Consider the following 72,089-nt stretch of genomic DNA (forward strand, 5'->3'; position numbering starts at 1 on the left):
TGTTCTTTTAAGTATATGAGCTCTAGTGAATGTGATGGGGATGAAAAAATAGTGCAGAGGCAGCTTAGAGATCGAAGTAATCCTTTGGAACTGTCGTATACAGCATAGGTACGTATGTATGTATGTATGTATGTATGTATGTATTTATATAAAAAACAAATCAAGAAGCCTCATTAACAAAATTTTCCTTGCAGATTTTTTGAACGATTTCGTCTAACTAAAGAGGCTTTTGAATGTCTCCTACATAATATACTTAGGTTTAATGCAATCTGACGTCAGAGCAATGTCTCCAGTGCTACAAGAGAGGCGGCCAAATTATTATTCGAATAGAGACATTTTTCATTTTTATACACTGAACAGGGCATATTAAGTTTGCCACGAAGTTTGTAACACCCAGAAAGAAACGTCGGAGACCCTATAAAATATGGGCATATGTAGGTGATCAGCATGATGTGCTGAGTCGATTTAGCCATGCCCGTTTGTCCGTATGTCTGTATATACGCGAACTAGTCTCTCAGTTTTCCAGCTATCGATTTCTAAATCCATTTCCAGCTCGGCTTGTTGGAAGCGATGTTTTTGATCAATTATGGTAATCAATCTTTCTTGCACTGACAGGCATCAAGCCTCTTTGAAATCTGACAGAGATTTAAAATTTTGCTGGAGTAACACCAACTTCTCATCACTCCCACATTTTCTCCTAGGTGTCCGTGGAGCTGTATGTCATCATCCGAAACATGTCACAATTCGAAAAAATTTGTGTTATTAAAAAAAATATACCTTTAATTTCCCCCGGTTAATTGCACAAAAAACGTTCGTTAAATATATGAAAACATGTGTTTATTGGTGTAAATATTTTGGATGGTGCTGATCATCGTAAATGGGCAGTAGAGAACTATTAACTGATCAGCGAGAGCTGAGAGGTATCCAAGGAGGGCAGAAAAAGCCGGTGTACAAGGTACCAACAAAAATAAATTGTAGAAAAAAAAACTCAATATACTTTTTATAAAAACCAATTTATTTGATATTCATTAAAGGACATGTACATACATATGTATGTAGTATTATGAAAATAAAAGTGATTAAATAGCCGCCGGTAACATACAACCAAAATCAAAGGTAATTATGTACTTAATGACCCCCACTTCGGAGGGGGTTGGGGTTGCAGATGGTATGCGAAGGGAGTCTGTGAAATACAATTTCAGTGGATTTAGCCGTCGGCCACCCTTCAAAAAAATTATATGAAGGGTTAAAATTTTGTGAAAACAGCATATTCCCAAATTCAACCCTGGTCGGTCAAAAACCGGGGTGTTCATAATTCAATCGTGTCAAACTCCTTTCTGCACAAACAGCAGCGAAAAGGATTTTGACGCGATTGAATTATGAACACCCCGGTTTTGGACCGACCAGGGTTATTTTTTGGAAGGCCGCCAGTGCGGAAAGGAGTTCGACGATCTCCGATATTCATTCATTCCATAAAAACGCGGCACAAAAGAAATTTTGACTATTACATTTCTTCAGTATATGTTTTTCATAAGAAAATGTTGAACACACTGAACTGGTAATTACAGCTAAGAGATCTGAATTCTACAGAATTTTGCCGCTACAACAACAACAACAACAAAGTGACTTGAATATGTGATATGTGCAAAGTGTGTAAATAAATATTGAAAAATATACAAAAATTATTGAAAAAATTCACTTTCCGCTCACGGATTTTGTAATCTACATAACTTTTTTTAAGGGGTGACCGACGGGTAATTCCTTCGAATTCATAAAAAGGACACTTAATTGTGTCACCCCTTATAACCCCAACCCCCTACGAAGTGAGGGTCATTAAGTACATATTTACCATTCTTCCTACGAATTCTATATATAATATTTTTGGAAGCGCCGACATACAGAAACGCCTGTATGATTGTAATTTTTATACTCTCGCAACCTGTTGCTACAGAGTATAATAGTTTTGTTCTCCAATACCTCTGAAGCTATAATAACAAAATTCACTGGGAACAAATGTTTTTAGCATCTATCTATCTCTATCGAAGGTGTGAAAATGGGTGAAATCGGGTGACAACCCCGCCCACTCCCCATATAACGGTACTGTTAAAAACTACTAAAAGCGCGATAAATCAAGCACAAGCCAGAGACATTAAATTTTATCTCTGGGATGGTATAAGACGATTTCATAGGAACCACGTTCAAAATTAGATAGTGGGCGTGACACCGCCCACTTTTAGGTGAAAACAAATATCTGGGGATCTGCTTAACCGATTTCAACCAAACTCGGTACATAATATTCTTCTCATATTTCTATGTTATAGTACGAAAATTTTATTTAAAAACTAAACTTAGAACTATACATACATATAACAATACGGTAATTTATTTATGTAAAGAGTTTCTAATAAAATATTGTACATATTTTTATGGCTATTAAAATGCTTAAAAATATACCGCATATTCACTTACTTATGTATATCAACATGATATAATATATATTGTTAACAGCATTTAACATCATTCTATAACAAAAATTTTAAATATTTATAAACAATTATTACGGCGTTTTTTGTTATTTGCAACCCGTTTTAACACCTCGCCATCCTTACTCAGTTAGTTAGAAATCAGTTATTATCTTTCATTTTCATTTGACCAATGTTGCCATTGTTTAATTTGTATACATTTAATTTTTTATAATGTAAAAACTAAAAACTAAAATCCAACTTAAAAATAATCTATCTATTTTCCGTACGGTTTGCAGAAGCGGGCGGTACAAGCGGTGACTGTTTCCAGCAAAAGTCCACATTTTTTATAACACTTGTCAATGTTGCAATTGTGGAAAAAATTACAATAATTTCCAAAATTCAAAATAAATAAAAAAATTTTACAAACAAAATTGCATTATAATATAAGCTGTAATAAATAAATATATATTATTAAGGCCTAATATTTACATACATACATAGAAAATATCCTAACCCAGTTTTCAGTAATAATTAATTATGTATTTAAATTAGAAGGACCGAAAGCAAAATAAGAGCTTTGAATATAGCTAAAATTAATATACATATGTATTTGCATATGTGTATAGGAAAAAAAATTAAATTTACACACATATGTACATATGGTTCTGTAGCGATTGATAGAAATTTTACCACCTACCAGTGGGAATTGCGTAGAATATAATTAAAAGGAAAATTCTTATTCTATATCCCAATAGGAATAGGGGCTGACACTTTTTAATTTATCAAATAAAATCTGCCCTACACCTAACCTTTAACAAGTTGAATCAAATTCCTTTAGGAAAATTATTTCTAAGACTTTAAAATAATCTAAAATCACTATGGCGATCTTACCGAACTACACCTTTCAACTTATCTTTTTTGAATGAAATATATGTATATGGTAAGGGTTGGGAGCAAGCTTGTGTCTTATAAATTTTTAAATAGAGATAGCCGCAGAAATATATAAAGGCGTTTTCTCTCTCAAACTCTGAATTTTCTCCTACTGCTATCCGACCAGGTCGTGGTAGACCTTGAAATTCTTTCCAAGAGATCCTGAACCACTTTGTCATTGCACAAAATTGTGTGAGATTGTGCAATTGAAACAGTTTTCTTTTGTGGAACGGGTTTACACTTTCCCTTTACTACGATATTGGCGTTTTAATCCTCAAGATTTTTTGAAAAGGTTACAAAATAAGTAATTAGGTAAGTCTGACTGACAAAAACCGCCACAAACATCTTAGACCACTAATATTTTAAATGCAACCCTTAATCAAATTTTAAAGAATTTGTTATGTCAGACCCATTTTAACTGGTATTCTGTTTTTGTTTGCAATACAGTTCCGTTATTACTACTATTGAAAAGATCTAATAATTTATTTAAAAAATTCGCGGTACTTAAAAATCGAGCAAAAGTCTAAACTATACGAAGTAAGCATACCAGAGGGTACGGTATCGCTCATAACTTGGGACGCCAGCTTTACACTCATTTTTATACCCTGAACAGGGTATATTAATTTGTAACACCCAGAAGGAAACGTCGGAGACCATATAAAGTATATATATAAATGATCACCGTGACGAGCTGAGTTGATTTAGCCATGTCCGTCTGTCTGTCCGTCCGTCCGTCTGTATATCGATATCGATCTGAAATTTTGAACACTTCTTTTTCTCCCCAAGAAGCTGCTCATTTGTCGGAACCGATATCGGACCACTATAGCATATAGCTGCCATACAAACTGAACAATCGGAATCAAGTGTTATTAGTTAAGGCAACAATGTAATCTCCGAAGAAATTATTCAGATCGGATGACTATAGCATATAGCTGCCATACAAACTGAACATTCGGAATGAAGTGCTTGTAAGGAAAACTCCTTCATTTCACGAGGTATCTGCACGAAATTTGGCATATATTATTATTTAAAGCATTAATCTAATCTCCGAAGAAATTGTATGGATCGGATGACTATAGCATATAGCTGCCATATTAACTGAACGATCGGAGTAAATCTCATCGAAATTAGGCACGAGTTATTGCTTAAGGCAACAAATTATTCTCCACAGAAATTGGTCAGATCAGATCACTATATCATATAGCTGTCATACAAATTGAACGTTCGGAATTAAGATCTTGTAAGGGGCCTTTGTTTTTGTGAAGGGTATTATAGCTTCGGCGCAACCGGAGTTAACGTTTTTTCTTGTTTGAAAGCTATTCGGAAATTCATATACTTATGTATGTGCTTCAGTCAGCATGAGGCCACAACGCACAGGATTTTGGGAATCCTATTTATAAAAATAAACAATATCGTCCCAACTCACAGAACCCGTTTCAAAACTGACTTTATTTTTTGAATTTTCTAAACTTTTTAAAAGGTGGTGGCTAACCAAAACAAAAGAATTATCCTTGCCATTGACTTGAAAATATGGACACTCTTCTGTCACTCATACACAAAGTTAGATCCCTGGTATGAAACAAAATAGTAAGGTATGAAACAAAATAGTAAGGTATGAGACTTATGTTTGGTATTTGGGTGTTACTCTCAAATATTTATATATTTTTTTGCAACATCTCCTTTATATGGTTAATGGACAATGAAGTAGGACAATGAAATAGGAGAGTGGATGTAACCAAGGCATTCTACCAATACCTTGAATCATACAAGTGCGCTATTACCTTTTCGCGACGTACGATTTTCAAGGCCGTGATCTTCTACTTCTATAATTTTATCGAATTAAGGGACTATTTGAAATGACTCTTAAGTGCCATTTCATCACACGAAATCGACACGAACTTTTGATCCTGCGGGAAACTCCGACTTCTTAAGTCTAAACACTTTAACTTAGTCTAACTATTATTACAACCGGGGTCTCGGGGCCAGTAATCTTAGAAGAGGCTTAAGGCGTCTGGGCTAAAGTTAGCCCAGGTTAGGTTAAAGGCTAAAGAAAATATACACTTAAAGCCAAAATTTTTAAATAATTGTACTATCTACTATGACGACTACAATTTACTAAACTATTTTAACCCTCAAATTTGCATTTTCCTCCATTACTTTTTAATTTTTTCTGACGAATGATGTCCAGCTAAAACAAGTTTAATATCCTTTTTCAAATAAAATATCGGCCATGGAAATATTTTCCAAAACTCCCATTTCTTGTGTTTGTGCATCTTTGGCTACAGACGATAGTAATAATAAGTTTTTCGAACCTGAGGCGTTCTAGATATTATATGCTAATATATTCGATAGTCGAATTAGGCGCCTCAAAGTCTACCAGAAAACTGGGTGTAGGAGGTATACTTATGTCTGGGACCTCAGTCGGCGACCGTTTTTTCAAATATTTTACTTCATGCGTGAATTGGCGGTCACATGCATATAAGTACATACATACAATACATACGTATAACAAAGCTTTATCTGGTTTTTTCCTACGCCCAAACGTTGCATCCAAACAGTATACTTAAAGACAAATCCCTTAATTTAGCGTTAGCGACGTTGCGTCAAAGCGGTTGCAATCAACCTTCATAAGATAGAAATGAAGAGATCACTCTAATTTTCAGAGATCATTTATAATCATGAGCATTATGCTTGGGTACCTTTATAACATCTTTTTATTGTAGCCGCCAGATCCGACAAAATAATAATTTTTGAGCATTTAAATTAAAATACCCAATTTGCAGTTTCCACACCGTCCAGGACGTATGAATAATGGCGCGTTAGCAAAGTTAGTTTCGGGTGCTCGGTTTCCATATAGGCCTATATCACCCATTATAATAAGTTTATTTACATAAAAAGAATAACACTTCATTTCACATATATTAAAACAAAAATAATAAAATTATCACAGAAGTTCAATATATACATATGTATGTATGTACACATAGCCAATAAAGTCTGCGTTCACCCGGCACATTTTTTTAAGTGAAGTAAATGTAAAGAGGTAATTCAGTTCAAATTTTCTGCATGTATTTCTTCTTTATATTCTTAATTTCAAAATGCAAAAACAAAAATGTATATTTCTATTTTCATTTCTGTGATAACGGGATTTTAGTGTAAGAAAAAGTAAAAATAGGCACTATTAAGTCTGCGTTCAGTTAGCTTGAATCGGAAATATCGTTATTCTTTTTGCGTCGATTCTATTATTATTTTTATATAATAAATCGTTTAAAGTGCTCGCGCCTTGTAAAAATAATAATTTAAAAAAATGAAAACGAAAGGAAAAGAAATTAGTTTGTCGGAAAGAACTTATCATTAAGTTGTGGAAAGATGGCGAAAGTTTCAGAAAAATTTGGCAAACTATCGGAAGAACGTATTCTACTGTCCAGCGCGTCGTAAACAATGAAAAATAAAACGGAATTTTAACGTCAAAACCGCGATCTGGCCGTCCGAAAATATTATCAGCCCGGGAAGAACGGAAAATAATAAATATGGTGAAAGTTAACCCTCGTATTACGTCCACAAAGATCATTGAAAACGTAAATATAACCATTAAAAAACAATTTGTGCCAAAACTGCTAGAAAAATTTTACTAAAAGCTGGATATCATGGTAGAGTCGCTCGAAAGAAACCATATATTTCACTTGTAAACAGGCGAAAGCGCATTGAATTTGCTTATTATATATTATATAAATAAGTCGCCGGAATTTCGGATACAATTATATTTTCTGATGAACGTTTTGGTTCCAACCAGATAATGACCCGAAGCATACTGCGGAAATAGTTAGACTTTGGCTCTTGTACATTGCTCCTAGACAACATAAAACGCCCCCTCAATCACCTGACCACAATCCTATTGAGAATCTATGGGATCTGTTAAAAAAAAGAATTCGTCAGCATACAACAACAAGTAAAGAAGCTTTGAGAACATTTTTGGTATTTATTTCTGGAAGATTATTTCTTTCAAATGTTGCCCGTGGTTACCTCAGATGGTCCATCCGTTGAGTGCAATTTCCGATGACTCGTTTAAGCATTTCGACTGGTAACTGTGGACAATCGACCGGCCCAAAACGTAAAATTAACTGCTCCACGAATACTCAATTGATTGATTGATGCGCTGTGTGGGTAGTGGCGCCGATTTCTTTTATATATATATGTAGATATATATACACATGTATGTATTAATGTACATACAGTGGGTCACAGCTTATTTGATACAGCAGCCGATTTTAATTTCGAATCCCAATATTCTCTACACTAAAAGGAATATTGAAAAAATTTTAACGCTATATTATAGAGTAAAAAATTTCATATATATGATGTACTTCATTTATTTAAAAAATATTTTATTTTCAAATATACTTATGTAAGTATATACATAAAATTTAAATTACTGCTAAATTTCAGTTCACAGCTTATTTGATACAGATATTTTTCCATCACGAGGCACCGCATAACTGTATTTTATTTTGCCATGCATATTGGCATCGTATATGATTAATTTCAAATATTTTTTAGTGTTATAATAAACTTTAGATACAGCAAGTGCATTTATATAAAAATGGGTCGTCGTACAACTTAAAGCAATGAAAATAGTTTTATAGCCAAATTTACAAAAAAAATAATAATTTGGCAGCGCAGAAAATCTCTGCGTACAAGTAGTAAAATGGGAATTCCCTACGTAATAGCCAAATGTAAAAGGGTCGGAAAGTTCTAGTTTTACTTGTTTTCTAATTGTTGAAAGAACACATTCTTTAATACAACAAGTTATAAAAAAACACCCACACACCGGAGAGTTTATCTCGGCGCGTCCAGGGCGATCAAAAATAGTAGCATTTTGCAGCAAAACCTTCGATTTACTGCATCCAAAATCAATCAAAATGTTAAGATCAAATAATGATCCATGCCAAATTTTGTGAAGTTACCCCGTTAACTGAAAGAGTTTTCTATACAAGCACTTGATTCCCATCATTCAGTTTGTATGGCAGCTATATACTATAGTGATTTGATCTAAACAATTTCTTCGAAGATTACATTGTTGGCTTAGAAAATATCTCATGCCAAATTTGGTGAAGATACCTCGTCAAATAGAACAGTTTGCCATACAATCACTTGATTCCGATTGTTTAGTTTATATGGCAGCTATATGCTATAGTGGTCCGAAATCCGTTTCGACAAATGAGCAGCTTCTTAGTGAGAAAAGGACAGGTGCAAAATTTTAGATCGATAACTTAAAAACTGAGGGACTAGTTCGCGTGTATACAGACGGACGGACGGACAGACGGACATGGCTAAATCAACTCAGCTCATCATGCTGATCATTTATGTATGTACGTTCATATATGTATATTTTATAGGTTGTCAGACGTTTCCTTTTGGGTGTTACAAACTTCTTGGCAAACTTAACATACCCTGTTCAGGGTATAAAAATACAAGGTTTTATGGTCAAGTCGCACACAAGTACTCATTAATATCGCCAGTCAATAGGTAAATAAGCCCCGGGAGTTTTGGTAAAAGTTATTTTTTCCGATGAGAGCACGTTTCGAGTCTTTGGAATCAAGGGGGTAAGATTTTTTTGGCGAAAAATGGGCCCGGCACTCGAGAAGGAAATCTTGACAATACTTTTAAGAACCGTATTGAAGAAGCAATGATATGAGGGTGTATAGGTAGCAACTTTGTGCCAGATAGAAATTATCATCCCTCATGGCTAAATATGCATACCTTAATAAAATATAAAAAATAAATTTTAAGCAGCGGTGGCATACATAGTTAAGCTTTAGTTACTCTACAACGTTCCGAAGCAACTTCAAACACCAACAGTTTTTAATCCTACATAGCGCATATGAGATTCACAGATGCGCAAGATCCGCCAATTCACAATTACCTCAAAGGATGTGTTGCACGAGTAATGGGCTCACATCCCTTTGACAGAAACCTCTAAGCTTGTATATTTCAAGCCAAATCCCTTAAGGGAAGGTTTAATTGGTGTAATTTCATATTACATTTTAAGAATAATTCGTAGGAAGAATAACTTCATTCGACTTATGTACCCTGTACTCTGACTTTTCTAATTAATTCCGCAAGAAATGAATGCAAGAACGTCAGTGTTTTGGGTTAATACTTTTGACCAAATGCGTAGTTACAACTTGCGCAGACGCACAGACGGACAGACAGTCACCCGGGTTTCAACTCGTCTCTTCATCCTGACCATTTATGTATGTATATATAACCCTAAATCTAAATCGATTTGTTTTAGATAATACAAACTTAGACAATAGGCGTGGCGCCGCCCACATTTACTCCATATGATTGGTGATGGTATGTGAGGTACCTTAATGAAACAGTGGTAGCATATTATTAGTCTGTGACATGTTAGTAGTACGTGGTATTGGCAAAAAATTAATAAAATCGGGTTAATACTACCCTCAAATTCCATATACTACATATAATGCTTTTCGTTATTCTAACAGTTTTATGCCGAATATTTCGGTCAGTGAGTATTAATATTTTTTTTCTCAAACGAGTATACCGTTTGACTTTGCGAGAGTATAATGTGATATGAAATGCCTTCTTGTAGAAATCAATTGTCTTCTGATGGAAAAGAACGTAAAACTTTATAGAGTTGGCAAAGTAAAGGAGTCGAAGTCCATTTGACATTCATGTATATGTTTATAACATTTTGAACTTAATTTTAATAAGTTGCACTTTGGTACGACGCTTGGAAATTGTTTAAGATTATTCGCAATTTCACGTTCTCCGGTGGTTACTGTTTTGTTTTAATCGGAAAGTCATCTTCTCAAATTAAGCCCATTCCTGACTTAATGGATTCGTCAAAAAATAACATTGTCGCTATCAGGGCGAGTCAAATTCTGGTGTGGTTCAGGAAACACAGTTGTGGGTTATGGTATGGCGTCATCATCGGTCCGCAGGAAATGCCGTGATGAAATCGACGCAGACGATCTGTATTTCCAACAAAACGTTACGCCGCCTCATGAATAACGTCTAAACATGAACACGTTGCGTGCAGAGTTTGGCGACTCGTTAAATTCGAGAAATGATTCAGTCAAATGGCCGCCGATTAAAACGAAGCGGTTTTGGACATTTGGCTGACACTTTTTTCAAATCATAAATGGTACAAAATTATCTGCATAACAAAACAAAAAAAACAGAATCCGTTTTAACCAAATTTGGGTGGTTTGGTTTTTGTTGGTAGACCTGTACGTGTTTCGGAGTTTAAAGAAGATAGCTTACTGAAAGAGAGAATGTGAACTATTAATGTTAATTCATTCATTCTTTGGTCAGAGAATGTTAATGAATAGACAAGGCGCAAATTTTAGCTGCGCTAAAATGTAAATTACTATGAGGTAACATCGAAAACGCGCAAGTTCGAAAATAAAATTTCACTACCCTTTCAGGCAACGCAACGAACTACACTACTCTATAAGCAAAATGTACATACATAGATATACACAGATGCGCATGAACAAAAATTAAAATAATAAAAATAAAAAAATTGACTTATGAAAAAAATGTAAATAATGAGGGGAAAAATAATGAGAAAAGAAGTAAAATGTCATTTAATAAAAAAATTTTTTATAAAAATAAAAAGGAGAATAACAAAATTTTGATAGGATTTGAACTTAGGCAAAATGTTTGATGTTGTAATAAGGGTGCTATACTAGTATCACCACAGCTAATACATAACAAGAGGGTTTAATATGTGTACTCAATCAGCTATCGTCGTGTACTTCATTCAAATGAACATTTTGTATGTGAATATTCTCCAAATTGCCTTTCCTTCATTCGCATGTCCAAATATGTTTGTCGATTTAGCCCATTTTATCTAAAAACGACGCTATGCCAATGAAGCCCAATCGGTAATCGCAGTATTTCAAAAGAGCATAAGTAAATTTAAACTAAATAAATTAAAATTAATAAATTTATACGTTCTCTGCTTTAACATTCTCTGCTCTTATAAATCTCATGTAATTTAACTGAGGTACTTTAAAATTATTGCACAATTTTAGGCACACCACAAGAGCAGATCATGTTAATGAATAACATTCATGCACATTCTCTGCTACTGCTCTAATTATTGAATAAAAAACTTGGTCTTTTTATATTATATTTATAGGTATCTATCCCCTTCTGTGGTTAGAACTAGTTTCAACGTCTAATGAAGGATGAGGGGCAGTTATGCATTTTGACTTTTTATGTACACAAACTGTGTGACCAAAGTCGGCATAATTACATCCTGAACATACAATAGGTAGAAAAAGTATCCGCTCACTGGGTACAAGATCTTTTGAAATAAAAAAAAAGTTTGACCAATTGACCAATTAAGAAATTTTTTTTTGTGTTATTAAATCATGTTGGAAATAAAACACGTTTGGCAATCCTAATTTGTCAACACTTTGCTTCATTTGTCGTTTTAAAATATTTAGATACACAAATTTATTCATTATATTTTCGATAAACTCAATTCCACCAACTCCTCTTGCTGCCATACACTCCCTCAATTGAACTCCACCTCCACCATGCTTTACGGTTGAAGTAAGATTTCGCGTTTCAAAGGCCGTACCAGTTTTTCGCCACACCATCTGTCTTCCTTTTTTTCCAAATATACTATATATGGTCTCATCCGACCATAGAACTGATTCCCAGAAAGATATAGGCTTGGTTATATGTTTCTTTGCGAATGCAATGCGCTCCATACGGTTTTCTAAGGAAATGAATGGCTTTTTGTGTGCCACTCGTCCATGATATCCAACCCTTTTGCATATTGTTTTTTATACCCTGAACAGGTAAGGTAAAGTTTGTAACATCCAAAAGTAAGCGGCGGAGACCATATAAAGTATACTTAAATACTTATAAATGATCACCGTGACGAGCTGAGTTGATTTAGCCATGTCCGTCTGTCCGTCCTCAGTTTTTGAGATATCGATCTGAAATTTTGAACAAGTCTTTTTCTTACCACGAAGCTGCTCATTTGTCGGAACGGCCGATATCGGACCACTATAGCATATAGCTGCCATACAAACTGAACAATCGGAATCAAGTGTTTGTATGGAAAACTTTTGCATTTGACGAGGTATCTTCACGAAATTTGGCACGGATTATTATTTAAAGCAACAATGTAATCTCCGAAGAAATTATTTAGATCGGATGACTATAGCATATAGCTGCCATACAAACTGAACGATCGGAATCAAGTGCTTGTATGAAAAACTCTTTCATCTGACGAGACATCTTCACGAAATTTGGCACAAATTATTATTTAAAGCAACAATGTAATCTCCGAAGAAATTATTTAGATCGGATGACTATAGCATATAGCTGCCATACAAACTGAACGATCGGAATCAAGTGCTTGTATGAAAAACTCTTTCATCTGACGAGATATCTTCACGAAATTTGGCATAGGTTATTGCTAGAAGTATTGCAATATCCGAAAAAATTGTACAGATCGGATCACTATAGCATATATCTGCCAGACAAACTGAACGATCGGAATCAAGTGCTTGCATGGAAAAATTGTTCATTAGATAAGATTTTTTCACGAAATCCGGCATATATTTCTCTCAATGGCATATAGCTGCTGGAAAAATTGTTCATTAGATAAGATTTTTTCACGAAATCCGGCATATATTTCTCTCAATGGCATATATGTAGCTGCCATACAAACTGACAATCTAAACTAAGTTCTTATATGAAAAAAACTGTTTACGACAAGTTATCTTCACGAAATATGGCATGGATGATGATTGTCCAAGATATCGCTACAATCTTCGAACGAATTGTTCATATCAGACCACAGCTTTTATAGAAACGGACCGATCAAAATAAATTTTTGTATGGAAGTTTTTAGTATGGATTATTGCTTAAGATATGACTTCAATCTTCGAACAAATTGTTAAGATCGGACCACTATAGCATACAGCTGTCATAGAAACTGACCGATCAAAATCAAGATCTTGTATAGGCAATTTTTTTATATGACAAAATATTTTCACAAAGTTTGGCATGACTTACTTTTTTCATTAAATAGAGAACCCATTTTTTCCGAAATGTAATATAGTTTGTAATAGAAAATTAAACCCTTACATTTTTCCTATATGGTAAATAGTGAATAACATAACTAATCAATCTTCTCCAATATATTTACATTGTAATCAGATTTAACCACTTTACAAAAAATATATCATAAGAAATTTTTCAGATCTGATTACTGTATCATATAGTTGCCATACAAACTGATCGATCTAAATAAATTTTGGTATGGAGGTAAGTAGACAATTATGTTAAAAATATATACATAAGAGAAAGGCGAAATAATATTTTTAATACCCATATAATAAATAAATCCCTAATAATTCAAGATATATTATATTTATTAATAATAATTTTAAAACCCTTATTAACTGATGGGTAGGTACAAAACAAAACCTAGGTAGAAAGTAAACATAGTTCGTAGGGGAGGTAGAAAATATAACATAGGTAAAAAAGATCCTCTACAATGCAACTTTTGTAATTAACGCCTTAATATTTCTTCGAAAATTCCTTGATGATACCAAGAAGGGCAAAAGAGTTTGCAGATGTGAAGTCGGGCTTTAAAGCATTCAATAAAGAGGGCTCAACACATCGGATCACTTCAGTTTACGCGAGCAGCTTAAACTTTCAACAAGGCACACTTTCAAAATAACGGAAAAAATCCTTTTCAAATAATAAGCATTATTTTAAAAATATTATTATTTTTTAAGAATAAGCATTATTTTAATTCTATTATAATTTTTTCACTGTTTATTTTTAGTATATTTTTTATTTGTATAAATATCTCATTAATTTATAAAAATGCCAAGAGTATCTAGACAATTGCAGGAACAAAGACGTCGCAATGCTCTGAATCGAAGCCGATAACAATATAGTCAAAATTTGGAAATACATCATTCATATGAAATCATATTGTATGTGTATGTGTATGTGTATGAATATCAGTGCTATGTAAACGAAATCGAAATCGAACACGAATGTTGTAAAATTATATTAATTTAGATGAATTGCAAATCGAAATTAAATATTGCTTACTTTCGCTTAAAGTGTGATATATGAAAAACTGATTTTATTCCTTCCATTATTTTATTCCTTTTATGGAAGGTTTAAAAATTATAATTATGCATACTCGAATCGAAAGAGTGCGTATTTAAATAGATCCTTTAATTTTTCTATCACTACCATTAATAACCTCAGATATAGCACTCGGGTGAAGATAAACCATCTCCCGATGTTAACTTCCGATGTCTAACGATTACATGGAGCTATATTGTAGTGGATTTTTGTGGTATGAAATTTCTTACGTAAAGAATTATTCCCTTCTCTCATAAAATTGGCTTTTGTCTGACATCCTTACCCTGTAACATATTCAAAGATTTGTGCAATTTTCAAATATGTTTTCATTAAAAAATATTCGTTGCTCGTGAAAGATTAAAGTAACTTTGATTGCAATTCGAAACTTTATGCTTTCAGAATAATGTTAAGTTGAATACATAAATAAATTTATTCGATCGGTACACTTTTACGAATAGTTGGCTGCTGACGACACCAAAATTGTAAGTAATCACATCAATAGTAGAAATTCTAACTAAATTGACATATTGGTGAGGTGGTTAAATGAAATGGATAGCTGGCAATTATGTTCTCACACCAATGTCAAAATATTCCTGGAGGTGAGTATAATAAATAATGATTATCCATTCAGCTGGCAGAAGACAATAAAACGAGAACAAATAAAAATTTGTAAAATGCAAACGTTTTCATAAAATATTGATAACGAAACAATATAAATAAATGTCTGCGTGAAACTGAAACGTGAAACAGAGGAGTTACTTCTCTAAGGGTCTCTCAAAAAAGAAAATAAATAACAAACGGCGACTAAAGAATAATAATTGCATAGATCGGATCCCGCAAGTCGTCAGTTAGAAAGCGAGAGGCAAACCATGAGGAATATAAGAAGACGTCGTGAACTTTCTCCTGATGCACAGCTAGAAGTACAGGAACGTCAACGTCGAGCTGCCAATATCTTTGATATGTACGCATTGTTGATAAAGCGGTGGCACTTGGTTCCCTCATCAAGTGAAAAAACTAGAAAAATGTCAGACTTCAACAAAATTTGCAAATTTTTAAATGCAACATACTCCGACCGCATTGTTTTCACTTTTGACTTCTCCAGGCGCGATTTTTTGGGTTTCGACTCATTTCTCAATTATGTCCTCACGACCACTTTGAAAACGTTTAAACCACTCGTGAATCCGGCTACGGAATAGACAATCATCGCCATAAACTTGTCTCATCATTTAATGAGTTTTGGTAAAAGTTTTACCAAGTTTAAAACAAAACTTAATGTTGGCTCTTTGTTCGATGCTCATTTTCCGATCGACACTACAAATGTATTGTCACATGTAGCGTGATATCTCAGCTGTTATACAAGTCAGCTGTTATATAAATTTTATACGACAAAACTGAAGAATACACAATTGAAGGATAACAATTTCAGACAGATGGCGCCACTAGAAGCCGCGTTGTTTAAAAAGTCCTGGAACTTTTGAATTGTACCTTGTATCATTCAATGAATTAGAATCACCTGGCCTATTGTGTCAAAAAAGTAATGCATCAAGTAGTAGTAAATCATCGCACGATTTGTATCCTTCTCCCCCAAAAAAACAAAAAAAAAATTGAACCATGTAAAGAAAATATTATAACTCCGGCATTATCAAGTATGTTAGATCGAACAAAAACCTCAAACCGTAGCGCAACATTCATTGTAGCTGCAACAACTGCATCTACGAAGAAAGACTTGTCAAAAGTTAGTGTCAGTAAAGATACTGTCCGCCGTACACGGCAAAAACATCGAGAGAGCGCTTGTACTAGATGTTCAAAAGTCATTTAAACCAAATGCATGTCCCACTGTGCATTGGGATTCAAAATTAATGAAAACGTCAAACTCTTGTGAAACTGAAGATCGGTTAGCAATAATAGTTACAGGAGAAGGAATATCAAAAGTTTTGGCTATTCCTGTTATTGATGGATCATCAGGCATTAGTCAGGCTACGGCTATTTATAAGGAAGAAATGGAACTTCAATGTTGAAATCAAATGTGCATATGTACCCCAGTATATACATGTCGTATATGTATATATTTTATTAAATATACAAATCTTAATAAACGTAAAAAAAGTAAAGGCATGTAGGTGAGATTTGACCAAAAGAAAATGGCAAAAACTAGAATAGAAGGGGGAGGTATTCTCATCTATTGATGGAGGAAATGCACCTGTTTGCTTAATTTCTAGTGACTTTAATGAGTGTCAACTGAGCAAATATTCAAAGGGTAAGTGCGAAAATATAAAAAAGGGAATAACAAAGAAAAAAACGAAATTCCAAAACATCAGTTGTAATAAAATCTTGTTCTTGTGCAGGTGTACAATTTTAAATCGTTTTTAATTACATATTATATTTCATGATGAAAGCGCGAGCCCGTAAGTGCGCAAGTGTAATTTTGATGCGAATTATGTCGCAAATAATAGACTTAAGGAAGGAGCTTTCCCGAAGCATAAATTATTTTATGAAAATACAGGTAGTTGCAGTAGCTTTTCGTCGAACAGAGTCCTTCTGCCTAATAAACGCCATTATTCATATAGAAATCAGATAGGGGGAGAAGATTTCTCTAAATGCCGACGCAAAGCAGAATGCCCGTAAACAAAATGAACCCATGAATGCGCTCAGGTAGGTGAATAGGATTTGAAACAAAAAGGATTTGAATTAGAGAATAGGTCAATTATTGCATCCAAAAATGCTACTGAGGATGCAATAAATTTTGCCAAGATGATTGTCAGTACAATCTATACATATACTGAAGAGAAAAAACATTTTGCGTTTAATATTAATTATATGTTAACGAAGGCATATACCTTTCTCTATTTCGCTGGAGCCCAATTAAATATGTTATGGCAGGGGTTGATCCTAGGGTTATAGGTAATTTAAAAACTCTTGTTGGGTTAATGTCCAATTACGAACGGATCTGTGTAATAATAATCGGCGAAATCGCAATTAAAACAAGAAAAAACATTAACTTCGGTTGCGCCGAAGCTATAATACCCTTCACAACAACAATACCCTTACAAGAACTTGATTCCGAACGTTCAATTTGTATGGCAGCTATATGATATAGTGATCTGATCTGACCAATTTCTGTGGAGAATAATTTGTTGCCTTAAGCAATAACTCGTGCCTAATTTCGTGAAGATACCTCGTCAAATAAAAAAATGTTCCATGCAAGCACTTTACTCCGATCGTTCAGTTAATATGGCAGCTATATGCTATAGTCATCCGATCCATACAATTTCTTCGGAGATTAGATTAATGCTTGAAATAATAATACATGCCAAATTTCGTAAAGATACCACGTCAAATGAAAGAGTTTTCCATACAAGCACTTCATTCCGATTGTTCAGTTTGTATGGCAGCTATATGCTATAGTGGTCCGATATCGGCCGTTCCGACAAATGAGCAGCTTCTTGGGGAGAAAAAGAAGCGTTCAAAATTTCAGATCGATATCTCAAAAACTGAGGGACTAGTTCGTGTATATACAGACGGACAGACGGACGGACAGACGGACGGACGGACAGACAGACGGACATGGCTAAATCAACTCAGCTCGTCACGGTGATCATTTATATATATACTTTATATGGTCTCCGACGTTTCCTTCTGGGTGTTACAAACTTCGTGGCAAAATAATATACCCTGTTCAGGGTATAAAGATCTCGTTTATAACAAAAGTAAGGATGTCATCGATGGTTTCGTTGACAAGGGAGACGGCAATAGGGAATTAAATATTGCCGACAAATGCTGCTTTTTCATGGCGAAAGCTATAGCATCTAATTGGAAATACGTAATTTCGTATTATGTGGCAAAACATTGAAGTCTTGGAAATGATAGGACTCAATGTAAAAGCGATCATTTGTGATCAAGGTCCGGTGAATGTCCGATTATATAATAATTTAAAAGTTACAAAATCCGAACCATATGTTATAATCAATGGCAAAAAAGTTCATTGCCTATATGACTATTGCCATTTGATTAAGTCAGTTAGGAATAATTTATTGAAGCACGACTTAAAAACTATCGATGGCATAGCTAGCTTCAAGGTTATAAGGAAGCTGTATGCAATCGATAGTGTAAGTCATCATTTTAAAATATGTCCGAAGTTGACATCCTCCCACATATATCCCAATAACTTCGAGAAAATGAGCGTTTCTAGAGTTACACAGGTGCTCAGCAATTCAGTAGCAGCTGGTATCGACATGGCATTCAGGCAGGGATTATCATGAACGACTTGTTTGATGAGCTTGATTGTAAGGTGTAGGTAAGACTATTGATGACATAGCTAGCCGACAAGATTTTGCTCATAAATATGAAATGATGATGAAAGTAAATTTTGCATTTTTGGCATAAAAGGTCGACAAAATCTTGTTGCCATACAAACTGAACAATCGGAAGCAAGTCCTTGTATGAGAAACTTTTTTTTTTTATTTGACGTAATGTCTTCACGAAATTTGGGATGAGTTATTTTCTAAGGTAACACTGTAATTCCCGAAGAAATTGTTTTGATCGGATGACTATAGCATATAGCTGCCATACAAACTGAACGATATATCAAGTGCTATATGTATGTAAGTAAGTATGGAAAACTCTTTCATTTGACGAGGTATTTTGGCGAAATTCGGCAAGAATATAATCTCCGAAAAAATTGTTTAGATCGGATTGCTTTGTCATACACTTATCATATAAACTGAACGATCAGGGTCAAGTGCCTGCATGGAAAAAAAATTTATTTTTTATTGCCGATTCACGAAATTAGATCTGAATCAAGTTATTGTAAGGAACCTTTGTATCTGTGAAGGGTATTATAGCTTCGGTGCAACCGAAATTAACGTTTTTTCATGTTTTAAATTGTTTACGAGGCGCTGGACAGAAGAATACGTTCCTCCAATAGTTTGCCCAATTTTTCTGAAACTTTCACCATCTTTCCACAACTTAATGATAATTTTTCTTTCCGACAGACTAATTTTCATTCCTTTGATTTCCATTTTTTTAAATATTATTAAAACGCGTTACGAGCTCTTTAAACGACTTATTGTATTAAAACACAGTAGAATCTACGCAAAAAGAACCAATTCATGAGAAGTAACGGTATTTCCAATTCAAGCTAACTGAACGCAGAGTTAATGGTGCCTATGTTAACTTGTTCTTACACTAAAATCCCGTTATCACAAAAACTAAAATAGGAATAACATTCTTGTTATTGCATTTTGAACTTAAAAATATAAAGAAGAAATACATGTAAAAAATTTGAACTGAATTACCTAGTATTTGCATTGTGTTTTAACTTTACTTAAAAATGTGTCGGATGAACGCAGACTTTATTGACTATGTGTAGCATATGTAAGTATACAATTTTTTGATTTGACCACCAGTTAGTGTTCACTTCGTTTACACAAAACAGCCAAAAATAGAAATACATATGTATATAAATACGTAAATTGCCACGGTCTGTTAGTATGTACATATTCATAATTACAACAAGAACAAATTCATTCATACATACATATATCTACGCATTCATTCACAAAAATTAGCAGAAACGCAAATTCAAATAACACCAACAACAAATTCATTCATAAGAACGCGCGTATTCTACAAGTTGCCCAAAATTTGCTTCTTCATGGTAATACTAAAAATCAGAAGTTGAAGAATTTTCTGATGTTCACTTCAGAAGAGAAAAATGGCAACTTGAATCATTGTCGATTTAATATAACCACACATGGTTTTAAATTATAAAATGTATGTAAAATTCCCATTCATATGGAATCCTTTATTACTTCTATGAGTTCTAATTACACTCCATAGTGATATTGTATGTTTACTTAACATCATAATTGAATTGATTTTCTGTTTAGTCCATTTTAATTAAATTCAATGCCATGAAAATGCAGTAAAATTTAAAATCGTAGTACTTCAAAATAGCATAAGTCAATTTTCAATGACAAGGCACTGCAAAAAGGCAAACGAGACAAAATAGTCGTAAAATTGTCGATTTTGTCAACTCCGCGACGATTCGCACTATTTGGTGTCAATATGAGTGCGAGCTCATATGTGTGTCGTCATTTGGTTTTTTTTCAATAACACAATGTCCGCGCGAACTCGCCGTTATTTCGTTGGCTTAGACGGCTTTTACATTGGGAGTCTTTTGACCCTCATTTTTTTTTCAAATTCTCTTTTGGTGTCGCTCTGTGCATTCACACGGGTAAAGAAAGTCCAGCAACTCGAGTCTAGTTTTTCTGCATTCCTTTTCACAAAATTTTCGTAAATATTTGTGCGGTTCGACTGCGCAACACTTAGAGCGTGTTGCATTTCATTTGTATGCTGAGATGTTGGTCACACATTTTGCTGACAATGAATTACCATGAATATGGTAGAACAATATGCATAATACCTACCCGCTTAACAGTTTCAAAGAAATACTTAAGACGGGGATTCCCTAATACACCAGTATGTATTGAATATCCGCTACTAATAGTTTCAAGGCCAAATTTATAACAGGAATTTCCTAATCTTTAAGTATTAAAAATTCATAATTTCTTTACTCCATAATCTATATCTTAATTGTCTTCTTATTTACAATTTTTCAAAATATTTCTATTATTCTATGCATACTGTTCAATAAAAGGCAGAGCTAAACTTAAAACACGTCCGTTTATTGCGGCGATCCAAAGGCGAAGAAGGAACTTATAAGAATAGTACAATAGTTAAAGCGAATAATTGAAGTACGGAATGATAAGAAATAGAGAAACACTTTGCACAGGGTGCATCGTGTGATATAAAATAAAAATAGAAAATAAATCTTAAACATCCTGCCCGGTCGAAGCTACTGCTTCGAAATCGTCGGGTTGTAAGAGTACCCGGCACATTTTTTTAAGTGAAGTAAATGTAAAGAGGTAATTCAGTTCAAATTTTCTGCATGTATTTCTTCTTTATATTCTTAATTTCAAAATGCAAAAACAAAAATGTATATTTCTATTTTCATTTCTGTGATAACGGGATTTTAGTGTAAGAAAAAGTAAAAATAGGCACTATTAAGTCTGCGTTCAGTTAGCTTGAATCGGAAATATCGTTATTCTTTTTGCGTCGATTCTATTATTATTTTTATATAATAAATCGTTTAAAGTGCTCGCGCCTTGTAAAAATAATAATTTAAAAAAATGAAAACGAAAGGAAAAGAAATTAGTTTGTCGGAAAGAACTTATCATTAAGTTGTGGAAAGATGGCGAAAGTTTCAGAAAAATTTGGCAAACTATCGGAAGAACGTATTCTACTGTCCAGCGCGTCGTAAACAATGAAAAATAAAACGGAATTTTAACGTCAAAACCGCGATCTGGCCGTCCGAAAATATTATCAGCCCGGGAAGAACGGAAAATAATAAATATGGTGAAAGTTAACCCTCGTATTACGTCCACAAAGATCATTGAAAACGTAAATATAACCATTAAAAAACAATTTGTGCCAAAACTGCTAGAAAAATTTTACTAAAAGCTGGATATCATGGTAGAGTCGCTCGAAAGAAACCATATATTTCACTTGTAAACAGGCGAAAGCGCATTGAATTTGCTTATTATATATTATATAAATAAGTCGCCGGAATTTCGGATACAATTATATTTTCTGATGAACGTTTTGGTTCCAACCAGATAATGACCCGAAGCATACTGCGGAAATAGTTAGACTTTGGCTCTTGTACATTGCTCCTAGACAACATAAAACGCCCCCTCAATCACCTGACCACAATCCTATTGAGAATCTATGGGATCTGTTAAAAAAAAGAATTCGTCAGCATACAACAACAAGTAAAGAAGCTTTGAGAACATTTTTGGTATTTATTTCTGGAAGATTATTTCTTTCAAATGTTGCCCGTGGTTACCTCAGATGGTCCATCCGTTGAGTGCAATTTCCGATGACTCGTTTAAGCATTTCGACTGGTAACTGTGGACAATCGACCGGCCCAAAACGTAAAATTAACTGCTCCACGAATACTCAATTGATTGATTGATGCGCTGTGTGGGTAGTGGCGCCGATTTCTTTTATATATATATGTAGATATATATACACATGTATGTATTAATGTACATACAGTGGGTCACAGCTTATTTGATACAGCAGCCGATTTTAATTTCGAATCCCAATATTCTCTACACTAAAAGGAATATTGAAAAAATTTTAACGCTATATTATAGAGTAAAAAATTTCATATATATGATGTACTTCATTTATTTAAAAAATATTTTATTTTCAAATATACTTATGTAAGTATATACATAAAATTTAAATTACTGCTAAATTTCAGTTCACAGCTTATTTGATACAGATATTTTTCCATCACGAGGCACCGCATAACTGTATTTTATTTTGCCATGCATATTGGCATCGTATATGATTAATTTCAAATATTTTTTAGTGTTATAATAAACTTTAGATACAGCAAGTGCATTTATATAAAAATGGGTCGTCGTACAACTTAAAGCAATGAAAATAGTTTTATAGCCAAATTTACAAAAAAAATAATAATTTGGCAGCGCAGAAAATCTCTGCGTACAAGTAGTAAAATGGGAATTCCCTACGTAATAGCCAAATGTAAAAGGGTCGGAAAGTTCTAGTTTTACTTGTTTTCTAATTGTTGAAAGAACACATTCTTTAATACAACAAGTTATAAAAAAACACCCACACACCGGAGAGTTTATCTCGGCGCGTCCAGGGCGATCAAAAATAGTAGCATTTTGCAGCAAAACCTTCGATTTACTGCATCCAAAATCAATCAAAATGTTAAGATCAAATAATGATCCATGCCAAATTTTGTGAAGTTACCCCGTTAACTGAAAGAGTTTTCTATACAAGCACTTGATTCCCATCATTCAGTTTGTATGGCAGCTATATACTATAGTGATTTGATCTAAACAATTTCTTCGAAGATTACATTGTTGGCTTAGAAAATATCTCATGCCAAATTTGGTGAAGATACCTCGTCAAATAGAACAGTTTGCCATACAATCACTTGATTCCGATTGTTTAGTTTATATGGCAGCTATATGCTATAGTGGTCCGAAATCCGTTTCGACAAATGAGCAGCTTCTTAGTGAGAAAAGGACAGGTGCAAAATTTTAGATCGATAACTTAAAAACTGAGGGACTAGTTCGCGTGTATACAGACGGACGGACGGACAGACGGACATGGCTAAATCAACTCAGCTCATCATGCTGATCATTTATGTATGTACGTTCATATATGTATATTTTATAGGTTGTCAGACGTTTCCTTTTGGGTGTTACAAACTTCTTGGCAAACTTAACATACCCTGTTCAGGGTATAAAAATACAAGGTTTTATGGTCAAGTCGCACACAAGTACTCATTAATATCGCCAGTCAATAGGTAAATAAGCCCCGGGAGTTTTGGTAAAAGTTATTTTTTCCGATGAGAGCACGTTTCGAGTCTTTGGAATCAAGGGGGTAAGATTTTTTTGGCGAAAAATGGGCCCGGCACTCGAGAAGGAAATCTTGACAATACTTTTAAGAACCGTATTGAAGAAGCAATGATATGAGGGTGTATAGGTAGCAACTTTGTGCCAGATAGAAATTATCATCCCTCATGGCTAAATATGCATACCTTAATAAAATATAAAAAATAAATTTTAAGCAGCGGTGGCATACATAGTTAAGCTTTAGTTACTCTACAACGTTCCGAAGCAACTTCAAACACCAACAGTTTTTAATCCTACATAGCGCATATGAGATTCACAGATGCGCAAGATCCGCCAATTCACAATTACCTCAAAGGATGTGTTGCACGAGTAATGGGCTCACATCCCTTTGACAGAAACCTCTAAGCTTGTATATTTCAAGCCAAATCCCTTAAGGGAAGGTTTAATTGGTGTAATTTCATATTACATTTTAAGAATAATTCGTAGGAAGAATAACTTCATTCGACTTATGTACCCTGTACTCTGACTTTTCTAATTAATTCCGCAAGAAATGAATGCAAGAACGTCAGTGTTTTGGGTTAATACTTTTGACCAAATGCGTAGTTACAACTTGCGCAGACGCACAGACGGACAGACAGTCACCCGGGTTTCAACTCGTCTCTTCATCCTGACCATTTATGTATGTATATATAACCCTAAATCTAAATCGATTTGTTTTAGATAATACAAACTTAGACAATAGGCGTGGCGCCGCCCACATTTACTCCATATGATTGGTGATGGTATGTGAGGTACCTTAATGAAACAGTGGTAGCATATTATTAGTCTGTGACATGTTAGTAGTACGTGGTATTGGCAAAAAATTAATAAAATCGGGTTAATACTACCCTCAAATTCCATATACTACATATAATGCTTTTCGTTATTCTAACAGTTTTATGCCGAATATTTCGGTCAGTGAGTATTAATATTTTTTTTCTCAAACGAGTATACCGTTTGACTTTGCGAGAGTATAATGTGATATGAAATGCCTTCTTGTAGAAATCAATTGTCTTCTGATGGAAAAGAACGTAAAACTTTATAGAGTTGGCAAAGTAAAGGAGTCGAAGTCCATTTGACATTCATGTATATGTTTATAACATTTTGAACTTAATTTTAATAAGTTGCACTTTGGTACGACGCTTGGAAATTGTTTAAGATTATTCGCAATTTCACGTTCTCCGGTGGTTACTGTTTTGTTTTAATCGGAAAGTCATCTTCTCAAATTAAGCCCATTCCTGACTTAATGGATTCGTCAAAAAATAACATTGTCGCTATCAGGGCGAGTCAAATTCTGGTGTGGTTCAGGAAACACAGTTGTGGGTTATGGTATGGCGTCATCATCGGTCCGCAGGAAATGCCGTGATGAAATCGACGCAGACGATCTGTATTTCCAACAAAACGTTACGCCGCCTCATGAATAACGTCTAAACATGAACACGTTGCGTGCAGAGTTTGGCGACTCGTTAAATTCGAGAAATGATTCAGTCAAATGGCCGCCGATTAAAACGAAGCGGTTTTGGACATTTGGCTGACACTTTTTTCAAATCATAAATGGTACAAAATTATCTGCATAACAAAACAAAAAAAACAGAATCCGTTTTAACCAAATTTGGGTGGTTTGGTTCTTGTTGGTAGACCTGTACGTGTTTCGGAGTTTAAAGAAGATAGCTTACTGAAAGAGAGAATGTGAACTATTAATGTTAATTCATTCATTCTTTGGTCAGAGAATGTTAATGAATAGACAAGGCGCAAATGTTAGCTGCGCTAAAATGTAAATTACTATGAGGTAACATCGAAAACGCGCAAGTTCGAAAATAAAATTTCACCACCCTTTCAGGCAACGCAACGAACTACACTACTCTATAAGCAAAATGTACATACATAGATATACACAGATGCGCATGAACAAAAATTAAAATAATAAAAAAAAAAAAATTGACTTATGAAAAAAATGTAAATAATGAGGGGAAAAATATTGAGAAAAGAAGTAAAATGTCATTTAATAAAAAAATTTTTTATAAAAATAAAAAGGAGAATAACAAAATTTTGATAGGATTTGAACTTAGGCAAAATGTTTGATGTTGTAATAAGGGTGCTATACTAGTATCACCACAGCTAATACATAACAAGAGGGTTTAATATGTGTACTCAATCAGCTATCGTCGTGTACTTCATTCAAATGAACATTTTGTATGTGAATATTCTCCAAATTGCCTTTCCTTCATTCGCATGTCCAAATATGTTTGTCGATTTAGCCCATTTTATCTAAAAACGACGCTATGCCAATGAAGCCCAATCGGTAATCGCAGTATTTCAAAAGAGCATAAGTAAATTTAAACTAAATAAATTAAAATTAATAAATTTATACGTTCTCTGCTTTAACATTCTCTGCTCTTATAAATCTCATGTAATTTAACTGAGGTACTTTAAAATTATTGCACAATTTTAGGCACACCACAAGAGCAGATCATGTTAATGAATAACATTCATGCACATTCTCTGCTACTGCTCTAATTATTGAATAAAAAACTTGGTCTTTTTATATTATATTTATAGGTATCTATCCCCTTCTGTGGTTAGAACTAGTTTCAACGTCTAATGAAGGATGAGGGGCAGTTATGCATTTTGACTTTTTATGTACACAAACTGTGTGACCAAAGTCGGCATAATTACATCCTGAACATACAATAGGTAGAAAAAGTATCCGCTCACTGGGTACAAGATCTTTTGAAATAAAAAAAAAGTTTGACCAATTGACCAATTAAGAAATTTTTTTTTGTGTTATTAAATCATGTTGGAAATAAAACACGTTTGGCAATCCTAATTTGTCAACACTTTGCTTCATTTGTCGTTTTAAAATATTTAGATACACAAATTTATTCATTATATTTTCGATAAACTCAATTCCACCAACTCCTCTTGCTGCCATACACTCCCTCAATTGAACTCCACCTCCACCATGCTTTACGGTTGAAGTGAGATTTCGCGTTTCAAAGGCCGTACCAGTTTTTCGCCACACCATCTGTCTTCCTTTTTTTCCAAATATACTATATATGGTCTCATCCGACCATAGAACTGATTCCCAGAAAGATATAGGCTTGGTTATATGTTTCTTTGCGAATGCAATGCGCTCCATACGGTTTTCTAAGGAAATGAATGGCTTTTTGTGTGCCACTCGTCCATGATATCCAACCCTTTTGCATATTGTTTTTTATACCCTGAACAGGGTATATTAATTTTGCCACGAAGTTTGTAACATCCAAAAGTAAGCGGCGGAGACCATATAAAGTATACTTAAATACTTATAAATGATCACCGTGACGAGCTGAGTTGATTTAGCCATGTCCGTCTGTCCGTCCTCAGTTTTTGAGATATCGATCTGAAATTTTGAACAAGTCTTTTTCTTACCACGAAGCTGCTCATTTGTCGGAACGGCCGATATCGGACCACTATAGCATATAGCTGCCATACAAACTGAACAATCGGAATCAAGTGTTTGTATGGAAAACTTTTGCATTTGACGAGGTATCTTCACGAAATTTGGCACGGATTATTATTTAAAGCAACAATGTAATCTCCGAAGAAATTATTTAGATCGGATGACTATAGCATATAGCTGCCATACAAACTGAACGATCGGAATCAAGTGCTTGTATGAAAAACTCTTTCATCTGACGAGACATCTTCACGAAATTTGGCACAAATTATTATTTAAAGCAACAATGTAATCTCCGAAGAAATTATTTAGATCGGATGACTATAGCATATAGCTGCCATACAAACTGAACGATCGGAATCAAGTGCTTGTATGAAAAACTCTTTCATCTGACGAGATATCTTCACGAAATTTGGCATAGGTTATTGCTATATCCGAAAAAATTGTACAGATCGGATCACTATAGCATATATCTGCCAGACAAACTGAACGATCGGAATCAAGTGCTTGCATGGAAAAATTGTTCATTAGATAAGATTTTTTCACGAAATCCGGCATATATTTCTCTCAATGGCATATAGCTGCTGGAAAAATTGTTCATTAGATAAGATTTTTTCACGAAATCCGGCATATATTTCCCATGTCATAGAAACTGACCGATCAAAATCAAGATCTTGTATAGGCAATTTTTTTATATGACAAAATATTTTCACAAAGTTTGGCATGACTTACTTTTTTCATTAAATAGAGAACCCATTTTTTCCGAAATGTAATATAGTTTGTAATAGAAAATTAAACCCTTACATTTTTCCTATATGGTAAATAGTGAATAACATAACTAATCAATCTTCTCCAATATATTTACATTGTAATCAGATTTAACCACTTTACAAAAAATATATCATAAGAAATTTTTCAGATCTGATTACTGTATCATATAGTTGCCATACAAACTGATCGATCTAAATAAATTTTGGTATGGAGGTAAGTAGACAATTATGTTAAAAATATATACATAAGAGAAAGGCGAAATAATATTTTTAATACCCATATAATAAATAAATCCCTAATAATTCAAGATATATTATATTTATTAATAATAATTTTAAAACCCTTCTTAACTGATGGGTAGGTACAAAACAAAACCTAGGTAGAAAGTAAACATAGTTCGTAGGGGAGGTAGAAAATATAACATAGGTAAAAAAGATCCTCTACAATGCAACTTTTGTAATGAACGCCTTAATATTTCTTCGAAAATTCCTTGATGATACCAAGAAGGGCAAAAGAGTTTGCAGATGTGAAGTCGGGCTTTAAAGCATTCAATAAAGAGGGCTCAACACATCGGATCACTTCAGTTTACGCGAGCAGCTTAAACTTTCAACAAGGCACACTTTCAAAATAACGGAAAAAATCCTTTTCAAATAATAAGCATTATTTTAAAAATATTATTATTTTTTAAGAATAAGCATTATTTTAATTCTATTATAATTTTTTCACTGTTTATTTTTAGTATATTTTTTATTTGTATAAATATCTCATTAATTTATAAAAATGCCAAGAGTATCTAGACAATTGCAGGAACAAAGACGTCGCAATGCTCTGAATCGAAGCCGATAACAATATAGTCAAAATTTGGAAATACATCATTCATATGAAATCATATTGTATGTGTATGTGTATGTGTATGAATATCAGTGCTATGTAAACGAAATCGAAATCGAACACGAATGTTGTAAAATTATATTAATTTAGATGAATTGCAAATCGAAATTAAATATTGCTTACTTTCGCTTAAAGTGTGATATATGAAAAACTGATTTTATTCCTTCCATTATTTTATTCCTTTTATGGAAGGTTTAAAAATTATAATTATGCATACTCGAATCGAAAGAGTGCGTATTTAAATAGATTTTTAGGTTAAACATATTTAAATCTACTGGAAGAGATCCTTTAATTTTTCTATCACTACCATTAATAACCTCAGATATAGCACTCGGGTGAAGATAAACCATCTCCCGATGTTAACTTCCGATGTCTAACGATTACATGGAGCTATATTGTAGTGGATTTTTGTGGTATGAAATTTCTTACGTAAAGAATTATTCCCTTCTCTCATAAAATTGGCTTTTGTCTGACATCCTTACCCTGTAACATATTCAAAGATTTGTGCAATTTTCAATTATGTTTTCATTAAAAAATATTCGTTGCTCGTGAAAGATTAAAGTAACTTTGATTGCAATTCGAAACTTTATGCTTTAAGAATAATGTTAAGTTGAATACATAAATAAATTTATTCGATCGGTACACTTTTACGAATAGTTGGCTGCTGACGACACCAAAATTGTAAATAATCACATCAATAGTAGAAATTCTAAGTAAATTGACATATTGGTGAGGTGGTTAAATGAAATCGATAGCTGGGAATTATGTTTTCACACCTATGTCAAAATATTCCTGGAGGTGAGTATAATAAATAATGATTATCCATTCAGCTGGCAGAAGACAATAAAACGAGAACAAATAAAAATTTGTAAAATGCAAACGTTTTCATAAAATATTGATAACGAAACAATATAAATAAATGTCTGCGTGAAACTGAAACGTGAAACAGAGGAGTTACTTCTCTAAGGGTCTCTCAAAAAAGAAAATAAATAACAAACGGCGACTAAAGAATAATAATTGCATAGATCGGATCCCGCAAGTCGTCAGTTAGAAAGCGAGAGGCAAACCATGAGGAATATAAGAAGACGTCGTGAACTTTCTCCTGATGCACAGCTAGAAGTACAGGAACGTCAACGTCGAGCTGCCAATATCTTTGATATGTACGCATTGTTGATAAAGCGGTGGCACTTGGTTCCCTCATCAAGTGAAAAAACTAGAAAAATGTCAGACTTCAACAAAATTTGCAAATTTTTAAATGCAACATACTCCGACCGCATTGTTTTCACTTTTGACTTCTCCAGGCGCGATTTTTTGGGTTTCGACTCATTTCTCAATTATGTCCTCACGACCACTTTGAAAACGTTTAAACCACTCGTGAATCCGGCTACGGAATAGACAATCATCGCCATAAACTTGTCTCATCATTTAATGAGTTTTGGTAAAAGTTTTACCAAGTTTAAAACAAAACTTAATGTTGGCTCTTTGTTCGATGCTCATTTTCCGATCGACACTACAAATGTATTGTCACATGTAGCGTGATATCTCAGCTGTTATACAAGTCAGCTGTTATATAAATTTTATACGACAAAACTGAAGAATACACAATTGAAGGATAACAATTTCAGACAGATGGCGCCACTAGAAGCCGCGTTGTTTAAAAAGTCCTGGAACTTTTGAATTGTACCTTGTATCATTCAATGAATTAGAATCACCTGGCCTATTGTGTCAAAAAAGTAATGCATCAAGTAGTAGTAAATCATCGCACGATTTGTATCCTTCTCCCCCAAAAAAACAAAAAAAAAATTGAACCATGTAAAGAAAATATTATAACTCCGGCATTATCAAGTATGTTAGATCGAACAAAAACCTCAAACCGTAGCGCAACATTCATTGTAGCTGCAACAACTGCATCTACGAAGAAAGACTTGTCAAAAGTTAGTGTCAGTAAAGATACTGTCCGCCGTACACGGCAAAAACATCGAGAGAGCGCTTGTACTAGATGTTCAAAAGTCATTTAAACCAAATGCATGTCCCACTGTGCATTGGGATTCAAAATTAATGAAAACGTCAAACTCTTGTGAAACTGAAGATCGGTTAGCAATAATAGTTACAGGAGAAGGAATATCAAAAGTTTTGGCTATTCCTGTTATTGATGGATCATCAGGCATTAGTCAGGCTACGGCTATTTATAAGGAAGAAATGGAACTTCAATGTTGAAATCAAATGTGCATATGTACCCCAGTATATACATGTCGTATATGTATATATTTTATTAAATATACAAATCTTAATAAACGTAAAAAAAGTAAAGGCATGTAGGTGAGATTTGACCAAAAGAAAATGGCAAAAACTAGAATAGAAGGGGGAGGTATTCTCATCTATTGATGGAGGAAATGCACCTGTTTGCTTAATTTCTAGTGACTTTAATGAGTGTCAACTGAGCAAATATTCAAAGGGTAAGTGCGAAAATATAAAAAAGGGAATAACAAAGAAAAAAACGAAATTCCAAAACATCAGTTGTAATAAAATCTTGTTCTTGTGCAGGTGTACAATTTTAAATCGTTTTTAATTACATATTATATTTCATGATGAAAGCGCGAGCCCGTAAGTGCGCAAGTGTAATTTTGATGCGAATTATGTCGCAAATAATAGACTTAAGGAAGGAGCTTTCCCGAAGCATAAATTATTTTATGAAAATACAGGTAGTTGCAGTAGCTTTTCGTCGAACAGAGTCCTTCTGCCTATTAAACGCCATTATTCATATAGAAATCAGATAGGGGGAGAAGATTTCTCTAAATGCCGACGCAAAGCAGAATGCCCGTAAACAAAATGAACCCATGAATGCGCTCAGGTAGGTGAATAGGATTTGAAACAAAAAGGATTTGAATTAGAGAATAGGTCATTTATTGCATCCAAAAATGCTACTGAGGATGCAATAAATTTTGCCAGGATGATTGTCAGTACAATCAATACATATACTGAAGAGAAAAAACATTTTGCGTTTAATATTAATTATATGTTAACGAAGGCATATACCTTTCTCTATTTCGCTGGAGCCCAATTAAATATGTTATGGCAGGGGTTGATCCTAGGGTTATAGGTAATTTAAAAACTCTTGTTGGGTAAATGTCCAATTACGAACGGATCTGTGTAATAATAATCGGCGAAATTGCAATTAAAACAAGAAAAAACGTTAACTTCGGTTGCGCCGAAGCTATAATACCCTTCACAACAACAATACCCTTACAAGAACTTGATTCCGAACGTTCAATTTGTATGGCAGCTATATGATATAGTGATCTGATCTGACCAATTTCTGTGGAGAATAATTTGTTGCCTTAAGCAATAACTCGTGCCTAATTTCGTGAAGATACCTCGTCAAATAAAAAAATGTTCCATGCAAGCACTTTACTCCGATCGTTCAGTTAATATGGCAGCTATATGCTATAGTCATCCGATCCATACAATTTCTTCGGAGATTAGATTAATGCTTGAAATAATAATACATGCCAAATTTCGTAAAGATACCACGTCAAATGAAAGAGTTTTCCATACAAGCACTTCATTCCGATTGTTCAGTTTGTATGGCAGCTATATGCTATAGTGGTCCGATATCGGCCGTTCCGACAAATGAGCAGCTTCTTGGGGAGAAAAAGAAGCGTTCAAAATTTCAGATCGATATCTCAAAAACTGAGGGACTAGTTCGTGTATATACAGACGGACAGACGGACAGACGGACGGACAGACGGACGGACGGACAGACAGACGGACATGGCTAAATCAACTCAGCTCGTCACGGTGATCATTTATATATATACTTTATATGGTCTCCGACGTTTCCTTCTGGGTGTTACAAACTTCGTGGCAAAATAATATACCCTGTTCAGGGTATAAAGATCTCGTTTATAACAAAAGTAAGGATGTCATCGATGGTTTCGTTGACAAGGGAGACGGCAATAGGGAATTAAATATTGCCGACAAATGCTGCTTTTTCATGGCGAAAGCTATAGCATCTAATTGGAAATACGTAATTTCGTATTATGTGGCAAAACATTGAAGTCTTGGAAATGATAGGACTCAATGTAAAAGCGATCATTTGTGATCAAGGTCCGGTGAATGTCCGATTATATAATAATTTAAAAGTTACAATATCCGAACCATATGTTATAATCAATGGCAAAAAAGTTCATTGCCTATATGACTATTGCCATTTGATTAAGTCAGTTAGGAATAATTTATTGAAGCACGACTTAAAAACTATCGATGGCATAGCTAGCTTCAAGGTTATAAGGAAGCTGTATGCAATCGATAGTGTAAGTCATCATTTTAAAATATGTCCGAAGTTGACATCCTCCCACATATATCCCAATAACTTCGAGAAAATGAGCGTTTCTAGAGTTACACAGGTGCTCAGCAATTCAGTAGCAGCTGGTATCGACATGGCATTCAGGCAGGGATTATTGTGGACGGATGCATATATATTGAAATGCGCCAAAGCAACACAAATGTTGGTAAAACGCATGAACGACTTGTTTGATGAGCTTGATTGTAAGGTGTAGGTAAGACTATTGATGACATAGCTAGCCGACAAGATTTTGCTCATAAATATGAAATGATGATGAAAGTAAATTTTGCATTTTTGGCATAAAAGGTCGACAAAATCTTGTTGCCATACAAACTGAACAATCGGAAGCAAGTCCTTGTATGAGAAACTTTTTTTTTTTATTTGACGTAATGTCTTCACGAAATTTGGGATGAGTTATTTTCTAAGGTAACACTGTAATTCCCGAAGAAATTGTTTTGATCGGATGACTATAGCATATAGCTGCCATACAAACTGAACGATATATCAAGTGCTATATGTATGTAAGTAAGTATGGAAAACTCTTTCATTTGACGAGGTATTTTGGCGAAATTCGGCAAGAATATAATCTCCGAAAAAATTGTTTAGATCGGATTGCTTTGTCATACACTTATCATATAAACTGAACGATCAGGGTCAAGTGCCTGCATGGAAAAAAAATTTATTTTTTATTGCCGATTCACGAAATTAGATCTGAATCAAGTTATTGTAAGGAACCTTTGTATCTGTGAAGGGTATTATAGCTTCGGTGCAACCGAAATTAACGTTTTTTCATGTTTTAAATTGTTTACGAGGCGCTGGACAGAAGAATACGTTCCTCCAATAGTTTGCCCAATTTTTCTGAAACTTTCACCATCTTTCCACAACTTAATGATAATTTTTCTTTCCGACAGACTAATTTTCATTCCTTTGATTTCCATTTTTTTAAATATTATTAAAACGCGTTACGAGCTCTTTAAACGACTTATTGTATTAAAACACAGTAGAATCTACGCAAAAAGAACCAATTCATGAGAAGTAACGGTATTTCCAATTCAAGCTAACTGAACGCAGAGTTAATGGTGCCTATGTTAACTTGTTCTTACACTAAAATCCCGTTATCACAAAAACTAAAATAGGAATAACATTCTTGTTATTGCATTTTGAACTTAAAAATATAAAGAAGAAATACATGTAAAAAATTTGAACTGAATTACCTAGTATTTGCATTGTGTTTTAACTTTACTTAAAAATGTGTCGGATGAACGCAGACTTTATTGACTATGTGTAGCATATGTAAGTATACAATTTTTTGATTTGACCACCAGTTAGTGTTCACTTCGTTTACACAAAACAGCCAAAAATAGAAATACATATGTATATAAATACGTAAATTGCCACGGTCTGTTAGTATGTACATATTCATAATTACAACAAGAACAAATTCATTCATACATACATATATCTACGCATTCATTCACAAAAATTAGCAGAAACGCAAATTCAAATAACACCAACAACAAATTCATTCATAAGAACGCGCGTATTCTACAAGTTGCCCAAAAGTTGCTTCTTCATGGTAATACTAAAAATCAGAAGTTGAAGAATTTTCTGATGTTCACTTCAGAAGAGAAAAATGGCAACTTGAATCATTGTCGATTTAATATAACCACACATGGTTTTAAATTATAAAATGTATGTAAAATTCCCATTCATATGGAATCCTTTATTACTTCTATGAGTTCTAATTACACTCCATAGTGATATTGTATGTTTACTTAACATCATAATTGAATTGATTTTCTGTTTAGTCCATTTTAATTAAATTCAATGCCATGAAAATGCAGTAAAATTTAAAATCGTAGTACTTCAAAATACCATAAGTCAATTTTCAATGACAAGGCACTGCAAAAAGGCAAACGAGACAAAATAGTCGTAAAATTGTCGATTTTGTCAACTCCGCGACGATTCGCACTATTTGGTGTCAATATGAGTGCGAGCTCATATGTGTGTCGTTATTTGGTTTTTTTTCAATAACACAATGTCCGCGCGAACTTGCCGTTATTTCGTTGGCTTAGACGGCTTTTACATTGGGAGTCTTTTGACCCTCATTTTTTTTTCAAATTCTCTTTTGGTGTCGCTCTGTGCATTCACACGGGTAAAGAAAGTCCAGCAACTCGAGTCTAGTTTTTCTGCATTCCTTTTCACAAAATTTTCGTAAAGATTTGTGCGGTTCGACTGCGCAACACTTAGAGCGTGTTGCATTTCATTTGTATGCTGAGATGTTGGTCACACATTTTGCTGACAATGAATTACCATGAATATGGTAGAACAATATGCATAATACCTACCCGCTTAACAGTTTCAAAGAAATACTTAAGACGGGGATTCCCTAATACACCAGTATGTATTGAATATCCGCTACTAATAGTTTCAAGGCCAAATTTATAACAGGAATTTCCTAATCTTTAAGTATTAAAAATTCATAATTTCTTTACTCCATAATCTATATCTTAATTGTCTTCTTATTTACAATTTTTCAAAATATTTCTATTATTCTATGCATACTGTTCAATAAAAGGCAGAGCTAAACTTAAAACACGTCCGTTTATTGCGGCGATCCAAAGGAGAAGAAGGAACTTATAAGAATAGTACAATAGTTAAAGCGAATAATTGAAGTACGGAATGATAAGAAATAGAGAAATACTTTGCACAGGGTGCATCGTGTGATATAAAATAAAAATGGAAAATAAATCTTAAACATCCTGCCCGGTCGAAGCTACTGCTTCGAAATCGTCGGGTTGTAAGAGTAAGCACAGTTTCTGCACTGCTCGGGTGCACACTCCATAAGAGGTAACCAATGTTGCGTTGCGTACCAGGCCATCCCTGCCCGGATGAACCTCTGTTATGCGACCCAGTCGCCAATGTGTTGGGGGAAGATTTTCATGTCTGACTAGGACAATGTCTCCAACATGAATATTTTCGGTACGCCTCCGCCACTTACTTCGTGTTTGCAGGGTTGCCAAATACTCTTCACTCCACCGATGCCAGAACTGTTGATGTATTCGTCGTAACCACTGCCAGTGCTTTAGTTGGTTAACAGGTATTTCCGCTACGGTAGGTTCTGGCACTGCGATAAGAGGAGCGCCAATGGGAAAGTCTCCAGGTGTTAGCGCATATTTGTCTTCAGGATCATCCGTCAGCGGTATAAGTGGACGCGAATTCAAACAGGCCTCAATTCGTGCCGCCAGCGTCTGTAATTGCGAATGCCACATCGCCTGGTTACCTATTACCCGTACCAGATGTCGTTTCGCGGACTTCACAGCAGCCTCCCACAATCCACCTTGATAGGGAGCACTAGGTGTTATAAAGTGCCAACTCGTCCCAATGTTGGCAAGATATTGCTGATTCTGTTCATTGTGTCAAGCAGCTAGATCTTCCCTCATTACCCGATTGGCTCCTACAAAAGTTGTAGCGTTATCACTGTATAAGTCGCGACACAGGCCGCGTCGACTAACGAAACGCGTGAAAGCGTCGATAAACGCCATTGATGACAAGTTATCCACTAACTCGATGTGCACAGCTTTGGTAGCCATACATACGAAAACTGATAGATAAGTTTTCACTCTACTGCGAGATCTTTTAGTGCCAATGCGCAGTGAAAAAGGACCGCAATAGTCGACACCTGACACCAGAAATGGCCGAGATACGCAGACCCGATGTCGTGGTAATGAGGCCATCTGTTGGGTAATGGTAACTCCACGGTGTCGTCTGCAAATCACACATTTATGTATTGAACTGCGTACAACTTGCCTTGCATTAAGGATCCAGTAGCGGTAGCATAGAGTATGTAGCATTAGCTGTGTACCGCCGTGAAGGGTGTCGATATGAGTTTGGTGTACCAGCCTAACTAAATCGCTAACCTTTGGAAGTATAGTTGGATGACGATGTTCTTCGAGCAATGATGACCCATTAATGCGACCGCCTACCCGTATGATACCATGATCATCCAAGTAGGGGTTAAATGGTAGTAGTGGGCTAGAGCTTGATAAATTTGTGCCTTCACGTAAGCAATGTAAGTCTTGCGGAAACGCGGACGTTTGATCAATACGAATGAGCAATTCAAGCGCGGTATCCATCTCTGGAGTTGTCACACGATGTTGGCGAAGACGGCGAAGCTTTGGTAACCAGCGAAGTATTATAGCTGTAGCTCTGATTAGTCGTTTGATCGAACTAAACCGCTGTGTTAATGGAATATGTTGTCCATCGAAACGTCGGGTGGTGAGCTGCAACCGAATTGAAAATGCGAAGGTTAAAACTCTGGCCCTCTCTTCAATCCGCACCTTTACAACTTCGTCTGCTTGTAACTCCGGTACCTGGTTACACGGAGTTGCCTTCTGACGTAACCAATCTGGACCCGTCCACCATAAATGGTGGCTCAGCAACTCTGATGGAGTCACACCACGGCTCGCGCAATCTGCTGGATTCTGTTCCGAAGGTACATAATGCCAACAATCTAGAGCGGTCAATTCTTGTATTTGCTGAACCCGGTTGGCAACATATGGTTTTAATAACATTGGCTGTTTGCGTAGCCAGCACAATACAATACTAGAGTCCGTCAGTAAGTGTACAGAGGCATCTACCAAACTAAGAGCTCTGCGAACATTATCAATCGTCTTAGCTAATAGGAGAGCTCCACATAGTTCGAGTCGAGGGATGGTGGCGCCTTTCAGCGGCGCAACCTTAGTACGTGCGGTGAGCAATGATACCTTAACATTGCCATCACTGTCGATTGTGTGTGCGTAAACGACCGCAGCGTAGGCCTCCTGACTGGCATCACAAAAACCATAGAGCGTACTGCGACGAGTTGCATTCATCCCAAGCCAACGAGGAACCCGAACCTTGGCGAGAGTACATAAATCATCCCGAAATTTAGACCAGATATTGCACAGATCTTTCGGTAGTGGGGTATCCCAAGATATACCCGCAGACCAAAGAGTCTGTATAAAAACTTTGCCCGATATAATGACTGGTGCCAGAAATCCAGTGGGGTCATACAGTTGGGCTACGTCACTGAGAACTCGTCGCTTCGTTGGCAATTCATCATAGTGTTTCAGTGATACATTAAACAACAACTCATCACTTACCGGGTCCCAACGCAATCCTAACACCGTAGCTATAGGGACGTCAATATTGCATTCATGTATAGAAGATGATTCGCCAATTTTCGCTAGAACGGCGGCTCTATTTGAGTTCCACTTCCGTAACCTAAAACAACCAGCCGTCAAAATCATGGATACATTTTGGGCTAAGGTAACCGTTTCATTAACGTCAGTACAGCTCGTAAGGAAGTCGTCTACGTAAAATGAAGAGAGAATGGCAGTGCGCGCCGACTCAGCTTGCTTATGGTCGCTCACCACTCTATAATTATCGATAACACATTGATGCAGCGCTCGCACTGCATTGTAAGGGCTACATGCCATGCCATAAGTCACCGTCGTAAGCTGATATATTTTAATATCCTCGTTCGGGGATTCGCGCCATAAGATACGCTGGAGATCTCGATCCTCTGGTGCTACTAAAACCTGGCGAAACATCTTCTCCACATCGGCTGTGAGAGCAATTGCGTACCTTCGGAAACGGTAAAGGATATCGTTCAACGAATTCTGAATGGTTGGACCCACACGTTGTATATCATTAAGAGAAACACCATTTGACGTTGGTGATGAAGCATTAAAAACGACACGAAACTTGTCTAGTACGGCATGATGCGGAATGTGATATATACGACGGGAATCACTGTATGTACCTAAGGCTTCCATGTGCCCTAGGTCGATATACTCCTTCATGAAAGCAATATATTTGTTACGTAATAGTGCATCGGAGGCCAGTCGACGCTCCAAACGATAGAATTGTCTTAAGGCACTGCCATAAGAGTCGCCTAGGGGTGATGCGTTAGCTTGCATTAGTAAGCGCACCATGTAACGCCCTTCTGATGTTCGTGAGTGAGTCATTGAGAATATTCGCTCGCATTCATCATCAATAATCTCGTCAGCATAAGACCCTTCGTCGAGCTTCCGAAAGCTGCTTACAATCTCGTCCAAACGAGACTCTTCCAAAATTTGAGCGCTATATGAGCGCAAACCTGACTTATTTACTGAAGATGTTGATGCAGGCCCAAAAATAACCCAACCCAAACTCGTACGTTGTGCATGTGGTTCGTTAGGACCACCCTTGATAGTATCTCCCTTCAAAATGAGACCCCAAACGTCAGCTCCTAGCAGAAGATCAATATTTCCTGGAGTACCAAAATGCGGGTCTGCCATTTGCAGACCAGCCAAGTGTTTATACTGATTTCCAAAGATTTGTGCTGTTGGAAGCACCGAGGTAATAGATTTAATGACCAAGGCATGGATTGCCACTGAGAATTGCAAGTCCGTTGACTTGAGTGTTATTGCCACGACGCCCTTGGTGCGTGTACAGGATAATGCACCAATACCCTCGACCGCTACATCATAGCTACTTCTATGGAGATTCAAAGCATTAGCAAAGCGTTCTGTAATAAAACTTACTTGTGATCCAGGATCACATAAAATCCTCGCCAGTCGCTCCTCCGAGTTGTCTCCAGAAACATACGCACACGCTGTATCCAGAAGTACGATCTGGTCACCCCGAGCATGGCATCCGATTACAGAGTCGTGGTGTCATAACGTGGTTTGAGCCGGTACTAACGGTTGACAGGGCTGCGATTTAGTACTGGTAGTAGTTACCACTCTCCTCGTGGCGGAAAGCGAAGCAGAGTGCTGTGATTCTCGACAAAAAATGGTATTGTGCCTGCGGCCACATTGGCGACATCCTCCAACTGGACAACTCCGTTGGAGAGCAGTGCATGCACCATTCGCGCCTTGTTGTAGGAGGGAGCTTTGATACGACGATAGGTACAGTTAATGCATCCCACTCTTGAACTGGCAAATTCATAACAGCTAATGAACGCAGAGAATCGCTTACAACATCCACAATATTCAGCAATGATTGCGCTGACTCCTCTGACGCCGACGGAAGGTTTAGGAAACGCGCAACGTGAATTTCTGCCAACTGCTTGGGGTTATCATACCGTTTTTTCAAAGCTGCCCACAGTTCTTCGTAACCTCCAGAATAAACACCACCAACCAACGGCACTGATGAGCAAGGAACAGCTTGACGCAACTTACCAAGTTTGTATGCAGTGGGTAATTCCCGGTTGTGTACTAAAGTCTCGAACGCGTCCTTAAATGCCAACCAATTATGTAACTCACCATCAAATGATGGAATATGTAACGGCTCCAACTTTAACTCGACCGACGAGTCTATATTGCCCTCCCTGGGATTGTGTGACTCGTCACCTTTCGTCGAACGTAAGCGTATAAGACTGGAACATAGGTCGTTGTACACTTCTTCGGTGACGTCCCACCATGCTGAATGTACTTCCAACTCCTCGTCTTTCGCAAAACTGAGGAGTGCCTCGTGATTTACGAGCATGCGGTCGTAATGTGATCTCGCCGAATTCAAAAGTTGCTCAGCCTTGGATGCATCTAATTCACCTGCGTGCGCCTTGCGCACCTGATCCAACGTGCGAGAAATTGCAGATGCATGAAATTGGCGAAGATTTATTTCTGCCATTTCCAATTTATGTACATGTAAAGTGCGGTTATGCTTTACAGTGGTACTGCAGAAACTGAACTTTATCCACAAATATCGCCTTAATCCTTTACGATAGCGTCGAGACAATTTACTTATGAGAATCACCAATTAAAACTCTCAAAGTTAGCAATGTTCTTAGTCCTCACAGGAGGCACCAAAAATTATGTTCAATAAAAGGCAGAGCTAAACTTAAAACACGTCCGTTTATTGCGGCGATCCAAAGGAGAAGAAGGAACTTACAAGAATAGTACAATAGTTAAAGCGAATAATTGAAGTACGGAATGATAAGAAATAGAGAAACACTTTGCACAGGGTGCATCGTGTGATATAAAATAAAAATAGAAAATAAATCTTAAACACATACATATTTGCATATTACATACATACCAAAAATAGATAACAGAATTCAAATTTGTGAACGAATTCATTTGAAACCGAGCGCTCTAGCAACTGTTCAAAGAATTTGAAAGTGAAAAGGAATGCTGAAAAGGGTAGCAGCGAGCTATTACGAACAAGAACACAAACCATGCCACCCGAACACGAGTGGCACGGTCCCTTCGTCTTTCCTCGTCGTGCCCTCACCCACAATAAACCGGATTGGGTTACAAAAGAGTTTGTGTGTAAAAGCGATTTTACCACCATGCACAGAGGCGTGTCAAATGAGGATTCATAATATATTAATATGTTGCTTAATTTGTATTGAAAAATACTAATGCATTTATGAATTATTTTCGTAATATAATAATAATATACGTAAAAATATAAATTCATACTTATAATCGTTTTTAAAATAAATTCGATTAATAAAAACTATCTGAAATAATTATGTGGCAGTGCGCCCCAATCCCTCCTTGCCAGCGATCGTTCAACTCGCAAAAAGCAAAAAGTGTAGACAAAAGTCATTGTTTGTGCGGGGCAAGAAGAAGCAAGTGTCAGCGTACGTGTATTTAAGAATGTATGTGTGATTATCACATTTGTGTAGGGAATATTCAATAAACCTAAACATATGAACACATTTTCCTGAAATATTTTAATTATCCCAAGAAGTCAAATATGCTTTTATTGTGATTGAATTAAGATATGCTTAGATTCCCATTAATACAATAAAAAATTAAATAAAATTTAAGTTTTATGAGTTTTAAGATTCGAACGTATAGGCTCTTATTCGGATTGTGCTCAACCCCTTCACGCTTACGATCTCAGCCACCTCAAAAGTGGAAACGCGGCCGCTTAGTTATTGCTTTATTGATATCCTTTGCTCAATAAGCAATTAGCTGTATGCCACCTTATGACCAAAAATGGTTTAAATCCAACTAAAACTGTTCAAGTACTAGATACTGAATATGTGGACCCCAGTGTCTATAGTTGACTTTTTACCGAAAATATCGGTCAATGTGTAAGATATATAATTGAAACTCATATAATAAAATAAATAAATGAAACTCTCGATAATAGTATGTTTTGTGTCAAAAATGGGTTGAAACGTATCAATACTTCCTTAATATAAAATTTTGTAAACAAATGAAGTAATTTCCCGAGCTTTGATCCTTGCAAGTTGCAAGAATATAAAATGTTCGGTTACACCCGAACTTAGAACTTCCTTACTTGTTTACTTTATTTTACAGCCGAAATGCCAAAAGCAAAATTAATTTAGAGGAAGTGTGTTGCTCGCTGCAGCAAGGATGGACGAACGTTTAGTTTTCAAAATGAGCAAACGGATCTGAAACGGTGAGTAAATCAAAAAATAAAGAAGTTAAAAAAACTTTGTTAAATATCTGATATGGGGTTATATCCCAAAAAGTATTTAAAAGAGCTCTTAATAAAAGTATCGATGTATCGAAATTTCATTCTTAAATTATTGTGAAGTAACGACTTAACATTGAATATTTATGATAGTTATAAAATAGTTAACTAAGTTTAATATCGAAACAGCTTTATTAAATTTTTATACTCTCGCAACCTGTTGCTACAGAGAATAATAGTTTTGTTCACCTAACGGTTGTTTGTATCACCTAAAATTAATCGAGTTAGATATAGGGTTATATATATATAAATGATCAGGATGAAGAGACGAGTTGAAATCCGGGTGACTGTCTGTCCGTCCGTCCGTCTGTCCGTCCGTCCGTGCAAGCTCTAATTTGAGTAAAAATTGAGATATCTTTATGAAACTTGGTAGACATGTTTCATGGTACCGTGAGACGGTTGGTATTGCAGATGGGCGTAATCGGACCACTGCCACGCCCACGAAACGCCATTAATCAAAAACAAATAACTTGCCATAACTAAGCTCCGCAATAAGATACAAGACTGTTATTGGGTGCACAGGATCACATTAGGAAGGGGCATCTGCAGTTAAAACTTTTTTTTTAATAGTGGGCGTGGTCCCGCCTCTAATAGGTTTAATGTGCAAATCTCCTAAACCGCTAATGCTATAATAACAAAATTCACTAGAACCAAATGTTTTTAGCACTTCTATTGACGGTGTAAAAATAGTTGAAATCGGGTGGCAACTCCGCCCACTCCCCATATAACGGTACTGTTAAAAACTACTAAAAGCGCGATAAATCAAGCACTAAACACGCCAGAGACATTAAATTTTATCTCTGAGATGGTATAGATTGGGTTTATAGGAACCGCGTTCAAAATTAGTCAGTGGGCGTGGCACAGCCCACTTTTAGGTGAAAACCCATATCTTGAGATCTGCTCAACCGATTTCAACCAAATTCGGTGAATAACGTTCTTTTCATGTTTCTATGTCATAGTGCGAAAATGGGCGAAATCGGACTACAACCACGCTTACTTCCCATGTAACACCATTTTCAATTCCATCTGATTCTTTCACTTTCCACTATGCAAATCAGGTAACAATGATTATATCGGGGTAAAACTTTGCGTGAATAATGCAATTAAAGTATGCCACCTTGCGGCCAAAAATTTTCTAAATCGAACCAAAACTGTTCAAACCCCTAAGTACTAAATATGTGGACCCCAGTGCCTATAGTTGACCTTCTACCGAAAATATTAGTCAATCCACAAAGAAATCTCAAACGAGTATACCATTTGACTTTGCGAGAGTATAAAATGTTCGGTTACATCCGAACTTAGCCCGTCCTTACTTGTTATTATTATTTTTGTCATTGTTTTATAGGCCAATTTACAAAAGATAGTAAATCTGCAGCGCAGAAAAAGTCTGCGTACAAATAGTAAAACCGCACCAACTTTCAGAATTTCGCTACCAGGAAATACGTATATGTACATATAAATACATACATTGTTAGAAAACAACACAACTAATAACTCTAGTTTTCTAAAGGAATGGGTACTAAATATAAACAGTTTGAGACGGTTGTGTCGATTTTTGTCACACTCAGGATTGCCGTACTATTTACAGATTAGAAGCAAAGAAGATACTAGAGTAACGCTCTACGTGCTCTCTCGTTTTTCGACACATTGTTTAAAATTGTTTTATAAAGTATTCAAAATCAGATGAGGTATGTAAGTTTGGGTGTAAACGAACATTTTATACTCTCGCAAAGTAAAACGGTATTCTCTTGTGCGTTTTCCGTATATAATTTAATTAGAAGTAGGAAGTGTTGCAACAGTTATTTACATTCACAGTGAAATGAATTAGACCAATTTGTATACTAAGTTTACTCAAATTATGAGCAATCGTACTTGCATTTTGTTGTATACCTTTATGATTTTATATTAAAGACATTCCAATTATATTAAAGTATATGAAAAGAAATCTGTTCTTTTTTTAAGAATTTACATTTTTATTTATTACATCAATATTATTATACATGTTTAGCTTAAAAATAATAAATATTAACAAGATAAAAAATTACATTATTATATTATTTTATAGAGATTATTACACAGCTCTCCAAAAAAAAGTTTTTTTTTGTTGCCTGGATATCTGTGAAAATTTCCATGCTTTCATGTTTGTGTCCAGATCACAAATATATTTATGAAAGCACTGAATGTGCTCTTAATTTTATGATTTTCACAAATCTTATAATTTGAACAATAATCAGATTTTTATTCATAAAAATTAATTTTATCGGTCATGATTAGGCTTCTGCGCAACTGTTTCGCTCATACAAACATCACGTGATCCCTACTCTTAGCAATCCCCACCCTTTGCTCCGTAGAACAGCTGAGATCTCAGCTATTCGACAATACGAAGTACTTACACGTGAATCTAAATACGTTCTTATGAGTTTATAATCCTTTAATTACTGAATATATATTTAAATATATATTTGTTTTGTCTTTTAAAATATGAGCTCGCCACGAAGTGTTGATATACTTATGTATGTAGTTCTAATTTGTTTTGTTATATTTTTATTGTTAAGGAGGCTTACAATGATGTTTTTAAAATAGACAAACTAGAAAAACCATGGGTTCCTCATAAAGTTTGTAAGTTATGCGTTGAGTCTTTAAGGTTATGGAAAGAAGGAGAACGTTCTGGATTACTTTGGTATTCCGATGATCTGGAAGGAGCCTACAAATCATTTCGATGATTGTTATTTTTGCGTTGGAGATGATAAAGGTTTTAATCGCAATCAAACCTGGAGATAACCAGATTTACAGTCTACAAAATGTCCTGTACTGCACAGTGAAAATCTTCCACGGCCTATTTACGTTTCAAAAGTAATTCGAATGCCCTCAGTAACAATGATGTTACCAAATTCACAGAAATCGGGGCAGTCTACAAATGGAAGTGAATGGGAAGGTGAAACATCTACGCCCAAGTTGTTTTCACAAAATGAACTCAGTGACTTAATTCGTGATCTCTATTGGTACTGGCACTTACTACTTCGACATTTAATTTTTGCAGATTATCTCTTTCAAATGTTGGCCGCAACTACGTCTCAGATGATCCATTCATTGAGTCCAATTTTCGATGACTCGTTTAAGCATTTCGACTGGTAACTGGCTAATGACACGCGTGAGGTTTTTTCCAAGGCCCGATTCGAAGCGTAATTGTCCGCATAGACTTAAGACTTAACACATCCCCACAGCATAAAGTCTAACGTTGTGATTTCACACGATCTTGGTGGACAATCTACCGAATCAAAACGTAAATTTATCTGCTCACCGAAGTGTTCTATCAATATAGAGATTATATTGAATAAAAAACAAGAAAAACGTTAACTTCGGTTGCGCCGAAGCTATAATACCCTTCACAAAAACAAAGGCCCCTTACAAGAACTTGATTCCGAACGTTCAATTTGTATGGCAGCTATATGATATAGTGATCTGATCTGACCAATTTCTGTGGAGATTAATTTGTTGCCTTAAGCAATAACTCGTGCCTAATTTCGTGAAAATACCTCGTCAAATAAAAAAATGTTCCATGCAAGCACTTTACTCCGATCGTTCAGTTAATATGGCAGCTATATGCTATAGTCATCCGATCCATACAATTTCTTCGGAGATTAGATTAATGCTTTAAATAATAATACATTCCAAATTTCGTGAAGATACCTCGTCAAATGAAAGAGTTTTCCATACAAGCACTTCATTCCGATTGTTCAGTTTGTATGGCAGCTATATGCTATAGTGGTCCGATATCGGCCGTTCCGACAAATGAGCAGCTTCTTGGGGAGAAAACGAAGTGTTCAAAATTCGAGATCGATATCTCAAAAACTGAGGGACTAGTTCGCGTATATGGTCTCCTACGTTTCCTTCTGGGTGTCACAAACTTCGTGGCAAAAGTAATATACCCTGTTCAGGGTATAAAAATATTTTTCGTAAAGAAAACAATATTTTTTCGTTTCGAGCTCAGAACCTTTGAACCAACTTGTATGTACGTGCGTATAAACTCTTTGTAAAATTATTACGCTTTATATTACAAATGTCTTCGTTTGTTGGTGTTCTGTTTTGAAAAGATTTTAATTTAATAAACATTCATGAAAAATTTTAAGCAAAATTCGCAACTTACCCGAAGCTCTTCAAATGGCAGACTCAATTGCGGCAATTTTTGACAGATTTATTGTCTATGCTTGCATCTCTTTCGTATTAAAAAATTTTGCATGGGAAATGTTGCTACTCTTACAGTATAATTTTTAATTGAATAACAAAAAATTAGATGTGGTTATGTAGTGATGTTAGACGCGAAACTTTGCAACTGTGGTAGTGAATGATTTACCACCTACAGGGTAACACTTAGCCCTGCAAGACAGCAGAGAATCACAGACTTATGTTCTCATTTTATCATTTTCAATAATAGTTCGTGTGCTTATCAGACTAAGATTTGTTCAGGCCGCGGAAAAAATTAGTACGTTCTCCAGTTAGTACGATAATTTGTCTGTTTCTTGTTCACTTCAATTGCTATATACGTGAAATGTAAACAAACATAGCCCCAAAAGCGAAAAAAAAACATCATAAAACCCAATTTGTGGATTGTGGAACCAAAGTCGTTCTGACCGACATTGTGTGTTTTCGATGAGTTTTCATTAACAGTTCACAAATCTATTTGTTTACATTTGTTATTTACTCTACAAAAACAGTGACGGTCATCTGATGAATAATATGACAGTCAAAGCTGACCATAAATTCGTCATAGCTGAAAATTGTCAGTTATGACTGAAACGCTAGCAGAAGTGAAAACTTCTTTTGCGCAGTAGATAATATAATTTTTATTTCTTTAATAAATTTCAAACTTTTAATATATATAATTTCAACCAAAAATATACTTAAATATAAAAAGGAATGCAACAAAAAATATAATAAAATATAAAAATATAAGAATAAATTTTTACTTGATGCCATCTCCTTCTCTCAATAGCTCTGGGTACGTCTTTCTCCAATCAGTGGATAGTTCTGAATTTAAAAATGCAAATGTAAATTAACAGTACTGACATATCAAATGTGAGTGTATTGGTAAACCCATCAGCAGTTTCTTGTAGGGTACGTTTAGGCCAATTATGGAATGTAAACAAATTGTCAACTGACATTTAAGGCTGGCAAAATATGTCTTCTAATAATATCGATTAAACTAGAGCAGGCACCGTTTATACTGAGTGGAATGTATGTTTTCAAGGGGTTTTCAGCGAAAACTGTGTTTTCGTTTGACAGATTTTGTATGGATGAAAACACAAGTTTTCGTGTGAAAACCCCTTTTGTCTATGAAAACACGAATTTTGTGTCGGTGCGAACATAGTATATAATAGACAACACGGACACACACAATGTACCGCATAAAGCACATTTATCAAAGCATGTCAAAAGTATAGAGTTTGTCTGAATCGAATACATTTAATTAAGCCAAAGATATGCGTACTTTTTCTGCGATTATTTGTGCCTTATTGTATTTGTGCAATATTAATTATTAATAAATTGTAAATTCTATTGGTCGAATTTCGACCACTGGCGACCCTAGTATCAATAAAGAGTAGACATTTCGGTGAAGCTCAAAAGTATATTTTTAATGATTCATACTGTGTAGACCAGTGTTTTTCAATCTTTTTGATTTCGCGATCCCTTCACAGGTTGAAATATTCTGGCGACCCCCTTGTGTCAAAGAAATAATTTAATTTTAATTAAAAGACTACATACGTTAGGTAATAAGTTTTTCCTATTTTGGCAAATTTATCTATTATTCGCGCGGGTCATACTGCATCGGCGACGGCGACGTTGCCACACCGCACGACATGATTGTCGTTGCCGTAACAGCAAGCGTCCCGCGCGCGCCACCCGCAATGTTCTTTTGTTTCAACTCTCATCACTCAGTTAAGCGTAGTCGCCCATGAGTTCATAAAAATATAAAATGGATAAATTTCTCAAAAGATCGCAGCTTTCAACATCTGGTACGAGTATCAATAGCGGCGGTGGTGAATCGAATCCGAAAAAAAATAGACATTATGATGACAGTTATTTGAAATACGGGTTCACAGTCGTAAATAATAAACATCAATGTGTAATTTGCGGCGATGTTTTATCACGTGAGAGTATGAAACCGTCAAAGCGTATGCGGCATCTCACAACCAAGCATCAAAAAGAAGCTGATAAGCCGTTGGATTTCTTTGAACGAAAGTTGAAAGCTCTTAGTCAGCAGCAAAATACTATAATTCAGGTAAGTAAGAAAATAATGAAAAAAGCGTGGGGTGCACTATAAATCAGCTCTTAAAAAGCGCCCCACCCTTTTTTCACAATAATACCATTTTTATACTCTCGCAACATGTTGCTACAGAGTATAGTAGTTGTATAGTATGATCAGGATGAAGAGACGGGTTGAAATCCGGGTGACTGTCTGTCCGTCTGTCTGTCCGTCCGTGCAAGCTGTAACTTGGGTAAAAATTGAGATATCTTTATGAAACTTGGTAGACATGTTTCTTAGTACCGTGAGACAGTTGGTATTGTAGATGGCCGTAATCGGACCACTGCCACGCCCACAAAACGCCATTAATCAAAAACAAATAAATTGCCATAACTAAGCTCCGCAATAAGATACAAGACTGTTATTTGGTACACAGGATTACATTAGGGAGGGGCATCTGCAGTTAAAATCTTTTTTTTTAAATGGACGTGGTCCCGCCTCTAATAGGTTTAATTTCCATTACTCCTAAACCGCTAATGCTATTATAACAAAATTCACTGGAAGCAAATGTTTTTAGCACTTCTATTGACGGTGTGAAAATAGTTGAAATCGGGTGGCAACTCCGCCCACTCCCCATATAATGGTACTGTTAAAAACTACTAAAAGCGTGATAAATCAAGCACTAAACACGCCAAAGACATTAAATTTTATCTCTGCGATGGTATGAGATAACTTTATAGGAACCGCGTTCAAAATTAGTCAGTGGGCGTGGCACAGCCCACTTTTAGGTGAAAACCCATATCTTGGGATGTGCTTAACCGATTTCAACCAAATTCGGTGCGTAACGTTCTTTTTATGTTTCTATGTCATAGTGCGAAAATGGACGAAATCGGATTACAACCACGCCTATTTTCCATATGACACCATTTTAAATACCACTTGATTCTTTCACTTTCCACTATGCAAATCAAGCAACAATGATTATATCGGCGTAAAACTTTGCGTGAATAATGCAATTAAAGTATGCCACCTTGCGGCCAAAAATTGTTTAAATCGAACCAAAACTGTTCAACCCCTAAGTACTAAATATGTGGACCCCAGTGCCTATAGTTGACCTTCTACCGAAAATATCAGCCAATCCACAAAGAAATCTCAAACGAGTATACCTTATTTTGCAAAGCACTTCCTGCAAACACTGCTGGGCAGTGTTTGTGCGATATGTTTTTAGAAAGCACTTGCGACTACGATATTGATTGAAAAAAATGTATCGCTATTTGTAGCGATGGCGCTAAAGCTATGACTGGCAAAATAGCGGACTCATTGCAAAATTGAAATCGATAATACCAAACATATCCTGGACACACTGTTTTCTTCATCGACAGGCTCTTGCTGCTAAGGTAATACTTTCTGATTTAAATGACGTGCTCAAAGAGGTAATAAAAATTGTGAATTCTATCAAAGGTAAAGCTTTGCAAACCCGGCTATTCAGAATCGTTTGTGAAGATATGGGCTCCCTTCATCAAAATCTCCTTTATCACACAGAGATCAGGTGGCTATCCAAAGGAAAGGTATTGACAAGAGTTCTGGAACTGAGAGCTGAATTGTTAATGTTTTTACAAGATGCAAAATCAGAATATGCTTACAGTTTTTCTGACCCTATTTGGCTCTTGAAATTAGCATTTTTGGCAGATCTTTTTAGCCACCTAAACAATTTGAACAAGAACCTTCAAGGAAGAGAAGAAAAGATTTTAACAGCTAAAGATAAAGTAAAAGCATTTCACACAAAACTTCGTTTGTGGTCGACCTCTCAGCAAAACAAAATGTTTGAGTCTTTTCCGTGTGCTCAGAAGATTGTTGAAGATAATGCATCAGACCAAAGTTTTGCAGTATCGGCTCATATTCCTTGTATGACACAAAGCTTGCATTATTTACAAGATAAACTTTTGACATACTTTCCAGACTTGCACTCTGAAGCTGACAATGGGTGTAGTTGGAATTTAAGCCCTTTTTTGGACAAATCAATAAATCTGGCTGATGTCAACACAAAAATGAAGGAATGTCTTCTAGAATTAGCTACTGATGGCATGCTTAAAATGGAATTTTATTCGCAAATTGTCGACGTATTTTGGATGAAAAGAAAACACGAATATCCAGAGCTGGCAAGGGAAGCTCTTAAATTATTAGTGCCGTTCGCCAATTCATACTGACATTTTCTGCAATGGTAGACATTAAAACTAAAAAGAGAAATAGACTGCAATTAGAAAATGATTAAATTATTAATGCTTCACAAATAACACCACAATTTGATAAATTAATGAAAAATAAACAAGCATATCTTTCTCATTAAAATTTTGTTTTTGTTGTGTAAGAACCTCGATTTTTTTTTCAGCTGGCGACCCCCCGAGTAAGGCTTTGCGACCCCCTTAGGGGTCGCGACCCACAAATTGAAAAACACTGGTGTAGACGATATTAACTCACGCAAATGTTATTACTGATAAGTGATAATAACATGATTTGGGTGAAGGTGTACATATGTACGTACATACATAATATGTGAATGATACAGGTGTACATACGCTTTAAATGATTAAAGGTAGGATTTACATATATAAATTGCTGTTGTAATATATTAGTTTTTTAGCATATTGTGATAGTATGTTATGTAAATAGAATATAAATATACAGTTCACACACGGACTCTTTTGTAACCCAAACTCGTTTATTGTGAGCGAGGGGACGACGAGGAAAGACCAAGGGACCGTGCAACATGTAACGTCGTAGCGGGTACAAATCCAAAATAGCTCGAAATAGATCTTTTATCAGCCACTCGTGTACGCAAACTTTTTCTGCCGAGTGTCTGCGTACACGCTTATGTCACACGTTTATATAATATCACATGAAGTGCTTTATTACTAGTCTGTTGTATAATCCCATGAATTTAAAGCAGTGAAAATCTAATACCATAAAATGGGAATTATTCGCGTAAAAACCAAGTAACCAAAAAAAAAGAAAAGTGTCAGTAAGTTACAGGTTTCCTTGATTTCGCAATAGTATTTCAAACGATTTTTGTTTTATTCAGTTTGTTATTAAATTTAGAACATCGAATCTCGCCTAAAAGAAAACAAAGAGACCCTCTGAAAGGAAAATAATGATTAAACTCTTGGAACAAAGAAAAACATACGGTGAAATCGGTCGTTTTCTGCCGAGTGTATATCTGTCAGTCTGAATTACTTTATAATTGTCAAAATGTTTATCCGAAGTCCGCATTTCCATAGTAACCTGGATCTATAATTTTGATATGAGAATTATTATTACGTATTTTTTATACTCTCGCAACCTGTTGCTACAGAGTATAATAGTTTTGTTCACCTAACGGTTGTTTGTATCACCTAAAACTAATCGAGTTAGATATAGGGTTATATATATATGTATAAATGATCAGGATGAAGAGACGAGTTGAAATCCGGGTGACTGTCTGTCCGTCCGTCCGTCCGTGCAAGCTCTAACTTGAGTAAAAATTGAGATATCTGATATCTTTATGAAACTTGGTAGACATGTTTCTTGGTACCGTGAGACGGTTGGTATTGCAGATGGGCGTAATCGGACCACTGCCACGCCCACAAAACGCCATTAATCAAAAACAAATAACTTGCCATAACAAAGCTCCGCAATAAGATACAAGACTGTTATTTGGTACACAGGATCACATTAGGGAGGGGCATCTGCAGTTAAAACTTTTTTTAAAAAGTGGGCGTGGTCCCGCCTCTAATAGGTTTAATGTGCATATCTCCTAAACCGCTAATGCTATAATAACAAAAATCACTCGAAGCAAATGTTTTTAGCACTTCTATTGACGGTGTGAAAATAGTTGAGATCGGGTGGCAACTCCGCCCATTCCCCATATAACGGTACTGTTAAAAACTACTAAAAGCGCGATAAATCAAGCACTAAACACGCCAGAGACATTAAATTTTATCTCTGAGATGGTATAAATTGGCTTTATAGGAACCGCGTTCAAAATTAGTCAGTGGGCGTGGCACAGCCCACTTTTAGGTGAAAACCCATATCTTGAGATCTGCTCAACTCTATGTCATAGTGCGAAAATGGGCGAAATCGGACCACAACCACGCCTACTTCCCATGTAACACCATTTTCAATTCCATCTGATTCTTTCACTTTCCACTATGCAAATCAGGTAACAATGATTATATCGGGGTAAAACTTTGCGTGAATAATGCAATTAAAGTATGCCACCTTGCGGCCAAAAATTGTCTAAATCGAACCAAAACTGTTCAAACCCCTAAGTACTAAATATGTGGACCCCAGTGCCTATAGTTGACCTTCTACCGAAAATATTAGTCAATCCACAAAGAAATCTCAAACGAGTATACCATTTGACTTTGCGAGAGTATAAAATGTTCGGTTACATCCGAACTTAGCACTTCCTTACTTGTTTTTAAGTGTTTTCGTGTACCAAGTGTAGTTTTCATTAATATTCACCAAATACCTGCTCACAAAAAGTTTTTTAACTACATTCCGTTTATTTATATCTCAGCTGTGTTACACACACAGGAAAACATCTGATTCTTGTGTTACTTGTAGGATTATACAGTGGTATGGGGTGTGGTCCAATGGAAGCAAGAGAAGTTCAAAGGAAGCAAATGGCCTTGTTTTCACCAAAGGAATTTTATAAAGAATGGACTACTTGGCAATATTAAGAATCCATACCTCAATTCCGTTGAACACTTGGGGGCTTATGCGGAAACAAAGTTACGAGAGCCCAAAGTTAATGGCAAAAATGAGATGAGCTGCTCTCCAGAATTATCATTTCGTTGCTATTATATTATATTATAAATTGTAAACATATCCCTAGTGGTATTAGAAACGACGTAGGATACTTATTATTAATACAAATACTTATGTACATAAGTATATCTTTTACGGATTTTACAAAAATTAATTTTGGCAGAATATATATACATAGAGTAAAATATTTTTTTGAAAATTTAGCAAAAGAAAAACTACATCGAAAACGTCTTAGATTTTTCTATATATTATGTACACTTATAGCTCAAACAGTCACCGACATTCCCCCCTTCCGTACTTATCGTCGGTATCAAATCAAATCCTTACTATTTGATTAATAAAATTGTAAGAAAAGTCAAATGTATAGAAAAGAGAACAGCTGATTTCTACGTTGCCACTAGGGCATAGCTTTTGACAAAATTCATTACAGAAGCCGAAACAGCGGTTTGGTCCCGAGTAAAGGCTTTCTTAATATACAAGGTACGTTCCAAAGTAAACAGGACTTTAAAAAAAAAAGACAGAACAAAAGGTTTTATCGGCAAAATCAATAAATTTTTTTTCTTACAATTATTAGCTATTTTTCACAAGGCGTTACGGTGCAGAGGAGTTATAAATTAGGGAAGACAACAGTGCGGGAAATCATATTCGAGACGTGTGAGGCAACCTGGCGGTTGCTTTCCCCAATTTATGTAAGTGTGCCAACAGAGTCTCAATACAAGGACATCGCTAAAAAATTTTTAAATATGTGTAGCATTCCGAATTGTGTCTGTGATTGATGTTCTACAATTATAAAAAGTTCTATAGCATCGTTTCGATGGCAACATGTGATGCGAAATATACGTTCACATCAGTTAGTATTGGCAGTTATGGAAATCAAAGACTGTACAAAATTGTTTAATATAAGAGTATAATGAGCTTCTATTAATATTTATATAGGAATTTTTCAAGTAAATTCATTTGGTCATGCGTTAATGGAGAACTATCTGCCTTTGCCACCTCCTATGCCATTGTCTGACGTGTCACCTTTTCCACACTTTTTCATTGGAGATGCTACATTCTCGTTCCGTAGTAAATAAATGCGCCCCTATCCCGGATTAAATCTAACAAACACTAAGCGTATTTTAAATAATCGACTGTCACGCGCTCGTAAAGTCATAGAAAATGATTTTAGAATATTGACTACTCGATGGAGAATTTTGAAAATGACGATTGAATTTAATCCAGAAAATTCTGAAAATATAGTGTTGGCTTGCATAACTTTGATCAATTTTATAATATTAAACGATCAATATCGTTGGTACGATCTGGAAAACTATGTAGATCGAGTAGAAGGAGATAGAATCGTCCATGTCGGTGAATGGCGTAATAAAGGATCTTTACCATACCAGAACAACATAGATATTGTCATAGGTGGACCATATGTATAATATTATTAAACCATTCCTAAAAATTTTCATGACTTGAATTTAATTTTTAAACATTAGTGGGAACACTTCAAGCTGTAATTTTTTTTTGCTGTGAACTTTTGTTTTATTTTGCAAAATTCTTAATTTTTAATTGACTTTTTAGTGATTTAATACAATATTTAGTGATTTAACTCTGAGTTGCAAACTAAGTTTTAAATGTTCTTAAGTTTTCTGCATTAAAGTTTAAATTTCCGAATTTTTGGTGCCGAGTCAGCTTTTTGTTTCCTTTTGTTTTATTTTATTCTATTTTCTCTTTTTATTTATCTGATTTACATCTTTATTCACAGCTGTGTTGCGTGTAGCTTTTTATTTGTTCCAGTGCATCTTGCTTTTTCAAACTCTTGGCTTTGAACTTTGATAAAAAAAAAAATTGCTATTATTTTTGTGTTTGTTCTTAATTGAATTTATTATTATTAATATTTTATTAACACACTAATTTATTATATATCTATTAAAGTTTTTTTACTTAGTCTTTTATTTGATCTTCATTCTTGTTGATTATTATGTCTTGTAACTTCCCCAATTGTAACATTAAAGGCGAGTCAGATCGCTATGTTTCACCATGGCTTTCTGATGTTTAAATGTGCTGGACTGACAGGTAGAATCTTAGATTCTATTCTCGACTGTAAGAGATTACGTTGGTTCTGTTTAAATTGTAGAATTCTCATGAATCCTCCAAACCTGCTCCTAAGCATAAACGTCCTTCCGATGAAGTAAAACTTAGTTCTTCTGTACAGAAAAGAACGTCTCCTCCCAATGACCTAATAAATCTCTCTTCTCCTTGCCCTCCAGGTGATAAGCCGTCAACTTCCAAAGAGCTCAATTCTCCAAAGACCCTATCTAATAGTAATAAGTGTCTATTAAAAATTTGGTAGTCATTCCACCTAAAAAGTCTATATTTATTTCAAGACTTGCCAAAGATACCTTGGTGGAGTACATTGGGTTTTACATTTCGTCACGTTTAAAAATTGCTGAATATCCGTAAATTTAACTTCAATTATGATAGAAGTATATCATCGTTTAAAATAAACGTATCTCTTGAAATATTCAAAAAATCGTATTAGGAGATTTCAATTTACGGTGTGCTTCGTGGAAAGATTTCGATGACTATATCGTACCGATTTGCAATAGGTCATGTTTTCGCGAGTTTTTCGAAAAAAAGGTCAGAGTTGGGTCTGAACCAAATTAATTTGATTCCGAATAAATTTGGTAAATGCTTAGATTTAGTATACGTTGATACCTCTTCACAGTGTTCAGTTATTCAGAGTTATCCTCTTTTTCTACCAGAGGACTTGTATCATTCTGCTTTGGAAATATCTGTCGAAATATTGTACGTAATCCAAAATCGTTTTATGATTTCGTCAACTCGAAACACAGGATTTCCAAATTTCCGTCCACGATGAAATACAAATTTATCATTTCAAGTATATGTATTTGCAGAATTTTTCAAGTCAAACTACTATAATAGTTCTTCCAAAACTTTTTGTTATCAGCATGTGCTGTATTCGAATACTTTAATTAACGCTCCAATTATTTCTGAAGACGTCCTACTTAAGACAGTGGGCATGACACATCCCACTTTCAAATGAAAACCCATATCTTGGGATCTGCACAACCGATTTCAACCAAATTCGGTACATAACATTCTTCTCAATCTATGTTATAGTTCGAAAATGGGCGAAATCGGATTACAACCAAACCTATTTTCCATATAACACCGTTTTAAATCCCATCTGATTTTTTAACTTTCCAGTATGCAAATCAAGCAACAATGATTATATCGGGGTAAAACTTTGAGTGAATAATGCGTTTAATGTATGCCACATTGTGACCAAAAATTATTTAAATTGAACCAAAACTGTTCAAGCCCCTAAGTACTAAATATGTGGACCCCAGTGCCTGACTTTTTACCGAAAATTTCTTTCAACATAGAACAAGGCGGCAAGATCCACAAAGAAATCTGAAACGAGTATACCATTTGACTTTGCGAGAGTATAAAATGTTCGGTTACATCCGAACGATTTCTTTACTATTCTTGCCGTATGCTTAAGATCGTTATCGTTTTGGAAGATTCAGGTCTCCACATATTGCTGCATTTGTGGGGATTAGTTTGTCAAACAATAACCGTAATTGTCACGGTAATAGATATAAAAAAAAAAGAATTGAAAAGCATAGCTCAGGGTGTTCACTCCTTGTCACCTCTAGCGTACATATGTTTAAAGCCTAATTTTATTTGGCTATCAGCACACAGTTTATTCAAAATTGGCCACGAAGTCCTGGTTGCACGTAAGCAGCATAAAAACTCTGGAACTCCAAATCAGTCGCTTTGCGACTATGAGTTCTATGCGGAATATAACGACTGCAGTCTGGTGAACCCACCTTCAGACTTTATAAACTTCCTCGAAAAATCAGAGGAAATATTTTGGAAGAAATTTTATTCTTGCTGTCATCTGCGGTAGATTTCGAAATTTTTATTTGAAAAGTAATAAAGTAATAAAATGGAAAAACGGAGACAGGCACTTTTTCTTGCGAAATAAACCTTTCTAACAGACTTCTGAAAGCAGACTGGCTGGTTTGCCAGCTCCGCCATGGTATATTAAACTAATGTAAAAATTTCAATAGCAATTTACTTAAATTATTTTGTCTAAAATGTCACACAAATAAATTGCAAATTTAATGAGTGTGATTTTGCCAGAGAATGTTAATGAATAGAGAAGGAGCAACTGTTAGCTATTCTAAAATGTTATTGACGATGAAGGAACATCGAAAACGCGTAAGTTCGAAAATAAAATTTCACCATCCTATCAATTTACGCAACGAACTACACCACTCTATAAGCAAAATGTATACACATATATATGCACAGATGTTCTTTGATATGCGCATAAACAAAAATTTAAATAATAAAAACGAAAGAAATTGACTTCTGACAGGAAAATATTAATAATGAGGGAAATAATATGCAAATAGAATTAAAATATTATTCGATAAAAAAGGGCTATAGAAATAATAAAATAGTATATAAAATATGATAGGATTTGAACTTAGGCAAAATATTTCACGTTGCAATAAGCAAGTGTGCTATACAAGCAGCACCACAGATGATATTGGAGTAAATTTATCTAATCTGTGAACTCAAACAACTATTGTTGTTTACTTGCTACAATGTTCATACGTCTATATGTGAATATTCTTGAAATTGCCTTCCTTCATTCACATGTCCAAATATATTTGCATATATCTACGCATATGTAGATATGTATGTCCCTCAATATGTCTTTCGCAAAAAATCAAACATTCGCGCGAGTGAAAACAAAAAACGTAGACCAATCCACCAATAATATTCAAGCGAACTCGCGGCATATTTTCTAAGTATTTCATATTACAACGACAACAAATTCATTCATAAGGAACGTGCGCTGCTTCAAAGCAAAGTGCGTTCGTTCATAACTCTGCGCCGCGCTATTTTTTCTTGCGCCTGGTAAACCACATTTGGTTTTCATATAGAATTCCTACCGCAAATGCGCGAAAATAAAAATGAATGAAATTGAATTTGAATGTCTTCAGTAAATTGAAGAATCAGCAAAATTTCAATTTTACAATTTGTATCACTGAAAATCCTACCATCCCCCTCGCGTTTGTATGTTGCCCACAAGCTGCTTCCTCACAACATTTGCTAAAAATCAGAAATTGAAGAATTTGTGTGATGTTCCCTTCAGAAAGGAGAATTGGCAACATGACCTATTAGCGAGTTTAAATAATATTTATATTTTTGCATATTATGCACTATTTATGGCAAAAATTACAAAATTTATATTAAATTGCCATTCATATGAAATCATTAACTACTTCTATATATTCTAAGCACAGTCCATATAGTACTTTTATATGTTTACTTATTATCATTATTTCATAGTTTGTCGATTTAGCCCATTTTATTCAAATACGACGCTATGAAAATGCAGCCCAATCGGTAATCGCAATATTTCAAAAGAGCATAAGTCAATTTTCAACAGCAAAGCCCTGCAAAAAGGACAAACGAGACAACATAGCCGATCGACATTGTCGTAAAATTGTTGATTGAAACAAATTTTGTCAACTCCGCCACGATGCGCAAAATTCGGCGTCAATATGTATGCGAGCTCATATGTATATATGTATGTTTGTCGACAAAATCGTCATTTGGTTACTTTCAACAACACAATGTCTGCGCGAACTCGCCGTTATTTCGTTGGCTTGCCACTATACACAGAGGCGTTCTAACTGAGGACTCTTAGTATATTATTATGTTGCTTAATTTGTATTGAAAAATACTGATGCATTTATGAATTATTTTCGTACTATAATATATATTATATATATATATAAATACACATAAACTCATACCTATAATCGATTTTAAGCTAAATTCGATAAATAAAATATATATCTGAAATAATTATGTGGCAGTGCGCCCCAATCCCTCCTTGCCTGCGATCGTTCAACCCGCAAAAAGCAAAAAGCGTAGACAAAAGTCATTGCTTGTGCGGGGCAAGAAGAAGCAAGCATCAGCGTACGTGTATTTAAAAATGTATGTGTGATTATCACATTTGTGTAAATACGCATAATAAGAAAATATTCAATAAACCTAATCATATGAACATATTTTCCTGATATATTTTAATTATATTAGGAAGTAAAATATGCTATTAAAGAAATTTAATTATGATATGCTTAGACTCCAATTAATAAAATAAAAAAATTAAATAAAATTTTTAGTTTTATGTATTTTACGATTCGAATGTATATGCTCGTATTCGGATTGAGCTTAACTCCTTCACGCCTACGACCTAAGCCACTATATAAATGGAAACGCGGCCGCTTAGCCACTGTTTTATTGTTATCTTTTGTTCAATAAGCAATTACTCACTCAACGCACATACATAAGTTGGAAAACTAGCCTATTAAATGTTTATTATACTCTCGCAACCTGTTGCTACAGAGTATAATAGTTTTGTTCACCTAACGGTTGTTTGTATCACCTAAAATTAATCGAGTTAGATATGGGGTTATATATATATAAATGATCAGGATGAAGAGACGAGTTGAAATCCGGGTGACTGTCTGTCCGTCCGTCCGTCTGTCCGTCCGTCCGTCCGTGCAAGCTCTAACTTGAGTAAAAATTGAGATATCTTTATGAAACTTGGTAGACATGTTTCATGGTACCGTGAGACGGTTGGTATTGCAGATGGGCGTAATCGGACCACTGCCACGCCCACAAAACGCCATTAATCAAAAACAAATAACTTGCCATAACTAAGCTCCGCAATAAGATACAAGACTGTTATTTGGTACACAGGATCACATTAGGGAGGGGCATCTGCAGTTAAAATTTTTTTTTAAAAAGTGGGCGTGGTCCCGCCTCTAATAGGTTTAATGTGCATATCTCCTAAACCGCTAATGCTATAATAACAAAATTCACTGGAAGCAAATGTTTTTAGCACTTCTATTGACGGTGTGTAAATAGTTGAAATCGGGTGGCAACTCCGCCCACTCCCCATATAACGGTACTGTTAAAAACTACTAAAAGCGCGATAAATCAAGCACTAAACACGCCAGAGACATTAAATTTTATCTCTGAGATAGTATAAGACGACTTTATAGGAACCGCGTTCAAAATTAGATAGTGGGCGTGGCACAGCCCACTTTTAGGTGAAAACCCATATCTTGAGATCTGCTTAACCGATTTCAACCAAATTCGGTGCGTAACGTTCTTTTCATGTTTCTATGTCATAGTGCGAAAATGGACGAAATCGGATTACAACCACGCCTATTTTCCATATGACACCATTTTAAATACCACTTGATTCTTTCACTTTCCACTATGCAAATCAAGCAACAATGATTATATCGGCGTAAAACTTTGCGTGAATAATGCAATTAAAGTATGCCACCTTGCGGCCAAAAATTGTTTAAATCGAACCAAAACTGTTCAACCCCTAAGTACTAAATATGTGGACCCCAGTGCCTATAGTTGACCTTCTACCGAAAATATCAGTCAATCCACAAAGAAATCTCAAACGAGTATACCATTTGACTTTGCGAGAGTATAAAATGTTCGGTTACATCCGAACTTAGCCCTTCCTTACTTGTTTTATTATGAATTCTGGGGTTTTTACCGATAATACAGATTTTTAATTCAGAAGGCTTTTCATGATTATAAATTTGTCATATCATAGAAATTGAAAACATAAATCTAACGCAACGATTTTTCATATAGGAATATTCGTTGTGTCTATTTATAGCATTTCGCACATTGCGTGGTGTATTTTTCTTTTTCGAAGTTATATTTTTCGATGTTCCCTCATCTGGAACTACAAATTAGTACTCAAAAAGATTTCATTTAACATTTGCTCCTTCTCTATTCATTTACGTTCTCTGATTTAAGTACTGCTAACATTTGCTCCTCTATTCATTAACATTCTCTGGTTTTACTCTTATTTCGTATTTTAAAGTGCTTTCGTGTACCAAGTACAGAACCCTTTTCTCCACCACTATTTCTTTAATAGGATTTTTTAATAAGTATTTCGCTGTGGGTGATTTAGAATATTTTGTAAATATTATTTATTACTTAGTATAACTTTTGATTATTATATTGTACCTAATTTCTAATAATTATATTTATACTCTCGCATTATAATTAGAGTAAAGCTACTATGTGGAGGCTGCCGTTAACTTCCATACATATGTATATTGCTGCATGTTTGTATGTATGTACATACATGTACTATATTAATACAGTGAAACCGGACACTGACTGACTTTCGTTTATAATAAAACCAGTAGTAAGGGCTAAGTTAAGGTTACACCCGAACCGAACTTTATATACTCTACTATTTTTTTTTTTTATTGTATAATAAAAAATATTACGAAAGATAATAAAAAATAATTAATCGATGAAATTCTGAATCGATTACAATGAAATTAGGTATTTTTTTAAAGTTATATAATAGGTCAAAGACTTAAGTTTTACTGTTAACAGCTAAAATTATATAAAATAATACGATATAACATTTATATTTTAATGTAATTATATACGTTTATACATACAACATTAACAGGTGTTGGATATAAAGGCACAAAATATTAACTACATACATACTTATGTATATGTCCACCAAATCTTACAGTTTCATGCGTGATGATTTATGTTTCGCTTTACCAAGCTTTTGAGATGGCGCCCCATTAGGTATGTTGTTCCTGGCGTCGATGCCAATGTCATGGGAAATTTAGGCAAAATTGCCAAAAATATGTCCGTTCTAGAACGTAATTGCCTTCTGTTATTTGATGAAATCGTCATAAAGTCCGACCTAATTTATAATCGAGTTAGAGATATTATTGATGGGTTTGTAGATTACGGGGAAGGCCATCGCGAAATGAAAATAGGTAGTAAATGTTGTTTTTTTATGGTAAAAGGGTTGAGTTCAAGTTGGAAATATGTTTTTTCTTACTATATTTCCAAAGGTGGACTTCTCAGTCAAAATTTATTTGAAATTTTAAATTCAAATATCGCAGCACTGAAATCGATTGGCCTTTACGTAAAGGCTTTAGTCTGCGATAAGGGGGACCAAACTCTTCAACTTTCAATTTAATGCAAATTAGTGAAGAAAACCCCTTTTATATGCACGAAGCTTCTAAAGTGTATTGCTTATATGTATGACTATTGCCATCTATTTAAGTCTGCTCCCAATACGTTAACGAAATATGATATTTCAACTCCTGATGGAATAGTCAGTTTTAATGTTATAAAAACTTTACTCTATCGATCAGAGCAATACACATTTTAAGATTTGTCCGGAACTTACAGAGTCCCACATACATACATAAGTATATCCCGGCGTCTTTGAAAAAATGTCTGTCAAACGTGCAACTCAAGTTCTGAGTAATTCGGTCGCGGCTGGCATAGAAACGACCTATAGCCAAAATCTATTCGGCTCTGACGAATATTTAAAAAAATGTGTAAAGCCTACGCAGTTTTTTGTGAAGAGAATAAACGATCTCTTCGATGATTTAGACTTTAAAAATTTTGCATCAAAAAATCCATTGAAATATCCGCTCCTAAGAAATGATTCCGAGAAGGTCCAACGCCTCTATGATCATATACAGTTTTTAAAATCAAGTATATTATATAATATAACATATTGATGTACAACATAAGTATGTACATATGTACATAAACTATTAATTCTGTAACAACTGAAATTAGAAAATTATGAAAATAGTAAAATATCATTTCTTGCATAATCTTTCACATTTTATCAATGTAGCATTTGTGCGAAAAAATCATATTTTATCAATTTTTCATATGTGTAGTGGCATTTGTATTTATTGTTCTCATTCATTTCATTTCATTTTTCTCTTTATATTAGGAGATACGTAATTTGTCAGAGAACGTTGTTATAAAATCTCATTTCTGTTAAATAACAGCAAATATTAAAGAAAATGGTGAACTACTTGATCTCAATTTTTCAGCCAACCAATCGAGCATCATACAAAATTCAATTTGCACCTTCTCGTTGTTTTAAGTTCTCTGGTATAACAATAAAACAATGGCTAAGCGGCCGCGATTTCACTTTTGCAGCGGCTCAGATCGTAAGCGTTAAGGAGTTAAGCCATTCCGAATACAAACGTTTACGATCGAATCCTGTAAATCATAAATCTTTATTTTTGATTTTATTTTATTATTTGAGATTTTAGCTAATTTCAATTCAATTACTTTAATAGCATATTTTACTTCTTGAGATAATTAAAATATTTCCGGAAAATATGTTCATATTTATTGAATATTTCCTTATTTATGCGTATTTATACAAATGTGAAAATCACACATACATTCATAAGTACACGTACGCTGATGCTTGTTTTTTGTCTACACTTTTTGCTTTTTACGAGAACAGCTAGAACGAATCGATGTCGATCGGCTATGTTGTCTCGTTTGTCCTTTTTGCAGTGGTTTGCTATTGAAAATTGACTTATGCTCTTTTGAAGTGCTACGATTAACGATTGGTCTGCATTTTCATATCGTCGTTTTTAGATGAAATCGAAAAACCATGAAAAAATGATAATAAGTAAACATATAAAAGTACTATATAGAGTGTGCTTAGAACGAATACCTATAAGTAATAAGGAATTTCATATAAATGGCAATTATAGGTATATAAATTCTATAATATAATGTCATATATACATATGTATAAAGTTCATAATATGAAATAAATTAAAATAATATTATAACTCGCTAAAAGGTCATGTTGCCAATTCTCCTTTCTGAAAGTAACATCAGACAAATTCTTGAATTTCTGATTTTTACCAAATGTGAAGAAGTAGCTTGTGGATCATATACAAATGCGAGGGGGATGGTAGGATTTTCAGTGATACAAATTTTAATTGCTGATTCTTCAATTTTCGTGCATTTGCGGTGGGAATTCCATATGAAAACCACATTTGGTTGACCAGGCGCACAGAAAAAATAGCGCAGTGCAAAGTTATAAACGATCGCACTTCGTTTTGTAGCTTACGCGCGATCCTTATGAATGAATTTGTTGGCGTTGTAACATGAAATATTCAAAATATATAGGGCGAGTTAGCTCGAATCTTATTGGTCGATGATGGTGCGTCTGCGATTTTTTTGTAGCTTGCGCGAATGTTTAATTTTTTGTACAAAAGGCATATTGAGGAACAAATGTACATACATAAGTATGTGTACATATATGCATATATATTATATTAAGACATGCGAATGAAGGAAAGGCGATTTCGGGAATATTCACATACAAATTGATTATTTAAAACAAGTTAAAAATGATAATGTTCACACATTAGACTACTACTTTGCGCCTCAAAATTAGCATTTTTTATAACATTTTCCATTGTAGCCAGATCGGAATAATAATAATAATATTTGGGCATTTAAATTAAAATATCCAATTTGCAGTTTCCACACCACCCAGGAGGTATGCAAAATAGCGCGTTACCGAAGTTATTTTTGGGTACTCGGTTCCCCAGTAGGTCTATATCACCGATTATAAATTTATTTGTATAAAAAAACAAAAGATAACAATTCACAGATAAATACATATAAAAAAAATTAATAAAAACAATATCACTTCATATTACAGAATAAAAATAATATTTACAAATATAAAAATATACATACACATAGCCAATAAAGTCTGCGTTCATAGGATTGAGGTCAGGTGATTGAGGGGGCGTTTTGAGTTGTCTAGAAGCATTGTACAAGAGCCAAATTCCACTATTTCGGCAGTATGCTTCGGGTCAGCATGAGTGCATTTTGAAAATTTTTAAATAAAGATAGCCGCAAAAATAACTAAAAGCATTTTCTTTTAAAACGTTAATTTCTAAAGAAATTAATCTAAGGAGGGAGTGTTCAGGTCGTGTAAGCCTGAAAATCCTGCCAAGAAAGGTCGTTCAAAAGTGAATCATTGCACACATTAAGTAGAACATTATTACATTGTTCCGAAATTACTGTAGCATCAGGTTCTAAAGACAGCTCACAGATTCCTTTTGTTACGATATTTACATAACGTAAACACACGATTTCCTAAATAAACTAGAGAACATGTAAGGCGTTACTCTAGTACATCCTCTGCTTCTAATCTGCCCGAAAAAATGTTCCAAACTGTTCTGACATAGTCATCTCGTCGTCAAGTATGGAAATCCTGAGTGCGACAAAAATCGCCACAACCGTCCTAAACTGTTTATATTTAAAACCCATTCCTTTAAAAAACTAAAATTATTGGTTGTGTTGTTTTCTAACTCATCTAGGGCCCGAATAGTTTTTAAACTTTTTTCGGCCTCATCTAAAAACTCTAACTGATCTGGGGAACCTACAAACACTTGTTTAGTGGGTACAATAGCCTCAACGAAACTGCTATTCAAAATGTCACATAATTTATTAAAAAAAGAACCTACAAACACTTGTTTAGTGGGTACAATAGCCTCAACGAAACTGCTATTCAAAATGTCAAATAATTTATTAAAAAAAATAAACGAATTCCGCGGTGTTAATAAAGCTCCCACTATTCGAGCTTAGGGCTCCCATGCTATAAAGAGACAACATACCAGAAGCGACCGTATTACTCAATACCTGAGATGCAAATTTAAACTTAATTTTTTGGAAGGTATTGGGATAAATATGAGCATCGGTTACTTTATGCGCACACCGATAACTCCACTAGGGTCCACATACCATCAAAGAGCTCCTCCGAAGGGAGGAAAGAGCAGGCAGGGAGATAAATTGGCAACAACTCCAGGGCATGTACCATGCCAGACTGCTAATGGGGGGTTACGACCTCAAGCGGTTCAAAGCCATAATAAATCTCCCAAGAAACAAATTCCGGCTACTGGTAGCGTTCTACACCGGCCACTGCAGGCTCAAGAAGCACCTCTTTAACACGGGCATAGCCTCTTCTGCAAACTGCCGGTTCTGCGACATAGAGCCGGAAACCCCTGAACATCTGCTGATGAACTGCACAGCAGTCTGCAGACGCAGAATCAAGGCCCTGGGATCCATGTTTCCACACAGGGATTGTATCGCCTCACTAGCACCCAGCAGAATTTTGGAATTTATCAACATGCTGGGCCTAGATGACACGATATGACTCAAGGGAGGGCACAATAGACCGTGATCGCAGTACATACCTCAAAATTAATCTAATCTAATCTAGAGTCCATTTCATAAAAATGAATAATATCCGACCAACTTACGCGACAATTTTTAAAGAAAACCGTATTTTTCAAATTTTGTAAACAGTCACGACTATTTTTGTATTAAATGGTTGCTATCGTAAAAAAAATATATTTCCTTGCCATTAACATTAAAAAAAGGCGGCGACGCTGAAACACCTAACAAATTAGCAAAATTCTGAAAATTGGTGCCCTGGTCGCATACAAAATGGCAAGGAATTAGTCCTATATTTTGGAGTTGAGTAATGACTTCAAGACTATATTTCTTGATCATATCCCCTTTGCAACCTCCTTTACCTTACACCATTATGGTCATTGCAGCTGTGGCTAATCTCGAAGTGCGATTTTCATTGCCATAATCTTCAATACCTATTATCCTATCGAATTTCCTATCATACTGCAAATGACATTTCATCACATGAAATCGACACGAACTTTTGTTCAAAAGAGAATCGCCTACTCCTAATCTTTAACGATTTTATTCTGCTTTGGGTGCAACCTGGGAAACGAGGCCAGTCGGTAACAAAATTTTCCAAAATACTTTCGGAGGGAAAATCTAACTGGTACTTTAAGGCTTTAAGTGACGCTAAGCCACTGGCGACAAAAAAAAATATACCCAAAGCTATAGTTTTAAAAAAAATTGTCATATCGCCGACCGTGATTACGGCGATTACTATTTATAAAACTACTTCTAATACATGCACCTAAGGAACTTTGCTGCCAACTATCTCAAGAGGATATGACTCTTCCCTAAATGAACCACTTCTTAACATTTTCCTACATTTTTCTAAATCAGTGGCCATTTGGACCAACTCTTCTTTAAATCTCTCAGAAACACCTAAACGTCTGAGCCAACATTTACGCCTATTAAAAGAAAAAAAAAACATAACATACTCAAGTTATAAAATAATATAATATAAAATATATGTATATAATTATAATAGTGCAAAAAATGGCAAAACATGTGAACTTTTATTTTAATAAAGCCGTATCGATATTTAATTTAGTTAGCTATTTTATAATTATCATAAATATTTAACGATAAGTCGTAACTTCAACATAATTTAAGAATGAAATTTAGATAAATCTTAAATTATCGAAACTGATATTTTAATACTATGTTCGCACCGACACAAAATTCGTATTTTCATAGACAAAAGAGGTTTTCACACGAAAGCTTGTGTTTTCATCCATACAAAATCTGTCAAACGAAAACACAGTTTTCGTTGAAAACCCCTTGAAAACTTACATTCCACTCAGTATAAACGGTGCCTGCTCTAGTTTAATCGATATTATTAGAAGACATATTTTTCCAGCCTTAAATGTCAGTTGACAATTTGTTTACATTCCATAATTGGCCTAAACGTACCCTACAAGAAACTGCTGATGGGTTTACCAATACACTCACATTTGATATGTCAGTACTGTTAATTTACATTTGCATTTTTAAATTCAGAACTATCCACTGATTGGAGAAAGACGTACGCAGAGCTATTGAGAGGAGGAGATGGCATGAAGTGAAAATTTATTTTTATATTTTCATATTTTATTATATTTTTTGTTGCATTCATTTTTATATTTAAGTATATTATTATAACTAATTTTGATTAAAAGTTTGAAATTTATTAAAGAAGTAAAAATTATATTATCTATGCGCAAAAGAAGTTTTCACTTCTGATAGCGTTTCAGTCATTATTGACAATTTTCAGTTATGACGGATTTATGGTCAGCAATGACTCAGAAAAAGACATGAGAGTGAGCAGTGCGGATATATAGTGAATCAATTCCGAATATCCATGTGTTAAACAAAGATGCAAATTCATACACATACGTTTGTTTACATCAGTTTTTGCACAAGGCTCTTAAGAAAATGATAGGCACTTTGTTCTATTGGTTTGATGTTCGAAACAGAATTTGTGTCGGTTTTGGGTGTCATCGAAACCAATTTTATCGGTTTTGATATCAGAAATAAAGCAAGAAGATAATCGCTAACAAATTTGAATATTGCGTTGTTATTTCTGTGTGCTGTTAGACGGTTGAAAAAATGTAAGTTAAGAAATGTAGTTATTTCATTGTTACGAATTAAATTAACTTTATTTTTAAAGGGGAAAAGATAAGAACAGAACAGGTTAGTGTCTGCTAAAGAGTACGTAGCCAGACCAAGGAACTTTGGAGAGAAGTTATTTTTATCGATAAATCAAAGTTTAATTTATTTCGCTCTGACAGTCACTCTTTTGTTTGGAGAAGGGAAGGTACTGCGCTCAATCAGGCGAATAGCGTTGGCACTGTGAAAAATGGTGGTGGTCATGTAACGGTTTGGGGAGTAATGGTGGCAAAAGGAGTTCGTTTTAATTTTTCGGAGGTGTTATGAACAAAATGGATTACCTGGACATATTAAAGGTCCAAATTCTTAAAACCATTGCGAAACTACTGTTATCAGCACCATTTACCTTCATTCACGATAACGACCCAAATCATACGGCGCTGGTTGTAAAAGTATAACTGCTTTTATGTGAAAAGTTTTAAAGATTTTATGTTAAGATGAAGAAATCTTTCACTTTTGTGTTAAAATGAACCAGAAGATACAGTATGGACTCTATCAAAGCAGTGAATCATCACACAAAACTTAAATTTTGTTTATGCAAACTGGTACAAACATGAATGTGATCGTTCAAAACATATAAACAGTGAGCGTCAATATTTTTGTTTTTAATTGTTGCATTTATTCTTGTTTTTAACCGTTCGCTGCTACGCAGTTAAACATTCATCTATAATATAAAAATGAATCGCAAAATGTGTTGGTAAGCGCATATTTCAAAAACGCCTGGATCAAATTTAACAATTATTTTTATACTCTCGCAACTTGTTGCTGCAGAGTATAATAGTTTTGTTCACCTAACGGTTGTTTGTATCACCTAAAATTAATTGAGTTAGATATAGAGTTATATATATATAAATGAGATATAATTATATATATATAAATGATCAGGATGAAGAGACGAGTTGAAATTCGGCGACTATCTGTCCGTCCGTCCGTCCGTGCAAGCTGTAACTTGAGTAAAAATTGAGATATCTTTATGACACTTGGTATGTTTCTTGGTAAACACACAAAACGCCATTAATCCAAAACAAATAAATTGCCATAACTAAGCTCCACAATAATATACAAGACTGTTATTTGGTACACAAGATCACATTAAGGAGGGGCATCTGTAGTGAAAATTTTTTTTAAAGTGGGCGTGGTCCCGCCCCTAATAGGTTTAATGTGCATATTTCCTATACCACTGAAGCTATAATAACGAAATTCACTGGGAACAAATGCACCTCTATTGTTATTGTAAAAATGGGTGAAATCGGGTGACAACTACTAAAAGCGCTATAAATCAAGCACTAAACACACCAGAGACATTAAACTTTAACTCTGGGATGGTATGAGATAACTTTATAGTAACCGCATTCAAAATTAGACAGTGGGAGTGGCACCGCCCACTTTTAGGTGAAAACCCAAAATATTTTTAAACTTCCGGGTGACTTTATACCGCGTATATCGGCCAGTATGTGAGTTATCTCAATGAAAATGAGAGAGCGTGTTTTGCTCATAACAAGGCATCTTTTTGTCTAAAATGGATGAAACCAGGTGAAAATTTTACCTAGCCCCCATGTAACTAACATCAGGATTTTCGAACATTCGTCTGACTTTACTCCATATGATTAGTGATGGTATGTGAGGTGCCTTAATGAAACAGTGGGAGCATTTTATTAGTCTCTGGCATGTTAGTAGTATGTGGTATTGGAAAAAATTAATAAAATCGGGTTACTACTACCCTCAAATTCCATATACTACATATAATGCTTTTCGTTATTCCAACCAGTTTTATTCCGAATATGTCGGTCAGTGAGTACTAATATTTTTGTTTATATATAAAATAGCTTCAAAATACTTATGTTCTCGAGTATAGCTGAGCAATGTCAAAATTAATAGATTTCTCTATCTCCAATATATATATGATTTCCGTCTTTCCACCTGACTTTACACGGCTCCGGTTGATCAACGTGATATTTTAACGAAATTAAGTGGAAAAGATTTTTCAAAAATTATGTGATTTGATGAAATTAGTATATACTATTTATATAATGAATTCCGATTCTTTGATAGACGTTTGCCACATATGCTTATAATATAATTTTTAGCCACTTTGGTAGAGTTAATATCACATTCATACTTATGTATGTATGTATATCTCACTTCAAGCAATAAAACTGCAGTCGATATAAATTTCGAATCACAATATTTTCTAAACTGAAAGGAATATTGAAAAAAATTTAAACGCTATATTATAGAGTAAAGAATTTCATATATGTATATGATATACTTCATTTATTCAAAAAATATTTTATTTTCAAATATATGTATATAAAATTAAAATTACTGCTTAATTTCAGGTCACAGCTTATTTGATACAGTTCAATTCATTCTAAAATAACATAAGCAAATCACTTTCTATCTTAAATTCTTAATATTATGTGTGAAGAAAGCCTTTCGCCTTAACAAGAGCCTGGATCCTGGGTGGCATTGACTGTACCAACTTGTGGGGTTTCTAGGGTAATTTTCTGTCATTACTCTAGTAGCACCTCTTTCATTCCTCTTTGTTCGAAATTTTGTGGCTTCGAATTTTTTTGCCTAATAAAGCCAACAAATTTTCCATAACATTCATATCAGGTGACTGTGCCGGGGGTGTCATCAAATGGGGACAGTTCCATATGAGCCAGGATTGAACGACTGCTGCTTTGTGTTTTGGGTCGTTATCTTGATAAAAGCGGAATTTTTTTTTATACCAAGATTCTCG

General features: G+C 34.9%; 2 protein-coding genes and 2 long non-coding RNA genes across 5 annotated transcripts in view; 2 read left to right on the forward strand and 2 right to left on the reverse strand.

The window, feature by feature from the left end:
* LOC106624117 (uncharacterized) overlaps nt 1-1,013 on the forward strand; it is a 2,471-nt gene extending 1,458 nt beyond the window's left edge. For both annotated transcript variants that reach the window (XR_011395856.1, XR_004979725.2), the window contains 2 exons: nt 1-108; nt 195-1,013. The exon at nt 1-108 is cut by the window's left edge. This is a non-coding gene — a long non-coding RNA (uncharacterized lncRNA). The remainder of the gene's footprint in view (nt 109-194) is intronic.
* A 35,241-nt stretch (nt 1,014-36,254) lies between these two features.
* On the reverse strand, nt 36,255-41,157 carry LOC138857055 (uncharacterized). Its single transcript, XM_070108469.1, has 4 exons — nt 40,256-41,157; nt 37,842-40,023; nt 37,422-37,784; nt 36,255-36,908 (listed from the first exon to the last, which is right to left on the reverse strand). Exons 1-4 carry the CDS (start codon nt 41,155-41,157, stop codon nt 36,255-36,257), a joined length of 4,101 nt encoding a protein of 1,366 aa, XP_069964570.1.
* Nucleotides 41,158-44,930: 3,773 nt separating this feature from the next.
* On the reverse strand, nt 44,931-47,541 carry LOC138857022 (uncharacterized). Its single transcript, XR_011396016.1, has 2 exons — nt 47,129-47,541; nt 44,931-47,062 (listed from the first exon to the last, which is right to left on the reverse strand). It is a non-coding gene; the product is annotated as an uncharacterized lncRNA (long non-coding RNA).
* Nucleotides 47,542-48,955: 1,414 nt separating this feature from the next.
* LOC106623440 (protein FAM200B-like) lies at nt 48,956-49,396 on the forward strand. The gene is made up of 2 exons (XM_014242962.3): nt 48,956-49,261; nt 49,379-49,396. The coding sequence occupies exons 1-2, from the start codon at nt 48,956-48,958 to the stop codon at nt 49,394-49,396; spliced, it is 324 nt and encodes a 107-aa protein (XP_014098437.3).
* The last annotated feature ends 22,693 nt before the right edge of the window (nt 49,397-72,089 follow it).

Source organism: Bactrocera oleae, chromosome 4 (assembly GCF_042242935.1).
Source record: "Bactrocera oleae isolate idBacOlea1 chromosome 4, idBacOlea1, whole genome shotgun sequence".
In the NCBI taxonomy this organism is placed as follows: Eukaryota; Metazoa; Arthropoda; class Insecta; order Diptera; family Tephritidae; genus Bactrocera; species Bactrocera oleae.

What these genes read in the sequence shown, in the direction of transcription:
- LOC106623440 (XM_014242962.3), top strand. Translation starts at nt 48,956, where the DNA reads ATGGATAAATTTCTCAAAAGATCGCAGCTTTCAACATCTGGTACGAGT.
- LOC138857055 (XM_070108469.1), bottom strand. Translation starts at nt 41,157, where the DNA reads ATGGCAGAAATAAATCTTCGCCAATTTCATGCATCTGCAATTTCTCGC. An exon ending in GAGAGTGGTAACTACTACCA is followed by an intron (nt 40,024 to 40,255) that starts GTACTAAATCGC and finishes GAATCTCCATAG; the next exon opens with AAGTAGCTATGATGTAGCGG. An exon ending in AAGCAGACGAAGTTGTAAAG is followed by an intron (nt 37,785 to 37,841) that starts GTGCGGATTGAA and finishes ATTCGGTTGCAG; the next exon opens with CTCACCACCCGACGTTTCGA.